The sequence below is a fragment of the Nicotiana tomentosiformis genome, chromosome 2 (genome assembly GCF_000390325.3).
Source record: "Nicotiana tomentosiformis chromosome 2, ASM39032v3, whole genome shotgun sequence".
NCBI lineage: Eukaryota > Viridiplantae > Streptophyta > Magnoliopsida > Solanales > Solanaceae > Nicotiana > Nicotiana tomentosiformis.
In genome coordinates this window covers 96453204-96525292 of record NC_090813.1, presented here as the reverse complement: position 1 = coordinate 96525292, position 72089 = coordinate 96453204, and the positions used below count along the sequence as shown (strand labels likewise).

Sequence of the window (72089 nt, the reverse complement as noted above, 5' to 3'; positions counted from 1 at the left end):
CTGGAAATTGAACATTCCAGGTGTTAGAGAATTGTGGACTCGTCGATGCGAATCAAAATGAACCTTATGGTGATATAACTTTGAAAGTTACTTTCAAACTGAAGGAACAATTTTCAAGCTGAGGTTATTGTGTAGATGTATATATAGAGGTAAAATTTTAGTTCTATTTTTTACTGCAGTATTTCTACTGTTTAAAGAAATCAAAGATACAGTCTTCTTAATAGCTTAGTCTTTGACCTGTCAATGAAGAGAGCCCGTCGACTATGGGTTCGGCTGAACCCAGTCACTTTAATCCAGATCGTGTATTTGTCTTACGAAATTCATTGAATATGTAAGAATTGTTAATTTAGAAGCCAGTAACTTAAAAGGATTAGAACCTCGAACTCATAAATTCCAAATTCTTGCTTCGCCTCTGAGGATAATAGGTCTTATTGTGCCTCTAAAGCGCGCACACTCACACTCACATATGTATGCATGTATATATTGCTTTTCTGACATCTGAATGTGATTTTCCTTCTGTAAAATGTAGTTAAAATTACTGTGCACTTTTCTTTGATTATTTTTCTAACAAATCTAAATGCAGTCTTGTTCTTTGAAATGCAGCTAAATCATTGTCCAGACATACATTTAGCATTCAGTAACTATATGAAGATGGATAACCGTGGCAACCATTTTGTCTAAATTATTTGGAGTATCAAGGAATTTAGCATTGTGCTGCTCCTCTATCAAGTCTGCTGATTCTAAATTATTATTTTCACAGTTCCTATTCTTTTAGGTATAATTGGTCCAGTAACATTAAAGAAAACCACTATAATAAAGTCCACTGTATATTATCTGCTAGTAATAAGTTAGACTTAGCCCATATAAATATGTCTTTTTGAAACTACATGGAACATTTTAACACACAAAAGTACATAGTTAATAGTAATAAGTTTCAGTTTTCATCAATTTTGTTCCCTAGTGAAAGCTGTATCGTAACTGAGCAGGAAAAAGGAGAGAACTATATATAATCTGACCGATCTCAATTTGATTAGTCCAACCAAATTAAAGTACTTTCTCCACACAAAAAAAATCCATATAATGTCCCTTTCCTCGAGGACGCCAAGGATAATTTCACAGTTCAGATGTACATTATATATAGACTTTTACAAATAAGAACGAAAAGCTAATGGTAAAAATTTATCCTCATTGATTGTTTATGTTGGATGTTGGTACGTGTTTGCAAATAAACTTATTTTGTTTAAACCATGATTAATTAATATGTAGTTTTACGTCACTAATTCACTTAATTATGCTACATTGATATGGTTTGGTGTAGAGACCCGGCTATGGAGATTTAAGTCAAATTTCAATCGGCATTAGTGCATATATAAAAGCACACAAATTTCGGTCATAGCTAGTATAGGCATATATATAACAGTAATTTTTTTGTCATTTTTCCCTTGATCAAGACCAGTTTCCTTAGTTTAAATCCACCATAAATGGCTTTTGAACTTTTTGACTTTTACTCTTTTTCGTGTCTCTACCGAAATTTTGTTGTGCTCGGCATTGTTCGATTCGGGTCAGACTCACACGACTTTCTCCAAAAGATCTCACGCCATTTTTAAGATACCTCTACCCATTTAAAATACCCTACGTCTTATATGTAGGCTCCCAATCTTTTCAGCTATCAATGTGAAACTTTGTTCGCACACCCAACAATCTCCCCCTCGAACTAAGTTCCACGTGACCCATTACCACAATTCACGGGTCTCCTCATCGAACTAAGTTCGATGGGGCCCATTATCACGATACACGGGTCAATTTTCGAGATTCACTGTGTGCCGCTCACATTGTTAGAGTATTATGACAACTGAAACCCGCAACTAGCTTCTTCTTTTGTGCGCGCCGCTTCGCATAATTACTCTGCCATTTCTATACTCGTCCCGCCGAACCTAGGCTCTAATACCAGTTATTGGTCTAAAACGGCCAAATTATACTATTAACATAATGTGATATTGTCCGCTTTGGGCTAAGCTCGCACGATTTTCTTCCAAAAGGTCTCACACCACTAAGAGACCTTTACACCTTATATGTAGGCTTCTAAATTTTCACGCTACCAATGTGAAACTTTGTTCTCACACCAAATAGATTTAACATGTATTAATTAAGCCTGAATACTTCCATCTCTTTGTTTATAGAGTTCAACTGTTAATTTATACACTGACACTTTAGAATATTTCTCACATTAGAAGTAATTGTAAGTCATTTTCCATAATAAGTGAAAATAGTAACATAAATAGTAAGGTGAGTAATCTTTTAAAAAACATTAAATGATAATGATGATGTGAATTTTGTACTATTATACAATTGGCTGCACCTGCTGCTTCAGAAGGTAACGATGTTGAAAAGATTGACACTTATCCAAAAGGTCATTTTTAAAGAATCCAATGAAACATTAATCATCGTCACAAGTACTGAATTCAACTATGTTTTTAATTAATGGAGCTTCGTTTTAGGTCAATCCAAACATTAATTAAACAAGGATATCTGAATAAAGGTGACGTTCCAACTTTTGCTACTGTTGCAAATTGCTATTGCTCTTTTTTGCTAAACTGTGCTGATCCCAAGAAAGCTTTCTTTTAATATTTATTTCAACTTGGTGGGCTATTTTGAATTTAATTAATATACTACAAGTTTATCCTAAAAAACATTTTAAATAATAGTATATTTTGGAGGTACAACATCATTTGGATCTGGATGTTAAGGATTAAAGTAGAAAGTTAGTAGGTAGTTGAGTTTGGGACACATTATTTGTCTCATCATATCATTCACGTATTATTTGATTCTTCGATTTCTATTGCTAATGCATGTTGTTACCCTTGCTTCGGCTGTCTTATTACTTTGCTATTATTTTGCTGTTAATATTGTTCTTGTTTTCTGTTTACTCGAAAAACGGATAGAGTTGAATTTATACATAGTTCTAAGGATATGTGGTATAGCTTAATACAAATCGTGAGGATAAATAAAAATATCAAATATGGATTGCAAAGAATGTAAAATAAATAAGGTTGGAAAGAAGATGATTTCTAAAAAGAAGATGATTTCTTAAAATAAGCAAGATGAATCAATTAATGAAGTTTTAAATAATAACTCTCGAATATAGGAGAATATGGTGCTTGAATTACAATGTAAGCCAAAAAACTGCCTTCTACAGAAATATATCCATCCTCTTTATACTGGAGGATCCTACTTTTTATAATTAAAAATACATAGTGGAGAACCCATGATAAATTAACTTTTTCCTAATTTTCGCCTAGATTTTCTCCCTTAGTGTATTCGCAACGGCTCTTGTCTGTGAACCCGATCTCGATCAGCCTTGGTGCTGGTCGGTGTTGCTTCTGGAACTCGATATGGACTTGGGATCAGGTGATGATTCAGACTCGATCTCGGTTGGCCTCTACCCCTTAAGCTCGAAATCATCTCATCATAGTTCGATTCGGACTCCAGCTCGATAATGAGTTCGAACTCGGTGTTCGATCTATACCTGAAATCTGGAGCTTTGTTTGTACCACCTTCGGAACCCATCTCGATATTACGAAATTTTTCTCTGATCCATTATGTTTCGACCCCGATCAATCGTACAAAGGCCGAAATCTATTTCGACCGTATACAGATAGTCCCCTCGTTTCTCGGAAAGGATGTGGTGAGAAACGATATGATTTCTTAATGCATCGATTGGATTATAAGTTGACGTTCACATTGACGCACGTGATAGCTGACCCGTCGATTTAGTTTTTCAAGGCATTTAATGCATGTCAGACGGTGGTCGGCCACCGCTGATATTGAACCGTCATTATTTCAATCTATAAATAGCCTTTCTGTCCACCGTTCATCACTTTTACTTCTTCAATCTTAAAAAAAAATCAAGTTCTTTTTCGTCTCTTCTGAGTTTATTCACTAATCTTTGACTCTTTTCTGCAAAATTCTTCTTCTAAACCACCAAATCTTTGTCACCTTCTTTAAATCCAAAATGGTGAAGACATAAAAAATCGTCCCCCAAAAAGAAAAAGCTTCTTCTTCCCAATCTGCCCCCGACAAAATACCGGTGGATCTACGGCCTGAGGAGTGCGTTTCGGCAGCGTGTGTTCTTACCTCCGATTTCAAACTTGATAAAGGTTTGTCGGTTCCAAGCCGATGTGAACCCGTATCGAGATATATTTGTTCGATAACCCGGGGGAATATCGAGCGGATAAAAAAAGATTATAACTGGGAGAACAAAGAAGTGGTAGTGACGTCTCCCGAAGAGGATATTACTACTCACGTGAGAGGGTTTTTAAGCGTGTATACTTACCCTTTCACGCTAGGTCCCCTCGACCCTGTTATCATAGATTTTTGTCGTAAATACCTAATAACCCTAGGCCAGATACATCCTTCCTTTTGGCGGATCGTTATTTTGATATGATATTTTGTGAATAAAATTGAGGGGATGCCTTTCACCCTCGATCATCTTGTCTGATTATACCGTCCTCGCCTTTTTCGAGGAGGATTAATAGAACTCCAACGTCGAGCTACCAAGGCTCTGTTCTCGAGTATAGACGAGGATAAGGATCAAGGTTGGATGGGCAGATTCGTTCGAGTAAGGACTTCGGACCTGATTCCGACCGAAAAGATATCTTTTCCCGAGGAGTGGAATATAAAACGTAAGTGTAATTCTGCTGTTACTTTCTCCTATTTTGTCATTTTATTTCTTTTCTTACCGATATTCCTCTTTTTGTAATGCAGCGATTCCCTGGATGCCCGGAACAGTTCCCAATCTCAAGAACTGGGTACGAGCTCTAGCTTCGACCTCCACATACGCCGAGCGCTCATGGCGTGATTTGTCAAAGGGCCGATGGGAGGCCAAAAATCATGGTAAGCCCTTTTCTGGTACCTTTTGGTAGTTCGAACGAGATGTTTTCCATATACTTTAATGAAATTTTCCATACGTAGGTGTGGGCAAAGATGCAGTTTTGAGGCCCTTGTCCATCGAGGAAGAGGATTCGGCCTCTGTCCTAAAGCCGGTGAAAGATAATAAGAGGAAAAGAGCCTCCGCTCCCGAAGATCCAAAACTGAAGAAGAGGACGACTCGTAAGCCGAACAAGAATACCATTCCTTTGACCGTAGAACCAGTTCTGCATCTAAGGGATGAAGACGAAGAAGAAGAAGAAGAAGAAGAAGAAGAAGAAGAAGAAGAAGAAGAAGAAGAAGAAGAAGAAAATGATGGGTCCGCGCTGGTGGCCCAAACGAAGAAGACCACCGACGTTCCACAAGCAGCTGGATCAATGGTGGTTCATAAGGCTCCGCCTCGAACTGAGGATATATCGGAGAAAGATTCGGGCGGAGTCCCCAAGTTGTTGGAGATCGAAGATGCTTCCCATCGAAGCCAATGGATGGGGGATATGTCTGAAGGGGCTCTCCTCGAATCTCTTTGAACCGAAGAAAATGCTCCAAGTGATTCACTTGGGGCAGTACCAATCGAAGACTCGTCCACCTTCCTTGCTTTTTCCGCAGGGGCGATTCGGGAAGCCCAAGCTTTGGGAGCCCTCGAACTAGACAAGCCTTATGATGGAGAGGATCCTTTTCGTGACTTGTTTACTGGTATAGAGGACGTTGCCGGTACTAGTGATGCATCAGATCTTTTTCACAGGGTGCAACATGCTTTGAATCAGGTAAGCCTTAAATTATTTTGTTGGTATTATCTTTACGTTTGCTTTTCTTTTCTAACTTTGTTTCTTCTTTCTTTGCAGGCCGCGACAGTTCATCGAGAAGCAAGTTCTCGGTCCCGAACCGAGCTGCGTCGATACGAGGCCGAGCTTCAACGTGTTACGGAGGAGAGGAACTCCCTAAAACTCCTCTCAGGCCAAAGGGGAGAGGAAATAAAAGACATCCGAGCTGAGTTAGCCAAGGCTCACCAAGATCAGATCGATCTGTTCGAGCAGGTAATAATACTTTTAAAAGCCTATGGACTCGATACCGGAATGATGGCTAATTGTTCGGTCTCACAGCTGCAGCAGAAAATTGAGATGATCGGAAAACTCCGTGAAGAAGTCGATGTGATAAAAGCGGAGTCTTTGAAGTGGAAAGAAGGAATGGACCGCTTTGCTGCAGAGAAAGAAACTGCTCGAGCCTAATTGTCATCGGCCGAAAACCAACTTCAAAAAATAAAGGAGAAAGGCTCGGTCCAATCAAGAAGAATAGAGGAGCTCGAGGCTCGGTTGGCCTCTGAACTTGCCAAGGTCGAATCTGACGCCGAAAAGGCAAAGGCTGATGCGGATGCACTCGTGGCCGTCTATCGGGCCGATGCTGAAGCTGCCCAGGTCCAAGCAAGAGAGGCAGCCGAGACCGCCGATACTCGAGCACATTGGGTCATCGAACTTGCTAAGTGCTGATCTCGGAGGGAGACCCTCGAGGAGATCCATGCTCGAGGTTTCGACCTCGTTGAAGAGATTAAAAGGGCCAAAGAACTCAAAGCCGATGTTGAAGCCTTGGTTTCCGATGACAACGATGATGATAATGATAATGATGATGGGAGTAAGAGCGGGTCCGAGAATAGGGGGGATCTCGGTGGAGAAGAGATCGCTCCAGGAGATAGCCAAGAAACTTAGCCCTTAGTTTCTATGTTGCAATCAATTATGTAAACAGTCTTGTATATATAAATATCTTTTTTTTTACCGACTTGCTTCTGTTTTGTTTCCTGCCTTGTAAAGATTTTATTCATGCTTTATGAATCTTTTCATAAGAATTTAGGCAATTTGATCGAATTTGGACTTCATAGCCTTTATAATCGAGTGGGCGCTTACTCAAGCTTGAAATAAGGTAGACCATAGGCTTATTAGTCGAGTGAGTGATTCGAACTCGAAGTAACATAGCCCTTAGGCATAATAGTCGAGTGAGTGCTTGCTCGAACTCGAAAAAAATAGTTCGTGGCTTAGTAGTTGAGTGAATGATTCAAACTCAAAGTAATTAGCCCGTAGGCATAATGGTCGAGTGAGTTCTTGCTCAAACTCGAGATAAAAGTAGCCCATAGGCTTATTAGTCGAGTGAATGTTTTGAACTCGAAGTAATGTAGCCCGTAGGTGTAATGGTCGAGTGAGTGCTTGCTCGAACTCAAAATAAGGGTAGTCCGTAGGCTTATTAGTCGAGTGAATGTTTCGAACTCGAAGTAATGTAGCCCGTAGGCATAATGGTCAAGTGACTGCTTGCTCGAACTCGAAATAAGAGTAGCCCGTAGGCTTATTTGTCGAGTGAATGTTTCGAACTTGAAGTAATATAGCTCGTAGGCGTAATGGTTGAGTGAGTGCTTGCTCGAACTCGAAATAAGAGTAGCCCATAGGCTTATTAGTCGAGTGAATATTTCGAACTCGAAGTAATGTAGCCCGTAGGTGTAATGGTCGAGTGAGTGCTTGCTCGAACTCGAATTAAAAGTAGCCCGTAGGCTTATTAGTCGAGTGAATGTTTCAAACTCGAAGTAATATAGCCCGTAGGCGTAATGGTCGAGTGAGTGCTTGCTTGAACTCGAAATAAAAGTAGCTCGTAGGCTTGATAGTTGAGTGAGTGTTGCTCGAACTCGTTGATTTACCTTAAGCCTGTTTGCATAATAAAACTCGAAATAGGGGAATCTTTCTTGGATATAAGATATCGGTAGAGAAGAAATTTTTCTTTGCAAGTCATTATACATGTGTTCATGTTTTGTGTCAGGGCTCGGGCCAACTACATGAGCATGGTTCGTTTTGACCATTTGGCTCTTACAATTTTCCCTATTGGAACCCTGTTGTTAGGAAATAACTTTCTTGCATCAGAACTTGATATATTTGAGGGTTAATGCCCCCCAGTATTCGAGGTCGATTGTAAAGAGGCCTCGGATACTGTCGAATTGTTTCTAAGTTTAGCACGATCACTGGTTGCCTCATTAAAAACCTTGCCGAAAAACCCATTTAGAATAAAACTGGTCTAAGGGAAAAAGAGTGCAACGCGTGCTTTTAGACCTAGGGCTTCGTATTGAAGGATCCATCCTAGCTCCCGATCGGACTCCTGCAGGGGTTAGTTTCAAAATGTAAACGAATATGGAAGGGTTGTACCTTAGCAGTAGTATCGTTTTAGGTGCGACACATTCCAATTGCTTGAAAGTTGTTTGCCATTTATAATACCGAGCTTATATGATCCTTTTTTGACGTTTTCGAGAACCTGATACGGTCCTTCCCAGTTCGGTCCTAGTTTTCCTTCGTTTGGATTTCAGGTACTGAGGGTGACTTTCCTTAGCACTAAGTCCCCGAGTTTAAAATGGCAAACCTTGGTTCTTCGATTATAGTATCTTTTGATTCGCTGCTTTTAGCGGCTAATTGGACGAGAGCAGCTTCTCGTTTTTCATCCGATAATTAGAGGCTAGTGTTCATAGCCTCGTTATTTGACTCTTCTCTTGTATACCAAAACCTGGCACTGGGTTCCCCAATTTTGACTGGAATTAAGCCTTCAGAGCCATATACTAAGGAGAATGGGGTCGCCCCCGTACTAGATTTTGATGTTGTTCGATATGCCCAAAGAACTTCGGGTAGGATTTCTCTCCATTTTCCCTTAGCATCGTTCAACCTCTTCTTTAGGTTTTGAATGATAGTTTTATTTGTTGATTCGGCCTGTCCGTTCCCACTTAGGTGATACGGTGTTGATAATATCCTCTTTATTTTGTGGTCTTCGAGGAATTTCGTCACTTTGCTGCCGAAAAACTGTTTCTCATTGTCACACACTATTTCAGCGGGTATCCCGAATCGACATACGATATGATCCCAGATAAAGTCTTTAACCTCATTCACTTTTACTTTAACGAAAGCCTGTGCTTCAACCCATTTAGAAAAATAGTCAGTCATAAATAAAAATAAATTTAGCTTTACCTGGGGCCGATGGAAGAGGGCCGATGATATCTATTCCCCATTTCATGAATGGCCATGGGGATAAGACTGAGTGAAGTTTCTCTCTGGGCTGATGGATCATTGGTGCAAACCTTTGACATTTGTCACATTTTCGAACAAACTCCTTTGCATCTTTGCCCGTATCGATCCAATAATACCCTGCCCTGATTATTTTTCGGACTAATGAATCGGCACCAGAGTGATTCCCATAAGTGCCCTCGTGCACCTCACGTAGGATGTTAGCGGTGTCTCCTGGACCTAAGAATACTGCCAATGGTCCATCGAATATCCTTCGATATAGTGTTCCATCTGCATTTAATGTGAATCGAGCAGCTTTGGTTCGTAGGGCCCTCGAATTTTTAGGGTCCGATGGGAGCTTTCCATTCTTTAAGTATTCAATATATTTATTCCTCCAATCCCAGGTTAAGCTCATAGAATTTATCTCGGCATGACCTTCTTCGATCACGGATCTCGAGAGTTGAACGACAGTCCCCGAGCTTATCTCGCCTTCCTCGACCGATGATCCCAAATTTGCAAGTGCATCAACCTCATTGTTTTGCTCTCGTGGAACATGATGTAAAGTCCATTCTTTGAAATGGTGCAAAGTGACCTGCAGTTTGTCCAAATACCTTTGCATTCTATCTTCTCGAACTTTGATGGTTTTGTTTATTTGATTTACCACCAGCAAAGAGTCACACTTGGCTTCGATGACTTCTTCTCCCAAGCTTTTAGCTAGCTCGAGACCCGCAATCATGGCCTCATACTCGGCCTCGTTGTTAGTCAACCTAGTAGTTTTGATAGATTGCCTAATAGTGTTAGCCGTGGGTGGCTTTAAAACGATGCCTAGCCCGGACCCTTCACGTTCGAAGCCTCGTTCGTAAAAAAGGTCCATACCCCCGATGACATACCAGATTTCAATAAGAGTTCTTTTTCGACTTCGGGTACGAGGGTCGGCGTGAAATCGGCCACGAAGTCCGCTAATATTTAAGACTTGATGGTCGTACGAGGTTGATATTCGATATCATACCCACTGAGTTCGACGACTCATTTGGCCAATCGGCCTGATAGTTCGGGCTTGTGCAAAATATTACGAAGCGGGTAAGTGGTTAATATGCATATGGGGTGACATTGAAAGTACGGTCTTAACTTTCTAGAGGCGCTTATCAGTGCAAGTGCCAATTTTTCTAGGTGCGCATATCTAGTTTCTGCTTCCCCTAAGGTTCGACTTATATAATAAACGGAAAATTGCGTACCTTGCTCTTCTCGAACTAGGATACCGTATACTGCGATTTTCGATTATCATGACCCAATTTCACCTATAGGTCGTGATGACGCCCAACACTACAGTTGGGCAAGCCAACTTAATAAATTAAGCATATACTGACAAAATTTAAAACCAAGAAAATAATAAAATACCAAATTCTACCAATGTGTGTGCCAAGACCTGGTGTCACAAGTGTATGAGCATCTAGTAGATTATACAAAGCCTCCAATACTTTCTGAAATAAAAATAAACAGAATGAAAAATACAAGGAGAGACACTAGTAGCTGCAGAACGGCTCAAAAAAAGGCAGCTCACCACTATGCCCCTGGATAACGTGGGTGTAAAATGATAGGTCCCCCACTAGTACTTGCCTCAGGTCCTGCACAAAAAGTGCAGCAAGTGTAGTATGAGTACATAAACAACGTGTACCCAGTAAGTATCAAGCCTAATCTCGAAGTAGTAGAGACGAGATGGTCGACTTTGACACTCACTATGGGTCAATAATAATAATTGAAATACAACTAAAATATCTAAATCAGCATGATTCACAGAATTTATGATAGTTTATTTAATCAGCAGAAATAATCAAATTACTTCAAATGCAACAATTCTCAATATATTAATTAGATTCCTTCAATTCAAATAATTTCCAATTTATCGATTAAATCTCATTTACAGGAATAACAATTAATTCCTTAATAAGCAGGAATAATAATTCATTAAATTCCAAGGATTTTCTAATTTATCAATTAGATTTGCAAGCTGAAATACACTATTAAAGTATCGTGTAATTATTATTATTAAGCACGATTTCTGCTGAGGACGTACGACCCGATCCAGAGTGACGTGTACACTGTCGAGGGACGTGCAACACGATCCATAGATGCATCTATCCTGCCGAGGCGTTCGGCCCGCTCCACAAGAAAGGAAGACATTTTCTTATGTACCTCCGGAAGGAGAGTATATTTATTTTAAGATAAATTCGGGAGGAAGAACAATTTATTTTTACAATTAATTAATTTAAACAGAAAATCAAGCATATGAGATTTTCATCCTTTAATATCTTTATCTAACAATTCACAATATATTCATATATATATAACAATTCACAATATATATATACAATATATTCATATATATATATATATATATATATATCAATTAATATTAGTTAAACAAAGAATATAATTTACACAAGTAATTCATGCTTTGAATCCTAAACTACCCGGACTTTAGCATTAATAGTAGCTACGCACGGATTCTCGTTACCTCGTGCGTACGTAGCCCCCCGCAATTAGCAACAATTATTCAATTTAATCCCTATGGGGTAATTTCCCCTTCATAAGATTAGACAAGAGACTTACCTCGTCTCAAAGTCCACTTTTCGATTATCGCGTCGCGTAAAATTCTCGATTCGATGCCGAAAAATCCAAAACTATCCAAAAGTTATATAAAATAATTAATATATGTTCAATAATTCGAAATTCATCTATTAAATAAATTACCCTATCCAAAATGGTAAAATTTTTAAAATTCACCCTGCCCACGTGCTCGGATTCCGGAAATTTTTGGATGGAAACGTTACGCATAATCTCAAGAACTCAAATATATAATTTCTATCCAATTCCATAACTATTTTCGTGGTTAAAATCCCATTTTTATAAAAATCTAGGTTTTTCATCTAAACCATTGATTTCTAAGATTTACTTGTTATAATCTACCCATAATCTATGTATTTAACTCAAAGGGTGTAGAATTAACTTATCTCCAAGTTATTAGTTGAAATCTCCTCTCAAAAAGCTCCAAAATTGCCCAAGAATGGAAGAAAATAGGATCAAAATGATTGAGCCCTGATTTTTAACACATTCTGCCCAACAGTCATTTTTGCACCTGCGGAAGGTGTACCGCACCTACGGCTTTCGCACCTGCGAAAAAACCTCGCAGGTGCGAGTCTCACTAGCCTTGGCCAAACTCGTATCTACGCACACTGCTTCGCACATGCGCGATCGCAGGTGCGCCAAAATTCCGCATCTGCGGCGATGGCCTCCCCTTCCCTTTTCCGCTTATGTGAAGAAATCTCGCATCTGTGTGTGTCGCGCCTGCGAGCTTCTGTCGCATCTGCGAATGTCGCACCTGCGACTGGCCAAGCGCAGGTGCGATTCTGATAGTAGCTGGGAGCTTCAGTTTTGGCTCCCAACTTCCAACTTGGTCCGAGCCTCGTCGGATTGACACTCGGGACCTCCGGGACCCCGCTCGAACATACCAACAGGTTTGAAATCATAAAACGGACTTTCTCGAACTCTTGGAACGCGTAAAACAACATGAAATCTAAGAATCATACCCTAAACCAAATCGATTCAAACTTAAGAATTTCAAGTTCTTCAATTTACTTCCAATGCGCCGAAATATACTTAAACTACTCGGAATGACACAAAATTTTGTGTGCAAGTCTTAAATCACTATACGGAACTATTCCCAAACTCAGAATTCCAAACGGACTTCAATTACTCAAAAACCTACCCCAAACCAAATTTAAAGAATTTTAAACCTTCAAATAGTTGATCTTTTTTACTATTAAGCGTCAAAACGCTCTCGGGTTATCAAAAACCAGATTCGGACATACGCCCAAGTCTAAAATTATCATACAAACCTACTGAAACCGTCAAATCCCGATTCCAGGGTCGTTTTCTCAAAATATTGTCCGAAGTGAAACTTGTCCATTTAAAGCTAACTTAAGGAACCAAGTGTTCCGATTTCAACCCACACACTTCCAAATCCCGAACCAACCATCCCCGCGAGTCATAAATTAATAAAAGCATGTTCGAGGAGTTTTATTTTAGGGAACAGGTTTCTAAAAGTTAAAATGACAGGTTGGGTCATTACATTCTCCACCTCTTAAACAAACGTTCGTCCTCGAACGGGTTTAGAATAATACATGGAGTGCTAAATAAGTATGGATATTTGCTCTGCATGTCCTCCTCGGCCTCCCAAGTCGCTTCCTCGACTAGTTGGCCCTTCCACTAGACCTTTACTGCAGAAATTCTCTTGGACCTCAACTGGTAAATTTGTTTATCAACAATGGCAAATGGCTCTTCTTCATAACCCAAACTCTTATCTAGCTAAACTGTGCTGAAGTCCAACATATGTGATAGGTCAGCATGATACTTCCGGAGCATAGATATATAGAAAACCTGATGAACTCCCGATAGACTGGGAGGCAATGCAAGCTCATAAGAAACCTCCCCAACTCGTCTCAACACCTCAAATGGGCCTATAAACCTTGGGCTAAACTTGCCCTTCTTCCCGAATCTCATAATTCCCTTCATCGGCGAAACCTTCAAGAGAACTCTTTCACCTACCATAAGTGATAAATCACGTGCTTTCTGATCCGTGTAACTCTTCTGTTTGGACTGTGCTGTACGAAGTCGCTCCTGAATCAACTTTACCTTTTCCAAAGCATCCCTTACCAAATCAGTACCATATAACTTAGCCTCACCGGGCTCAAACCATCCGATAGGTGAACGGCATCGACGGCCATATAAAGCCTCAAATGGATCCATCTCGATGCTGGATTGGTAACTGTTATTATAAGCAAACTCGTCCAAAGGCAAGAAACGATCCCACCGACCTCCAAAGTCAATCACACATGCCCTGAGTATATCCTCCAAAATCTGAACTGTCCGCTCTGACTTCCCGTCGGTCTGCGGATGAAAGGTTGTGCTGAGCTCTACATGGGTCCCTAATTCACTCTGTACTGCTCTCCAGAAATGTGAAGTAAATTGAGGGCCTCTATCTGATATGATGGAAATTGGCACACCAAGCAACCGAACTATCTCCTGAATATAAATCTGGGCCAACCTCTCTGAAGTATACGTAGTCACAACAGGAATAAAATGTGCCGACTTGGTCAACCTGTCAACAATCACCCAAACTGCATCAAACTTCCTCAAGGTCCGCGACAACCCAACTACAAAGTCCATAGTAATTCGTTCCCATTTCCACTCTGGTATGGTCATCTGCTGAAGTAGGCCACCTGGCCTCTGGTGCTCATATTTAACTTGCTGGCAATTTAGACACCTAGCTACATACTCAACTATGTCCTTTTTCATTCGTCGCCACCAATAATGCTGCCTCAAGTCACGATACATCTTCGTAGCACCTAGATGAATAGAATACCGAGAACTGTGTATCTCCTCCAGGATCTTTTTCCTTAGTTCATCCACATTAGGAACACACAGACGATCTTGGAGTCGCAGAACACCATCCGCACCAATAGTAACTTCCTTGGCACCACCTCGTAGTACCGTTTCTCGAAGAACCATTAAGTGTGGGTCATCATACTGGCGAGCCTTAATCTGCTCAAATAGTGAAAACTGAGCTACAACGCATGTAAGAACTCGGATGGGCTCTAAAATATCTAGCCGCACAAGTTTGTTGGTCAAGGACTGGATATCCAAAGCTAATGGCCTCTCTTTTGCTGAAATGAAAGCCAAACTACCCATACTCTCCGCCTTTCTACTCAAGGCATCTGCAACTACATTTTCTTTACCTGGATGATATAGGATAGTAATATCATAATCTTTTAGTAATTTCAGCCATCTGTGCTGCCTCAAATTTAGGTCCCTCTACTTGAACAAATGCTACAAACTGTGATGATCAGTATAAACTTCACCAGGACACCCCATAAAGATAATGCCTCCAAATCTTAAGGGCGTGAACAATCGCAGCTAACTCCAAATCATGTACCGGATAATTCTGCTCGTGGGGCTTCAACTGACGTGAAGCATATGCAATAACTCACCCTTCCTGCATTAATACACAACCCAAACCAACGTGTGAAGCATCGCAATACACTGTATACATCCCCGAACCGGAAGGTAACAATAACACTGGTGTTATAGCCAATGCTATCTTGAGCTTCTGAAAGCTTGACTCACAATCATCGGACCATCGGAACAGAACACTCTTCTGGGTTAATTTGGTCAAAGGTGCTGCAATAGATGAAAAACCTTCCACAAACCGACGATAATAACCTGCCAAACCCAGAAACTCCTGATCTCAGTTGCCGAAGTGGGTCGATGCCAATTTTGAACTGCCTCAATCTTTTTGGGATCAACTTTAATACCTTCGCCCGATACAATATGTCCCAAAAATGCTACAGACTCTAGCCAAATCTCACATTTAGAGAACTTAGCATATAGCTTTTGTTTCCGCAATGTCTGAAACACTACTCTCATATGTTGCTCATGTTCCTCCTTACTGCGCGAGTAGATCAAAATGTCATCAATGAAGACAATGACAGACAAATCAATATATGGCCTGAATACCCTGTTCATCAGATCCATAAACGCTGTCGGGGCATTAGTTAAACCTAAAGACATTACCAAAAACTCATAATGACCATATCTAGTACGAAAAGCTATTTTCGGAACATCTGAATCTTGAATCTTCAACTGATGATACCCCGACCTCAAGTCGATCTTAGAGAACACCCTAGCAGGTCATCAATACGCGGCAACGGGTACTTGTTCTTAATAGTAACTTTGTTCAATTGGCGATAGTCAATACACATCCGCATTGTTCCATCCTTCTTCTTCACAAATAATACCGGTGCACCCCAAGGTGATACACTCGGTCTGACGAACCCTTTGGCTAGTAACTCCTCAAGCTGCTCTTTCAATTCTTTCAATTCATTCGGAGCCATGCGATACATTGGGATAGATATAGGCTGAGTATTTTTAGCCAAGTCAATACAGAAATCAATATCCCGATCAGGTGGCATACCTGGAAGATCTTAAAGAAATACATCGGAGAACTCCCAAACTACTAGCACTAAATCAATAGCCGGAGTCTCTGCAGTAGTATCCCGAACATAGGCTAGATAAGCCAAACAACCCTTCTCAACCATGTATTGAGCCTTTATAAAAGAAATGACCCGATTAAATGAACTAACCGACGAACCCTTCCACTCCAGCCTAGGCAAAGATAGAATAGCCAAGGTAACAGTTTTGGCATGACAATCTAGAATAGCATGATATGGAAATAACCAGTCCATACCCAGAATAATTTCAAAATCGGTCATCTTAAGCAATAAGAGATCTGCTCTATTTTCATAAGCACAGAATGTAATAATACAAGACCAGTAGATCCGATTCACAATAACAGAATCACCTACAAGAGTGGACACATAAACAGTAGTACACAAGGACTCACGAGAAACACCCAGGAATGGAGCAAATAGAGATGGCACATATAAATACGTGGATCCTGGATCAAATAATACTGAGGCATCTTTGCCGCAAATAGAATAATACATGTAATCACAGCATCTGAGGCCTCTGTATTTGGTCTAGCCGAAAAAGCATAGAACCGAGTTGGAGCGCCAACTGGCTGACCTCCACCTCTAGGACGACCCCTAGCCACCTGTCCTCCACCTCTTGGTGGTTGGACTGCTGGTGGAGCAACTGGTCCGGTAAGCATAGACCGTTGACCCTGCTGTACTGGTCTACCCCAAAGCTTGGGGCAAAACCTGCGCATGTGACTGGGATCCCCGTACTCATAACAACTCTTCGGTGCGATGGGCTGTTGACTAAGAGTCTGGCCGTGGAGACCTGGATACCCATTGGGAGGAACCTGAATAGCTGGTGGTCGGTAAGAACTCTCTGGTATAACATTGAGATAAGGTCGCACTGGAGTACCCCAAGGAGGTGGTGGTGCTGGAAATGGGGGTCTGCTGGACTGCCCCCTCACGAACTGACCTCTACACCCAGACGGAGCACCTCTAAACTCTCCAGAGTACCTGAACCACTTATCTCTCATAATCTGCTCTCGGCTCCGCTGACGCACACCCTTAATCCTCTGGGCTATCTCCACAACCAGCTCATAAGAAGTAGACATCTCAACCTCTCGAGCCATAGTGGCCTGAATGCCAGTGTATAAACCGGCTACAAACCTCTGCACTCTCTCCGCCTCATTAGGGAGTATCATAAGTGCATGGCGAGATAATTCAAAAAACCTCGCCTCATAATCGGTCACTGACATCTGACCCTGCTAGAGCTGATCAAACTGAAACCGCAACTCTTCCCTCTGGGAGGGTGGAATATATATGTCCAGGAAGATACGGGTGAACCTGTCCCAAGTCATGGGAGGAGAATCTGCCGGTCTGCCAAGAACATAAGACTGCCACCATCTACGGGCCCTGCCCTCTAGTTGAAAAGTAGTGAAGTCAACCCCATGAGATTCCAATATCCTCATGTTGTGCAGTTTTTCCCTGCAACGATCAATGAAGTCCTGTGGATACTCATGTCGCTCACCCCCAAAGACAGGAGGATGTAGTCTAGTCCATCGGTCCAATAGTTTCTGAGGATCGGCGACTACAGCTGGCCTTGGCTCAGGTGTAGCTGCTGCCACTGGCTAAGCTCCACCCACGGGTAGTGCACCCTGGGTCTGATATACAGCAATTGCCTGTCCATGAGCCTGTGCGGTAGGGGTCTGTGCTCCCCCGTCTGCCTGAGATGTGGCTGGGTCTATCGAAAATAAACCGGCCTGAGTCATATTGTCCATGAACCGCAACATACGACCCATGACATCCTGAAATCCCAGTGCAGATGTGAAATCCACCAGAGCTGGCTCTACCACAGGCACCTCATCGTGTTCTTTAACAATGGGGTTCTCTGCTGGACCCACTGGCGGCATAACTGGAACAGTCCTGGGACGTCCTCGCCCTCTACCACGGGCTGGAGCCCTACCTCGGCCTCTGCCTCTACCTTGGCCTCTAGCAACTAGGGGAGTAGCTCTTCCCTGGCCTGGAACCTCATTTGAGCGTGTTCTCACCATCTAAGAGAGAATAAGAGAAGGATATTTGGAACTACATCAATTGCACGATGGAATATGAAGAAAGGTAATTTCCTAACACCCTATAGCCTCTCGAATATAAGTACAGACGTCTCTGTACCGATCCGCAAGACTCTATTAGGCCTGCTCATAACTTGTGAAACCTACGTGAACCTAGTGCTCTGATACCATGTTGTCACGACCTATAGGTGAAATTGGGTCGTGACACCGATACTGTCAAGTACAAGTAAAGTTTTTCGTCTATTTTTGGAGTATGAGGCAGTGGTGGGCTCGATAGATATCGTTTTAATTCCTCTAATGCCTGTTTGCATTCCGATGTCCAAGCGAAATCATTCCTCTTTTTGAGTAGTGAGAAAAATTTGTGACTTCGATCTGACGACCTCAAAATGAATCGGCCTAAGGCTGCAATCTGTCCCGTTAGCCTTTGCACAGCTTTCACGTTGTCCACGATGGTGATGTCTTCAATGGCCTTGATTTTATCGGGGTTAATCTCGATCCCCCGATTTGACACCATAAAGCCGAGGAACTTGCCCGAACCGACCTCGAAAGCACATTTCTCGGGGTTGAGCTTCATGTTGTAATTCCTTAAAATCTTGAACGTTTCTTGCAAATGGGTCAAATGATCCTCTATGTGTAGGGACTTAACTAGCATGTCATCAATATAAACTTCCATTGATTTACCTATTTGTTCCTCGAACATTTTATTTACTAGGCGTTGGTAAGTAGCTCCTGCATTTTTTAACATGAAGGGCATCACATTATAATAATATATTCCATACTTGGTGACAAATGAAGTCTTTTTCTGCTCTTCCGGGTTTATTTGGATTTGATTATACCCGGAATAGGCATCGGAAAAAGTAAGGATCTCGTGGTCGGTCGTGGCATCGATCATGCGATCGATGTTGGGCAGCGAAAAAGAATCTTTGGGGCATGTTTTGTTCAAATCCTTATAATCTACACACATTCTAAGTTTGTTCCCTTTTTAGGCACTACAACTATATTAGCTAACCATTCAGGATATCTTACCTCCCGAATGGACCCTATTTTGAGAAGTTTGGTTACCTCGTCCTTTATGAATGTGTGCTTTATCTCGGACTGGGGTCTTCTTTTTTGCTTCACCGGTCTGAACCTAGGGTCCAAACTTAGCCGATGCGTCGTTATATCCGGTAGGATCCCCGTTATATCTAAATGGGACCAAGCAAAACAATCTACGTTATTGATAAGAAATTGAATAATTTTTTTCCTGAGTTCTAGGGTCAACCCCGTTCCCAGGTATACCTTCCATTCGGGCCAGTGCTCGATTAGTGTGACTTTCTCCAATTCCTCAATTGTTGATTTGGTAGCGTCGGAATCATCGAGAACTACGAAGGATCGAGGGATCCTTTGATCATCATCTTCATCGATCTTCTGATTTTCTGGTCGGGTTAAAGCTGATGTCTGTGATTGCTATTTGGCATCTCGTTTCCCTTTTGAGCCCGATCCTTTTATTGGAGAAGGTGAGGATATTGGATTTGCTTCTTCGACGGTAAACATTTCTCTTGCGGCTGGTTGTTCTCCGTACATTGTTTTGACTCCCCACGATGTTGGAAATTTAAGAACCTGGTGTAGGGTCGAGGGTACATCTCTCATGTCGTGGATCCATGGCCTTCCAAAAAGGGCGTTGTACCTCATGTCGCCTTTGATTACGTGGAACTTCGTTTCCTGGATAGTCCTGGCCACGTTTATCGGCAGAAATTATCTCGCCTTTGGTAGTTTCACATGCCATATTGAATCTGTTTAGGACCAGGGTCGCGGGTACAATCTGGTCCTGTAGACCGAGTTGTTGTACGACCTTCAATCTAATGATGTTGGCCGAGCTCCCTGGATCAATTAACACACGCTTAACTTTAGTTTTATTAATAAGCACAGATATTACTAGTGCATCGTTATGAGGTTGTATGACTCCTTCTGCATCTTCATCATTGAAAGACAAAGTTCCTATGGGTGCGTAATCCTGAGTTCGAGATCGCTTTTCTCTCACAATCGATGTCTTAGTGCGTTTAAGCACCAGCCCTTGAGGGGTATCGACACCGCCGATGATCATGTGAATGACGTGTTGTGGTTCTTCTTGTTCGTTCTGCTTGCCGAAATCCCTGTTTTTGAAATGGTTCTTTGCCCTGTCGCTTAAAAATTCTCGAAGGTGCCCTTTATTGAATAACCGAGCTACCTCATCTCTTAGTTGCTTGTAATATTCCGTTCTGTGGCCATGGGTGCCATGATATTCGCACATTTGATTGGGATTTCTCTGGGCAGGATCGGTCTGCATGGGTCGAGGCCATTTAGTGTCTTTGATGCGTCCGATAGCCGACACGATGGCGGATGCATCAATGCTGAAGTTATACTCCGATAACCGAGGCACTTCCTTAGATCCGGTAGGCCTATCGAACCCACTTCTGTTCATCGGTCCCCGAGACCCTTGACCTCGATCACTTCTATTGTTTATTTGTTTGGGGTTACGTCTCGATTCATTGATTCTGTGATTTCCGTTATACGGCCGATATCGATCCTTGATCAGACCTTGTTCTTGATTGATATCCCTTCGAGCAGCGAGTTTAGCCCCCAACTGATCATCTTTGACTCTAATTTTGATTGGTATCGATTGTGCACGTCGGCCCAAGTGATAGTTGGGTACTCGATCAGGTTATGCTTCAGTTGCCGTGATGCCGTTGAACTTCGTTCGTTTAAACCCTGAGTGAAATCTTGAACAGCCTAATCGTCTGTGACTGGTGGCAGATCCATTCGTTCCATTTGAAAACGAGATACGAACTCCCTTAGCATCTCATTATCCTTTTGTCTTACCTTGAAAAGGTTTGATTTCCTCGTTGCAGCCTTTATGGCCCCGGCGTGTGCCTTTACGAAAGAATCTGCTAACATGGCAAATGAATTGATCGAATTCGGTGGTAGGTTATGATACCAAATCATTGCTCCCTTCGAGAGGGTCTCTCCAAACGTTTTCAACAACACAGATTCGATTTCATCGTCCTCCAAATCATTATCCTTGATGGCACATATGTAAGAGGTGACGTGTTTGTTGGGATCGGTCGTTCCGTTATATTTGGGAATTTCGGGCATACGGAATTATTTGGGGATTGGTTTTGGGGACGCGCTCGAGGGGAAAGGCTTTTGCATGAATTTTTTGGAATCCGACCCTTTTATCATTGGTGGAGCCCCCGAGATCTGGTCGACCCTGGACTTATATGTTTCTACTTTTTTATCGTTGGCTTCGACTCGCTTTGTGAGCTCCTCGAGTATTTTAGCGATTTCGGGAGTAGTCCCCGATTCTTGCTCATTTGACCTCACTATGGCTGGCTCCGTTCCGTGGGAAATTTCTCGGGGTGGACTGTGCTCCGGTCTTCTTGGTAGCTGGGTTTGGCTCTGCAACTGAGCTATCGCTACCTGTTGGGCTTGTAACATTTCAAAAATCATACGCAAGCTGACGTCGTTTTTCTCAATGTTATGGGTGTTTCAAGCTGCAGACCGAGTGCCACCATGAATGCTATTTTCAGGTTCAGAATGTATGTTCGCCTCAATGGCCACATGCGAATTGATATCTATCGGCACGCCGATCCGAGCTCCAACGGCGTTGACAAGTGGTCTTTCGGTACTAGGTGTCAAGTTGTTGTTCTCATCTTGAAGACCAGCTTCGTTGTCGATAGGTAAGGCCATTTGATTGGTAGTTAGTCATTGCTAATCCGAAAACCCGAGATACTTTCGGAAACAAGCGCAAAACGATGTGTTTTTGCAGATTCGTATCAAATAACCACTGTTATCCTTAGCCCCACGCTGGGTGCCAAACTCTTTACCCGAAAAACGGATAGAGTTGAATTTATACATAGTTCTAAGGATATGTGGTATAGCTTAATACAAATCGTGAGGATAAATAGAAATATCAAATATGTATTGCAAATAATACAAAATAAATAAGGTTGAAAAGAAGATGATTTCTAAAAATAAGCAAGATGAATTATTTAATGAAGTTTTAAAGAATAACTCTCGAATATAGGAGAATATGGTGCTTGAATTACAATGTAAGCAAAAAAACTGCCTTCTACAGAAATATATCCATCCTCTTTATAGTGGAGGATCCTACTTTTTATAATTAAAAATACATAGTGGAGAACCCATGATAAATTAACTTTTTCCTAATTTTTGCCGAGATTCTCTCCCTTAGTATGTTCGCAACGGCTCTTGTCTGTGAGCTCGATCGGCCTTGGTGCTGGTCGGTATTGCTTCTGAAACTCGATATGGACTCGAGATTAGGTGATGATTCAGACTCGATCTCGGTTGGCCTCTGCCCCTTAAGCTCGAAATCATCTCATCATAGTTCGATTCGGATCCGAGCTTGATAATGAGTTCGAACTCGGTGTTCGATCTATACCCGAAATCTGGAGCTTTGTTTGTACCACTTTCGGAACCCATCTCAATATTACGAAGTCTTTCTCTGATCCATTATGTTTCGACCCCGATCAATCGCACGAATGCCGAAATCTATGTCAACCGTATACATTTTCTTTAGTCTTAACATGACTATTTCACTACATCTTTTCTTTCTAAAAAATGTTGAGAAAGAGAGTCTTCCGTAAATAACCTTTCTACTTTTTTACAAGATATGGATAAAATCTACATATACATTAACCTCCCTAGATCTGACAGCATGGGAATACCTAGGTTTGTTGTTGTAGAGGTGTAACACTACCAAATAATCAAACCGAAGGCAAGCTTTCTTTGCAGGGGCGGAGCTAGCCTTTCGGTTGCAGGTTCGGTTGAATTCAATAACTTTTGTTCAAATTTTGTATGTCTTAAAAAAAATTATTGAATTATACACAAATTATTAACGTAGAATTCAGTAGCTTAAAAATATTAGAATTTTGAGCTCTAGTATAGTAAGTGTGCCTCTGTTTGTTTGTCAATCGAGTGGTATGAAAAGCAATGAATTCAAATAGGTACCAAATATTATAATTTAAACCCCGCATAGGATTCTCACATCACAGTACTATTTTGCCATTACGAGGAAGAATTGCGTTTGCAAAATACAGGTTTCAGGTGCAGTGGGAACACGTGAATAGTGTCATACAAATTGCTAAATATAAGAAATTTAAAATTGCTAAAAAATAGTGTCATACAAATTAGAACTAGAAGAGTACTATTATTTTCTCTTTTATTTCACTTCTTTTAATATAATATAATGTAAGGGTTTGTGCCGATCCTTCCACTATCATAATTCATAAGGCAGATTAAATGAAAAAGAAAAGGAAAAGCTACAATTAATTTGCAGAATAGTAGCAGTGAACCAGTGTAGCGAATTCTCTCAGCCAATGAGAAAGATTTATCTTTTACTACCAAATTAAATGTACTGTTTTCCGTTGCTTAAACATTAAGAGAGAAAAGACTCAAATTTGTTTAAAAAAATCATTTTTGCTATCCGCTATACTAGTCAAAAAAGCAAAATAATTGAGAAATGCAAAACACCAAGTTACACTAAGCTAAATTGCTAATACCAAGAGTACTAACAGCTGAAGAAAAAATTAAGAACCAAAATCCAAATACTCAAAATTTCTTAGTTTTATGGATAGAAAGAAGTAAGAACTGCATACTATTATTTATATGTATATTACATCATCATCCTTATTTCAATCTCAAAAACCTAAGCTACTAAAAAAATACTACTCCTAACAAACTTACAGAACAAGAAAAAATAGACCCAAAACAAAGAGCAAAAGTGACTCTTTCTGTTTTAATTTGCTCTCTCCACATGTCGCAAAATAAACACAGACTCAAGATCTGGTGGATTAAAATACTCCCTAGCACCATTATAATTACATGCTGACACCGGCCGGCGTTTCACCGGTGCCGGTGGACATGGAAGTTTTTCCGGTATCCTTGAATCTCTTGCCGTTGGAGTTGTTGAACATTCTTCTTCATCTTCACACTCTTCTCTGCTAGGCTTTTTTGTGGATATTGATTTCAGTTTTGGCCGAAAGGCTATTCCTGCAATTACCCACATTTTTTCCTCTTCTTTGCTTCCATCTACTTGATGTTTCTTTGAAGATCCCATTTTTAATAACCAAAACCACAAAAAAAAAAAAAAAAAAAAAACTCTTTGATTTGAAAAAGTTACAAACTTTGGCGAACAAGGAAGAGGAAGAAGAATAAGAATGAACTAAAAGGGTCTCTTTTGCAAAGACTTTGAATGAAAGAAAAAGAAAAGAAGCGGGAAAAGGGTATGGAGAAAACAGATAGCAAAAATCTAATTTGCTTAATATTATGTAAATGTATAATGATAAGGTTTTATAGGGAATAAGAATAAGAATATTGTTGTGAAATTATTTTGGGATACCCGTAAAATTTCGGGCAATGGGCAGCTAAAACCAGAGGGAAACTTAGATTTTGGCGCCAGAATTTGGTGCCTGCCGGGCAACGGCTCTCTTTCCCGCCTACATTTTTTGTTTTTCCAGTTTTACCCCTCTTTCCCAATCATTTTTTCTGTTGAATGCCACTTAGGCCCAAACCTGCTCCTGCAAAAGCTCTTTAATCTTAGGCCCAAGATGAGGGCCTCATATAATTTTGAATTTTGGACTAAGATCACTTGTAACCCGCGACTGAATCTATTCACATTTGATTATTTATATGTATATAAATACAAAAAATAGATATTTTTTTGGTTTTTATTTTAAAAAAAACTATACAATATCACTTTTCCTATAATTTAATTTGTACACACAGATACATCCAGATTTTAAACTCAATATAGTATATGGCGGTGTTTTGAATGAACATGGAGCTTTATAAGAAAAGGTTTTTAGTACATACCAAAACAACTATTAAAACTTTAGATTTAAAAATGGTATGACATTTCCATCATTATAAAAGCATTTTATTGAGAACAAACTAAAAATTTTAAAGTCGAAAAATTTATGATATATAAATTATAAATATGTGTATTTCTTTTAACAGACTAAAAAAGGTGACCTATAAAATTGAACAAGACTCCAGTAGCCATTTGTTTTCAACCTAAATACGTGTTACACGCCAACAGTACTGCAATAGCAATTTGTTAGTTGAAACGTAAAAAAATATTATAATACTTCGAAACCTTGTGAGTTTTGTTTCACTATTACCAAAAGAGACGTCTTTAATATTAAAATCTCATCTATTTAGTTTACAACACATAATAAACCAAAGCTATTATTTTATAAACATAAAGTTCGTCACAACTTCTTGTTAGTCTTTGGGGGGTATTCTATATATACCTTCTTGATATTAAATTCAGACAAGGGTCAAAAAACAAAATAAAAATTGATACACTTTCATTAACCGAAGAGCTTAAAACTATGAACGAATTAAGGTATAGTTGGTTTTTCATCAATTGAGATATAAACGATAAATATTATGAGTAGGGAAGACGTAGACATCCCAACATAAGTTTGAAAACGGAGATCAACTCATTTAAATCAGCTATAAATATCTAAGTATTAGCAGATTTTGGATTTCTCACCTCGTGTCCGGTACTTGCATTGGAGCCCGATTATATTAGAATTCGCGTTGTATAGGGCCTCATTCGGAAGAAAACGCTCCCTACCAAAGTTTTTTTCATACCCAGAACTCGAACCCGAGACCGCTGATTAACGGAGTCCCATCCACTGCACCAAATCTTCGGTGGTCTCGCAAATAAAATTTTCTACCATATACACAAGGCCATTGGGAGATAATATTGGAGCAGAGTAAAGGGGGCCTGGGTCCAAATGGGCGGTGAGTCAGCCTTCTTTGGACCACCCAAAATGAAACGACCACATGACACTGCGCCAGCTCAATGTTGTTGACCTTAAGATTCTTTTTGGGCCCCTATTTATTCTCATCAACAATTGCTGACAGGATAACTTTAAATGGATGAATCAGCTGTCATCTCCATTTATTATTAAAGACAGTCAAAATCAAATTAAAATTTCATTGACTATCTTCAATTGCATATACTTTTCTAAATTATTCGATTGAACGAGAAAACAAAAAAATAAAAAAGACACTACAATGTGATAGGGTGAGAAAATAACTAAATTGGGAGCTTTCCCTTGCTTGTTCTAATGTACCTAAATATTCTTAATTGATTAGTAATCAAAGATAATATATATATATATATTTTTTGTTTCACCTGTGCTTGGTATATGTTTTGAGGCACTGAGTAGTCCAGATTCGCGTAAGACACATTGAAATAGAAAGCACTCCCTAATAGGAGGATTTTTTTATTTCTAGGATACTTGTGACCTCCGGCTAAGATGGAAGAATTCTATCCATCTCACTACAACTTGGATGGTAAAGATGATTTATATTGTTTTTATATAAAATATATACTCATTCCGATTTATACTAAAAGTACTATTAATGTCCCCAAAATAATTGACAATTTTTTCTATTCATAGGATCAAGGAATTTACTTGTAGATGGTAAAAAATAAAAAAGCTCAAAACTCAAAAGAAGAAAGGAACAAAAACAAGTCGTATCAACTATCAAGTTGCAGCCGTCCATCTAAAATTGCGTGGCCTACTGAACCTGACACTTAGGCACTAACGTCTTTTTCTGAAGTAGACATACTTCATTTTTTTACTTGGATATGGCTGCCTTTTTTTGTAGTAGAATGTGGTTTGAGTCAAGGTAGGGGCTGCGGAGCTTGTGGCCTCCTTCTACGATAAGTCTTTCTCCTTTTGGTATGATTGATTAGAGAAGCACTATTTTCTTTCCCCTACCGTATTACTACGTATAGTAGGATTAGTCCCGTAAGTAAGCCAATATATGAATTTCGAAAATAGGTGGAAAACGTAGACAAAGATAGAAGCACATGCTACACAAGTACAGTTATTGAACTGTATTTGTAAAATAATTCTGGAGAAGATAAAATAACATATAAACAGAAATATAAAAAAAAAATTAAAAAAAATAGAATTTAATTCGAACCCACTGAATTCACAGTGTTTCCTTAAGAAATTTAATCCCCTCCTAGTACCCAGAAGAAAAGAGGAGAAGTCAGAAATTCGTATGGAAAATCTAAGAGAATGGACTAGTATTTATAGCCAATGTTGAGGTCAAACTTAAGAGGTGCAACTCTTCAAATCTGAAGAGGTGCAAACTGTTCTTCAAATCCGAAGAGATGCAAACTGTTTCGGCCATATTATAAATGTCTTTTACAAAAAGCGAAGGGCATATACTATTACGTTTGGATTTAATATTAATATTTCGTTTACAAAAAATCGGATATTTAATAACAATTCTGTTAATATTTACTATTAACAAATAAATTTGGTCCAAAAAATTAATCAATCAATCGATCATTTGACCAAATCCGAATCCGAAGCCGAAGCCGAAGCCGTAGCCGAAGCCGAGCGAGCAACGACGACGGTGGCGCGAGGCTTGCCTTCTTCTTAACTCTGTAAGAGCTAGAAGAAGTGCAATTGTATATATACCTATCAAAATCTTTTCCTCTTCCAATATGGGACAATGTCCCTTTGTCAAGGAGGAAAACTCAAATATTTTCAATTTTCCTCCATTTCCCATTCACCCTCTTTTAAGCTACATTTAAGCTTAAAATCCCAATAATTTTAAGCTACATTTAAGCTTAAAACCTCAACAATCCCCTACATGAATGGGGAATGGCTATATCACGGAAATATGCATGAAAAACTCTGTGATTTGCAAGCAAGGATTAATTGCATCTGGCTAAGTAGGTTTCCCTTTGAACTTTCCGTAGTGAACTTACGTCGGATATACTCGATCAATCGGTAGATTTGATATCTTTGAACCGTCGAACTTTGGTGTATACCTAGACAACTATAAGTCACACAACCAACCCTTAACCGTCTTTGGCTCTCATTGTTGTGTTCGTTTCAGCCATGAACACCGCCTGGTTTAATAAGTGCGTAGAGAATTGGCCTTACAAAATTCTCCTTGAAGCGGCTAACACTTCACACTTACATAGGTGATTCCTAAACGTGTCATCCCGTAGATACACTATTTGATATACCCCGTATCAAATTTAGAAATCATTAAAAATCCTTAATGCTTTGTCCTTGGTGCTGAACATTGTCTCATCACGAGAATGGACCAAACTTTTAGTTGATAATGTTGAACCGTCATTAATGACTTTGTTTGATCTCCTTGAACCTAGATCTTGGTTCAAATGAAGAAGACGTTCTTTGACGTTTACTACGTCTTGGATCCTCCTGATTAAATGTGTTTTCTTTTGTTTCTTCCCGAGGTCGTTTAGATCCTTCACCAATCGACTCACATTCCTTTTTATACGGATATATATTTTCAAAGAATTCAGCATTATCTGATTCTATAACCGTATTATTATGAATGTCAGGATTTTCTGATTTATGAACCAGAAATCGATATACTTTACTATTGGTCGCATATCCTATGAAAACACAATCAACGATTTTCGGTCCTATTTTTACTCTTTTGGGTTTAGAAACTTGCACTTTTGCCAACACACCCCCACACTTTAAAATAATTCAAGTTGGGCTTCCTTCCTTTCCATTTTTCATATGGAATGGATTGTGTTTTGCCATGGGGTACTCGATTTAGTATCCGGTTAGCCGTAAGAACGGCTTCCCCCCACAAGTTCTGTGGCAAACCAGAACTTATCAACAATGCGTTCATCATCTCCTTTAATGAACGATTCTTTCTTTCCGCAATCCCATTGGATTGGGGCGTGTAAGGGGCCGTTGTTTGATGAATTATTCCATATTCTAAACATATTTCTTCAAAAGAAGATTCATATTCGCCACCCCTATCACCTCTTATCATTTTAATTTTCTTGTTAAGTTGCGTTTCAACTTCATTTTGTATTGCCTGAATGCATCTATTGCTTCATCTTTACTATTAAGTAAGTAAACATAGCAATATCGAGTACTGTCGTCAATAAAAGTTATGAAATACTTCTTTCCACCGCGAGATGGTATTAACTTCATGTCGTAAATATCTGTGTGAATTAAGTCTGAAGGATTTGAATTCCTTTCAACTGACTTATAAGGATGTTTAACATACTTAGATTCCACACATATTTGACATTTTGATTTGTCACATTCAAACATAGGCAATACTTCCAAATTAATCATTTTCCGTAAAATTTTGTAATTGACATGACCCAAACATATATGCCATAATTCATTTGAATCAAGTAAGTAAGAAAAAGCTGAAATTTTATTATTATTCTCAATAACCATTACATTCAGCTTGAAAAGGCCCTCAGTGAGGTAACATTTTCCTACAAACATTTCATTCTTACTTATTACAACCTTATCGAATACAAAAATACACTTAAACCCATTCTTAACAAGAAGTCCAGCAGAGACTAAGCTCTTTCTAATCTCGAAAACATAAAGGACGTTTTTCAAGGTCACCACCTTACCAGAAGTCATTTTCATAAAGATCTTTCCATATCCTTCAATTTTGGCCGTTGCAGAATTTCCCATAGAAAGCGTCTCTTCGGGTCCAACAAGAGAATATGTAGCAAACGCTTCTCTAACAACACAAACATGACGAGTGGCTCCAGAATCAATCCACCACTCCTTAGGATTTCCCACCAGGTTACATTCAGAAAGCATAGCACACAAGTCATCGATATCTTCGTGCTTTTCAACCATGTTTGCTTGACCCTTCTTTTTGTCTTTCTTTGGAGCACGACAATCTGCAGATCTGTGTCCAGCTTTTCCACAGTTGTAGCAATTTCCGTTGAACCGCTTCTTACTTGGGTTGCTTTTCGGTCCATAAGCATTCTTCCTCTTTCTATCTTCAACAATGTTCGCTCCCATTATTGTTAAGTTTTCACGGCCTTTCTTTTCAGCAACTTTGTTGTCCTCTTCGATTTTCAACCGAACAATGAGATCTTCAAGGGACATCTCATTTCGTTTGTGTTTCAAGTAATTTTTGAAGTCCTTCCACAATGGAGGCAACTTCTCAATCATTGCTGCAACTTGGAATACTTCATTGATGACAAGATCTTCAATGAAAATTCTGTTAGTAGAAACAATATAATTAATACTTTCAACGTTAGTATTAATTTGACTTATACCTTCAGCAAGGAGATCGTGAATAATCACTTGCAATTCTTGGACTTGGGTAATAACAGACTTGCTATCTACCATTTTATAGTCCAAAAATTTAGCCGCAACGAATTTCTTTAACCTGGCATCTTCCGTTTTATATTTCCTTTCAAGCGTTATCCACAATTGTTTTGATGTCTCCATATTACTATAGACATTATACAGATCGTCCTCTAGTCCGCTAAGAATGTAATTCTTGCATAGAAAATCAGAATGCTTCCATGACTCAGTCACGAGAAAGCGTTTATTTTCTGGAGTTTCGTTGGGCAAAACATGAACATCTTCTGTAATGAACTTCTGCAGACTTAAAGTCGTCAAGTAAAAGAACATCTTCTGCTGCCAGTGCTTGAAATCAATCTCGAAAAAAATTTCGGATTTTTCTGCCGTTGCCAATGCCGGTGTTGTTCGGCTTGTCGATGCATTGGCAGTCACCATAGAAACAGTCTGATTCCCGTTGTCATTCGTCATTTCTGTAAAAGAATGACAAACAAATGTTAAAATCATGTAGATTTTAATCTCCACTAGAATAGAAAACCACACAGGTTTTAGTCTCCAGAAGCAGTGAGTATAACACAAATACAGAAAATATTAAATTCCTTAAGCTTGTTATTGAACTGTATTTGTAAAATAATTCTGGAGAAGATAAAATAACATATAAACAGAAATGTAAAAAAAACAGAATTTAATCCGAGCCCACTGAATTCACAGTGTTTTCTTAAGAAATTTAATCCCCTCCTAGTACCCAAGGTTGTGAATTATTTTCTCCCAGGATAGGACGAATTACACACTGGTGTAGCGATACTTCAAACACCAGTGTTTCAACGAACACAAAGATCGGTAGCAAATCACACTTACTGTTGCTTTATTTGTAGTTAAAACAATGCAGAAGAAAAGAGGAGAAGTCAGAAATTCGTATGAAAAATCTGAGAGAATGGACTGGTATTTATAGCCAATGTTGAGCTCAAACTTAAGAAGTGCAACTCTTCAAACTGAAAAGGTGCAAACTGTTCTTCAAATCCGAAGAGGTGCAAACTGTTTCGGCCATATTGTAAATGTCTTTTACAAAAAGCGAAGGGCATATACTATTACGTTTGGATTTAATATTAATTCTCCGTTTACAAAAAACCGGATATTCCGAACGAGCGAGCGAGCGACGACGGCGCGAAGCTTGCCTTCTTCTTAACTTTTTAAGAGCTAGAAGAAGTGCAATTGTATATATACCCATCAAAATCTTTTCCTCTTCCAATATGGGACAATGTCCCTTTGTCAAGGAGGGAAACTCAAATATTTTCAATTTCCCTCCATTTCCCATTCACCCTCTTTTAAGCTACATTTAAGCTTTAAAATCCAATAATTTTAAGCTACATTTAAGCTTAAAACCCCAACAAGTACCACATTATTAGTTAAGAAACAACGTAAGAATACATGTTTTTCTTTTATTCATCTATTTCTTTGCCGGTAAAACTTACCGGCACCAGGTTTTTGCACCAAATCAAACTAGTTTATCATAGTTAAATGATAAATTAAAATTACAATTTATAACCTTGTTTGTAAAAACACGTGTCATGTATTTATTGGATTGATGTTAACACCCCACACATGTAAGTTTGGAATAAGGGGTTGTCATGAATAATGGAGAAGAGAGAGTGCAAAATGAAGTATTATAGTGCGATATGCAATTAAGAAATGCAGAATAGCAAACTGTAATTCGAATTCCAGTAATAATAAACATTAGATAGTTGGAAAGAAGGTAAAATTAGGAGGCATCAGCATTTTTTATTCGTAAATAATTGATGAATGACTGTAAATTCACTTAAACTATTACTAGTAGTGAATGTAATATCAATCGAATCTCACCTTCGGTGTGCGAGTGCTATCCAAGCCCTCGTCAGAAATTACGTAAAGTCAGAAGATAATATCAATAAGACATCACTACTTAAACAGTTAATTGTAGCACTCAACAAGTTAAGGAGCCGTGCAATACCAAAATGTAATGCACTAATTACTTCAAATATGTATAAATTTAATTGCTGGTAACTAAGACGAGCTATAGGTTTGGCGCCAAGTTCAAAAATCATAAACTTCAAGTTCTGGTCCCACCTTCATTGATACAACAACAACAACCCAGTATAATCCCACTAGTAGGGTATGTAGAGGGTAGTGTGTACGCAGACCTTACCCCTACCCTGGGGTAGAGAGGCTGTTTCCGATAGACCCTCGGTCCCCTCCCTCCAAGAACTCCCCACCTTTCTCTTGGGGTGACTCGAACTCACAACCTCTTGGTTGGAAGTGGAGGGTGCTCCCATCTTCCTTGATAGAGTAAATAAATTTAGACAATTAGTAAAGTTTAACCTATTAATGCAGGTTAGTAACTATTTTTATTAAGTTATCAGTTAATACATATAATTAAGATTTTCCTGAAATTATCTTATAAGTAATCCAATAGTGTAAATATTTTTTACACCAGAAGTATATAAAATTTAAACTCAATACAATATGATGGGTACTTATTCGAGTTTTGAATCATCAAAGTGGTGAAATGTCTCTCTCACTTTTTTTTGTTCTTCTAATACATTATTGCATATTTAAGGAAGAAGGGAAAAAGAAAAAAAGAATAAAACACAAACAGCTGAAATATTGCTATTTGCTTACCTTTATCCACCTAAAGGGGCGGCGAAAAAAGACAAACCATCTATTTTGTTTTTGATCGGTTTGATTGAGACTGTTCGTTGTTTAAAACCAATTACTTTTGCATTTTTGCACCAGATCTACACATGCATGATGCATCCCGTTCAAATTCATTGATCCTAGTCATATTTTTGAAGTTTATCAATAATTATTCTCGGTTTTATGTAATAGTAATATGTACGATAAAATAATTTTTCCACGTCGATGAGTGACATGGAACATGGGACTTTCCACTTAGTACACCTCATCAATCTGTCCTTTTGATTATATTATGTTTAATAAAAAATGAAAAAAGGCTTTAGTTCTAAGAAGAATTTGGAGGTGTGACCCCAGCAGGCATAATGCGAGAATTAGACACACGTTACGGATTTGAATCCTACCACAGACAAAACATGATATTTACCCATTATTCATCGAGTTTCGCATTCCAAAGGATTTCCCTTACCTTGAGACGAGGAGTAAAATCAGCAAAGTTTTGCCTTTTTACCTTAGTTGACATCTTTTACGCGCAAAGATGATTATGCCCTTTTATTACCTAGTTCCTTTTTGTCTTTTTTTTTTTTCTTCTTTTCCTTTTACTCCTCTTTCCCTGTATCACTTGGCTTTTCCATTCGGCATCTGTTTTGGGAAATTTGTCATGATGTTAGAGGACAGAGGACTCACTTGATACATCACAGTTCTCGCCTTCTCGGCTCAAACACAACAACTCAATTCCAAGCAAATTGGGATTGACTATATAAATCCTCACGGTTCATGTCGCTCAATTTAAGCTAAATCCTAGTTCAATGTAATCTCGGCTCAAATAATGGTTAAAAGGGTTTTAGGATCTTTTTAAACTACCAGTCTTATGATACGCGTTTTGCACGTGTACACTATCTCAATAAGAAAGAATTTTAAAATACTATATAAATAATATATTAAAATATTATGTTTGAGTGATAAAATAAAAATAAATTTTTTTCTAAAATGATAATCTTCATACAAGTTCTCAATCATCAATTAATATATTTAACTAAAAATTTATTTTAATTTTTAATTCAATCGATTTAAATCATAAGTTATCATGCTTCTTTTCAATTTCAGCAGTCACATATAATCCTTCAAAACTTAAGAATTAATTTCTTTTTGAAAAGTTATTCCCTTGTTCATTTAATTTTAGAAGACTCAAACAAGATTAACAAATTGATAGAAAATAATAATTTTTTTTCAAGAATAAAATGCAATTTATTTATTTTTAATTAATAATAAATATTATATGAATTATTTCCAACAGGTTAGAGAAAGAATAAATTATTGTAGCTCATTGTATAATCAAATTACATAAATTATACGAAGAAAAGGAGTTCTGAAAAAGAAAAAGAAAAAGAAAATAAACAATACTAAACCTAAAACTTTTTAACAAAAAAAAAAGCTCGTCAAGGACTCAAACAAAAAATTTACAACAAAAAGATAATTATATGATTTTCCATATCAAAGTCCTAAATATTAAAAAAATAATTAATGACTTCCTATATATTAGGAAAATAACTAAAATTACTACTGTGTCCAATATAAAATATACTCTTAAATGGTTAAAAAAGGCGAATAACATTTCGTTAAGGGCCTTCATGCTTTTAATATAGTATAGATATAGATAGTTGCAACTTTAGTTTTCCCAAGATCAAGTAATTTGTAGGGGAATTTTAAGCTACTGTCAAATACATTAAAATTCAAGCTAAAGTTTTCCAAGATCAAGTAATTCAACTGAACCAATTTTAGGAAAATAGATTCAAGCCATTGTGAAATGTGGCAATAAGACGGCTGCGCACCTATCTAAGGAATGTTATGAAGGCATTACTCTCCTTTAAATAACATGTTGTACCATAAAGAAATTTATAACCAGACTTGTGACAAAGTAAAAAGTAATGTGCTCCTGGCAGTTTCTCCTTGTCAACTGCATAATCCTTAACAGTTATTGCGAAACAATTATCCGACTATTTGATGACTAATGCTATACTAGAGGGGCATGTGACTACTCATCATTCAAAAGGACCACCCATCTATGTCCAACTCACAATATTAGTAGGATTAACAAGTGGGATTTTGTCATTTTCTCTCTACTTTAACAACATGGTCATCAATTGATGATTATATAACTATTACAATCCTACATTAACATATTGAGAGAAAGAATGTCTACTTATAGCAATGAGAATTTCCAATCCAGTTGAATTAAACAAAACACTCTCTTGTAGTCTTTAAGGAGGGGAAAAGAAAGCTTAAAACTACAATTCCGTGATCAGCTGCAAAAGGAATGGAAAACGAAGCTGAAATTCTACAGAACAAAAGTGTAAGTTAACTCACTTGTCAACCAGCTTTACTTTATGTGAGCATGCCACTTCATCGTCTTGTGTGTTTATCATTCTCATGTAGCCACAACTGTTTCTAATTCTCCTATAACATATTGCAGTAGTCAAGCTTGCTTTCACAAACTTAAAGTATGTGTAAAAAATTTGAAAGAGGAACCTTTACGTTTGTTCCATAAGGATTTCCAGGATTACTAAGTCCCTAAGAAGTATAAATAGAGGGTAGTAGGTATCCTATTGATCAACTATAGATCTTGTATGAAGTATTCTATTCACTAGAGCACTAACCATTTGTTTCAAAGTTCAAAGTTTGTCACTAAAGAACCGGAATTAAGGATATCCATCTTCATGTATGATCATTGTCATGCACCCCTGAATACAAAAGAAAATATGTTTTATGTTGATTATGTCTACAAATTAGTAGATATTCAACTGGCTCGAATTGCTTATGTTGCAATAGAACTCACAACTTAACGTGGGACTTAGGAGTTAGAACCCTGCTAATTGAAGAGCATCCTGACCAAGCTGTATGTTCATATAAAGGTTCCGGAACAACTTTAGCCCTACATGACATTCATTCTTGATACACTTCTACACTTTAGTTGTGATTCGCCTTTTAGACAACAAAGGGTTGGTTCTAGATATGTGTATGAAGGTAATATGATCCTAAAAGAATTAGCACAGAAACAAAGCAATGCAATTTTTTATGCTCGACAAGATTTTGTTAAATAAATTAGTACTGAAAAACTTGACTCTCCCCAAAAGACCATAGTTATTCATAAAAGAATATCATAGAAAAACATCAAATTAGCACGGAAATGAATCAACGCAATCTGATACATCTTCTTAAATAAATAGTAGTATTGAAAAACTTGACTCTCTCCAAAGGACAATAGTTATTCATCCAAAAGTACATTACATAAAAACCTATGCATGAAGACTTGGTTCAGTTCTATACTTCTATCTCTGACACACCATTTGGAACCATATTAGTTCATCCAAATCTCAAAACCTGTGGGTTTCCATCAAATTAGAGAGAAAAATAGGCCCCGAGTTTGGTTGTGACAAAGGATGAAGAAAGGGGTTCTTCAATACAGCTAACCGGCCTTAGTATACTTACAACCAAAAAAGGGTAAAATACGAATTACCTCCAGTTTTGGGTATGAGAAACCTCTTGACCTTCGAAATATACATAAATGATTTAAGTTATGTACATTGACATGTAAACAGGGCGGAATTGATACCTATTTTCTTTTTCCATTTGCTGTATATTTTAAAAAGAAGGTTCTTATGGTCAAAGGTGTGGTCCTTTAGGAGGGAAAAGGGCCTTTTTTTTTTTGGGGGGGGGGGGGGGGGGGGGGGGGGGTTTAGAACCAAAATTTGTTCCTCAGTTTAATTGTGTGAGACAAACTTCTTATCCTGGAAAGAAAGCCGTTCACTTCAGTACATACCAGGAGGAGATTATGAAAACATTTTCAAATCAGTCTTCTCCTATTCTAGAAACATTATAAAAAATAAAAAAATGGAGATAAATGGTCTAGCTTGAGTGCTTGTCATTGACCTCTAAATTCTCTATACATGACAATGCACAATGAAAATTTTGAGAAGGTAGCTAAATTCTTTGTCAGATCAAGCTAATATAGAAATATGAGATCCTACCAGTAATGTGTGCGTACATTTTCAGAAGTTAAGGAGCTTGTTCCAAGGCCACATCTGTAAGTAAGCCAACTGAAAAACCACAATGTATCTTTTTTAGGAGACACTAACAAATCACTTGCAAGCAATAAACAGTGCTGCACGTGCCTTCCAAAGCTTATTAGGAGTAAGACAACTTCAAATATCGTATGTAGAAGTCTTAATGCATTTCCTATTGTTTTATTGTTTCCTATGGAAGTCACCTCATCAAAGAAAAATATCTGATACATTATTCAAAGAGAAAATAGGTCATGTTGGATATTGATTGGTTAATAAAGGGAGTAGCAGTAGCAACTACTTCTGTGGTAATTCTTAAACATGGCAAAGAAAGTTCAGCGAGCAGGTCATACTTTGGGACTTAAGGCTAGAGCATTAGGGCTTTGACCACTAGGCCAGGGTTAGTAACTCCATTTCAATCATAAACAGGAATCTACTAATATATGCTGTTCCAATATGCAGTTTAAATATGCAAGGGTTAGTCTGACAAAGTTCATGTTTGAGTGCTGCTCTGTCAACATTAGATACACACATTTCTTGTTTAATTTAGCTACAATAAAGCAAAACCATTTTTACTTCATGCAGAGAAAAAAAGAGAATTTGCTAGGTGAAGCATATGCAGTATCAGACAAACCGATCATGGAGGCAGACAACAAAGTCCATCCAGTACCTGAGGTTGAAAGAACTTCAGAGGTTGAAAATGTTAAGGATCCCATTCAAGGTAACAACGGAAAAACTGAGGGTGAAAATATTTTTGAATCACCCTCAGTTGCCAAGGCTGTTGAAGAAATTAGCAGTTCAATGGAAGTCCATGTGTCAGTCGATACACCAAACAAGTCAGGCGAAGAGATGTCAGGGATTTCATTCCACCTTGGGGAGAAAACAGAAGACCAAAAAGTAGAAATCAGCTCAAATGAAAATATTTGTTCAAACGGATACACACAAAATGTAAAAGAATCAGCAACTAGCTCGGACAAGGATGAGGGATGCATGACACAAGAAAAACCCAACGGAGATTTGACAAAGACAATCTCTAGTCAGATTGTACACATGCTAAACTATGAAGAGAGTTCCATAGGACATTTACGAGAGGATACAACAGAAAAAGAAAAAGTTTGTCATGAAGATGACAGCACAGAGCATGTACCTGATACCGACAAGGGAAGAGACTCATGTGAAACAATCTTTGAAGGAAAAGAAGAAAAAGAGACTATGTCATCCATTTTAGAAAGAACAGAAGGGACAAACGCTGAAGCAATCAAATCACCTGGTGACACGAAGGATGAGAAAGCACTCAAAGATGAGAATGACTACAATGATGATAGAAGTATTTTCATCTCCCCCCAAACAGAGTGCCAAACAGGAGAGGATGAGAAAAAAGAGACAGGAGATGGAGAGGGTGCTAGGAATCTGCTTGTTAACCCATTTGTTAATGTTGTAGAAGAAACCAGGTTAGATGATGCTGAATCAGATACGAACAGGAAACATGGGGACAACTCAATTGAGAATGGAAACCAAGAAGCACATCAGTTTAATGAAATAATAATAAATACAACATCCAAGGACATTGATGATATTCAGAGCTCAGACATATTGATATCTTCGTTTACAGAAGAAAGAGAGGACATAGCCCCCAAAGAAGATACCAATTCTGCTCCATTAAGAGACGTCATCGGAACTGTCTCAGAGAATGATGCCAACACGAGCCAGCATGAAGAAGAAAACCAAACCAAGATGTTTGAGAATGCTGCTATAATTGATCGCAGAGCAAGTAAAGCAAATGAGTCTGAAAAAAAACATGTCCAAATTGTTGATTCACAGGTAGCCTGCGAGGAAAATATGCAAAGGAAAACTGACCAGCTGGACATGCCAGAAGGCTCAAAAAGAGAAAGTAGAGATGACGAAGCATCAGAAATTGCAGCAGAAGGGCAGGAAATTGCTGAAATTCCAAAAGATAACAAGTCAAATGACATCTTTTTGGAAAATGAAGTGGAAAAGAATCTCACTGAACTCTTGCTTGTCACTGGTGACGAGATTGGAAACTCATCTTTCGGGGAACTTATAGAGACAACATCCGACCATAAGCTTGATACAGCCACCAGTTCAGAAGATATCCATGGTGGTTTGAAGGGAAAATGCAACATGGATGACAATAAGGAAGAGGTAACTCTCCTGGAAAAGGTGAGGATCAAGCATTGTTACATAATTTATCCGTCCTATTAGTTCTATATGTGCAAGGAATTTACATCTGCTTATCTTTTGAAAAACTAAGTGAAACTTTAAATTCTTCTTGCAGAATATGCCAGTTGTAGACTCGAACGACAAGACAAACAATGAAATTTCATGCAATACCAATCATGAGGCTGTTGACTATCCAGAAGTTGAGGGAAAACCTGAAGAACCAGCAGTTGAAGAAAAACATGAAGAACCAACTGTTGAAGAGAAACCTAGAGAACTAGCGGTTACGGAGAAACATGAAGAACCAGCGATTGAGGAAAAACCTGAAAAACCAGCTGTGGAAGAAAAACTTGAAGAACCAGAGGTCGAGGAGAAACATGAAAAACCAGCAGCTGAAGAGAAACCTAAAGAACTAGTAGTTGAAGAAAAAGCTGAAGAACCAACACGGGAAGAAACACCGGAAGAACTAGAATTTGAAGAGAAACCTGAAGAACCAACTGCTGAAGAAACACCTGAACAATTAGCAGTTGAAGAGAAATCTGAAAAACCAGTGGTTAAAGAGGAGAAATCTGAAAAGGTAACTCTCTTGGAAAAGGTGAGGATCAAGCACTATCACAAAGTTTATCCATCCTATTAGTTTTGTACGTGCAAAGATTCATATCTACTTATCTATTGAAAGATTAAGTGAAACTTTAAATTCTTCTTGCAGAATATGTCAGTTGTAGATTTCAATGACAAGACTAACAGTGAAATTCCATGCAATACCAACAATGATGTTGCCGACTATGTATCAGTTGAGGCAAACCTTGAAGAACCAGTAGTTGAAGAAAAACCTGAAGAACCAACGGTTGAGAAGAAACCTGAAGAACCAGCTGTTGAAGAGAAATCTGAAAAACCATCAATTGAGGAGAAACGTGAAGCACCAGCATTTGAGAAGAAACCTGAAGAACCAACAATTGAGGAGAAACATGAAGAACAAACAATTGAAGAGGAGAAACCTGAAAGGGTAACTCTCCTGGAAAAGGTGAGGATCAAGTATTGTCACAAAGTTTATCCATCTTATTAGTTGTGTATACGATACGATTTACATATGCTTACCTACTGAAAGACTAAGTAAGACTTTAAAGTTCTTTTCTTGCAGAGTATGCCAGTTGTAGTCTCGAACGACAAAACTGACAGTAAAATTCCAAGCATTACCAACAATAATGATGCTCGCTTTTCAGAAGTTGAGGAAAACCCTGAAGAACCTGAAGTTAAAGAAAAACCTGAAGAACCAACAGTTGAGGAGAAACCAGAAGAACCAACAGCTGAAGAGAAACCTGAAGAACCAGCAACTAAAGAAAAACAAGTGCAGATAGGGGAGGAAACAGCTGAAGAACTACCGCTTGAAGAGAAACCTGAAGAACTAACGATTGAACAGACAGATGAAAAACTAGTTGTTGAAAATAAAACTGAAAAACCAGCAAATAAAGAGGAGAAACCTGAAACGGTAACTCTCCTTAAGCAGTGTCACAGAGTTTATCCATCCTATTAGTTCTATATGTGTAACGAATTCATATCTGTTTATCTATTGAAATACTAAGTGAAAATTTAAATTTTCTTGCAGAATTTGCCTATTGCAGACTCAAAGGACAAGACTGACATTGCAATTCCATGCGATACCAGCAATGATATTGCTGACTATGCAACAGTTGAGGAAAAACCTGAAGAACCAGTAGTTGAAGAAAAACATGAAGAACCTGCAATTGAAAAGAAATTTGAAGAACCAGCAGTTATGGAGAAACCTGAAGAACCAGCGGCAAAGGTAAAACCTGAAGAACCAGCAGGGAAAGAAAAACCTGAAGAGCCAACGGCTGGGGAAAAACCTGAAGAACCAGCAGCAAATGAGGAACCTGAAAAATCAGCGATGAAAGAGAAACCTGAAGAACCAATTGTTGAGGAGAAACTTGAAGAACCAACTGTTGAAGAGAAACCTGAAAAACCACTGATTGAAGAAACACCTGAAGAACCAACATGGGAAGAAACACCTAAAGAACTAGCATTTGAAGAGAAACCAGAAGAACCAGCAGTTGAAGAGGAGAAACCTGAAAAGGTAACTCTTATGGAAGAGGTGAGTATCAAGCATTATCACATAGTTTATCCATCTATGTGCAACGATTCACATATGCTTATCTATTGAAAGACTAAATGAAACTTTAAATTCTTCTTGCAGAATATGCCAGCTGTAGATTTCAACGACAAGACTGACCGTGAAATTCAATGCAATAACAATGATGTTGCTGAATATGTAGCAGTTGAGGAAAACCTTGAACCAGCAGTTGAAGAAAAACATGAAGAACCAACAGTTGAGGAGAAACCTGAAGAACTAGCAGTTGAAGAGAAACCCGAAAAACCAACAATTGAGGAGAAACCTGAAGAACTAGCAGTTGAAGAGAAACCCGAAAAACCAACAATTGAGGAGAAACATGAAGAACCAATAGTTGAGAAGAAACCTGAAGAATCAATAATTGAAAAGGAGAAATCTGAAAGGGTAACTTTCCTAGAAAAGGTGAGGATCAAGCATTGTCAAAAGGTTTATCCATCTTATTACTATTAGTTGTGTATGTGCAACAATTCACATCTGCTTACCTATTGAAAGACCAAGTGAAACTTCAAAATTCTTCTTGCAGAGTATGCTAGTTGTAGACTCGAACGACAAGACTGACAGTGAACTTCCATGCAATACCAACAACGATGCTGCCCACTTTCCAGAAGTTGAGGGAAACCCCGAAGAACCAGCAATTGAAGGAAAATCTAAAGAACTTGTTGATGAAGAGACACCTGATGTACCAGTGGTTGAGAAACCTGAAAAACAAATGGTTGAGGAGAAACTTGAAGAACCAATGATTGAGGAGAAATCTGACGAACTAGTCGAGGAGAAATCTCAACAACCAGCGGCTGAAAAGAAACCTGAAGAACCAGCAGCTAAAGAATCACCTAAAGAGGTAGCAGGGGAGGAAACATCTGAAGAACTAGCACTTGAAGAGAAACTTAAAGAACCAACAGTTGAAGAGATACCTAAAGAACTAGTTCTTGAAGATAAACCTGGAAACCCAGAAAATGAAGAGGATAAACTTGAAACAGTAACTCTCCAGGAAAAGGTAAGAAACAAGCAGTGTCACAGAGTTTATCCATCCTATTAGCTCTATATATGCAACGAATTCACATCTGTTTATCCACTGAAAGACCAAGTGAAACTTTAAATTTTCTTGCAGAATTTACCAATTGCAGACTCAAAGGACAAGACTGACAATGCAACTCCCTACAACAACAACAATGATATTGCTGACTATGTAGCAGTTAAGGAAAAAACTGAAGAACCAGTAGTTGAGGAAAAACATGAAGAACCGGCAATTGAAGAGAAATCTGAAGAATCAGCATTAATGAAAAAAACTGAAGAACCAGCGGTTGAGGTAAAACCTGAAGAACCGTCAGTGGAAAAGAAGCCTGAAGAACCAGCGGTTAGGAAAAAACCTGAAGAACCAGCAGTTAATGAGGAACCTGAAAAATCAGCAACGGAAGAGAAACCTGAAGAACCAATTGTTGAGGAGAAACTTGAAGAACCAACTCTTGAAGAGAAACCTGGAAAATCAGTAATTGAAGAAACACCTGAAGAACCAACACTGGAAGTAACACCTAAAGAACAAGCGTTTAAAGAGAAACCAGAAGAACCAGCAGTTGAAGAGGAAAAATCTGACAAGGTAACTCTTTTGGAAAAGGTGAGCATCAAACATTGTCACAAATTTTAGCCATCCTACTAGTTCTGTATGTGCAATAATTCGTATCTACTTATCTATTGAAAGACTAAGTGAAACTTTAATTCTTCTTGCAGAATATACCAGTTGTAGATTTCAATGATAAGACTGACAGTGTAATTCCATGCAATACCAACGACGATGTTGCTGAATACGTAGCAGTTGAGGAAAACCTTGAAGAACCAACAGTTGAGGAGAAACCTGAAGAATTAGCGGTTGAAGAGAAACCTGAAAAACCAGCAATTGAGGAGAAAAGTGAAGAACCAATAATTGAGAAGAAACCTAAAGAACCAGCAGTTGAGGAGAAACCTGAAGAACAAACCGTTGAAGAGAAACTTGAAGAACCAACAATTGAAGATGAGAAACTTGAAAGGGTAACTCTCCTAGAAAAGGTGAGGATCTAGCATTGTCACAAAGTTTGTCCATCCTAATAGTTTTATATGTGCAAGCTTTTCAGATCTGCTTATCTATTGAAAGACTAAGTGAAACTTTAAATTCTTCTTACAGAATATGCCAGTTGTAGACTCGAACGACAAGACTGACTGTGAAATTCCATGCAACACCAACAATGATGTTGCTTACTATCCAGCAGTTGAGGAAAATCTTGAAAAAACAACAATTGAGGAAACAACTGATGAACCAGTGGTTGAAGAGAAACCTGATGCACAAGCGATTAAGGAGAAACCTGAAGTACCAACGATTGAGCAGAAACTTGAAGAGTTAGCAGGAGAGGAAACCCATGAAGAACTAGCAGTTGAAGAGAAGCTAGAAGAACCAATTACTGAAGAGACACCTGCAGAACTAGTTATTGAAGAGAAACATGAAAACCCAACAATTGAAGAGGAGAAACCTGAAACAGAAGCTCTCCTAAAGAAGGTTAGGATTAAACATTGTTTCAAAATTTATCCATCCTATTAGCTTTATATGTGCAAGGAACTCACATATGTTAATCTACTGAAAGACTAAGTCAAACTTTCAATTTTTCTTGCAGAATATGCCAATTGTAGACTCAAAGGACAAGATTGACGTTGAAAGTCCAGGCAATAACAACAATGATGGTGCTGACTATCCAGCAGTTGAAGATAAACCTGAAGAACTAACAGTTGAAGAAAAACATGAAGAACAAGCAATTGAAGAGAAACCTGAAGAACCAGTGGCCACAGAGAAACCTGAAGAACCAGCGATTAAGGAAAAAGCTGATGAACCAGCAGTGCAAGAGAAACCTGAAGAACCAGCTGTGGAAAAGAAACCTGAAGAACCAGCAGTCGAGGAGAAACTTGACGAACCACCAGTTGAAGAGAAATCAGAAGAACCAGTAGTTGAACAAACACCTGCAGGACCAGCATGGGAAGAAACATCTAAAGAACTAGCATTTGAAGAGAAACCTGAAGAACCAGCAGTTGAAAAAACACCTGAAGAACTAGCAGTTGGAAAGAACCCTGAAAAAACAGCAGTCGGAGAGAAACATGAAAAAGTAACTCTCTTGGAAAAGGTGAGGATCAAGCACAATCACAAATTTTATCCATCCTATTAGTTATGTATGCGCAACAATTCACATTTGCCTGTTGGAAGATTAAGTTAAACTTTAAATTCTTCTTGCAGAATATACCAATTATAGAGTTAAACGAGAAGAATAACAGTGCAACTCCATGCAATACCAACAATGATGTTGCTGACTATCCAGCAGTTGAGGAAAAACCTGAAGAACCAGCGATTGAGAAAAAACCTGAAGAACCAATGGCTAAGGAGAAACTTGAAGAACCAATTGTTGAGGATAAACCTGAAAAATCAGTGATAGAGGAGAAATCTGAAAAACTAGCAACTGAAGAAACACTTGGAGAGCAAGCAGGGGAGGAAACACCTGAAGCACTAGCAGTTGAAGAGAAACCTGACAAATCAACAGTTGAAGAGACAGTTGAAGAACTAGCTATTGAACAGAAACCTAAAAAAACAGCAGTTGAAAAAGAGAAACCTGAAGCCGTAACTCTCCTGGAAAAGGTGATCAAGCACTGTCACAGAGATTCCTTGCTCTATACGTGCAAGGAATTTACATCTACTTATCTACTGAAAGATTTAGTGAAACTTTAAATTCTTCTTGCAGAATATGCCAGTTGTAGATTCAAAGGACAAGATTAACAGTGAAATTCCATGCAATGCCAACAATGATGTTTTTGACTATCCAGCAGTTGAGGCAAAACCTGAAGAACTAGCAATTGAAAAAAAATATGAAGAACCAGTAGTTATATTGGAGAAACCTGCAGAACTAGCAGTTGAGGAGACACCTGAAAAATCAGTAGTTGAAGAGAAGCCTGAAAAACCAGCAGCACGGGAAGAAGCACTTGAAGAACCAGCATGGGAAGAAACACCTGAAGAACCAACAGTTGAAGAGAAACTTGATAAACCAGCAACTGAAAAAGAGAAACCTGAAAAGGTAACTTTCCGCGAAAAGGTGAGGATCAAGCACTATCACAAAGTTCGCCCATCCTAATAGTCTTGTATGTGCAAGGAATTCACATATGCTTATTTATTGAAAGACTAAGTGAAACCTTCAATTCTTCTTGCAGAATATGCCTGTTGTAGACTCAAATGGTAAGACTGGCAGTAAAATTACATGCACTACCAAAAAAGATGTTGCTGATAATCCAGCAGTTGAGGATGAAGAACCAGCAGTTGAGGATAAACCTGATGAACCAACAGTTGAAGAAAAACCTGAAGAACCAGCAATTGAAGGAAAACTTGAGAAACTGGCAGTTGAAGATAAACTTGAGGAACCAGCTTTTGAACAGAACCCTGAGGAAACAGCAGTTGAACAGAACCCCGAGGAACCGCCAGTTGAAGAAAAACCTGAGGTACCAGTAGTTGACGAAAAAGCTGAAGAACTAGTGGTTGAAGAGAAACTTGAAGAACCATCAGTTAAAGAAAAGCCGGAAGAACAAAGCAGGGAAGAAACCGAAGCTCCCATAAAAGAGGCAAAGCATAACCAGAATGCAAATGAAGCAAGCAGCAGTCTGCCAACAGCTATGCTAAGCCATCCGCCTGCTCAAGGGACAACAATGACCAACCCAATATTGGGAGAACCAATTAGTATTGACGAACCTAAAAATGTGCAACAGCTAGATTCTCGAGAAATATCAGAAATCGATGATGCAATGCAGAGAGATGAAGATAACATAAAGCAGAAGGATGAGGCTTCTTTCACTGAAGAACAGAAGTTTACACCACAGAGTGAGTAATACTAGTTCACAGACATGCTTTCCCTATCCAATTGATTTTATTTGCAATGGAAAATGGTGACACACTTTAGATAACAGATCAAATCGATTTAACCATAGTCTTACTCGCAAAAAGTAGAGAAAAATACAAATGGAACCAATCTCTAAAAGGAAGCTGAAATGGAGAGAAGCACCAGAGACAAGATGCCTTTCTGTTTTGGAGAAACCTCGAAAAAGTAGAATGCACATCCACAGTATTTAGCAATAATGATCATCTATCATTACATATATGAACATAATTTATTTATTACTACATTGATATAATAAAGAAATCCTATGATATGCTTTTGCTAAGATATTAGGGCTAGCAGCATTCATTAAGCCATAAATTCCAATATGGATGTAACAAGCACTTTTTTGGGGGTTCAAAGAGATGCACTTTCTAGTCACTTCAATAATGACTAGATGTGGTATTAACTACTACCGACATATTGCAGGTTATGACAATCAAAATACTTCGACAGGGGATAGTTTCTTAAATAAGAACATGTTCGCTGAAGGTGAAGCTGTGCACATTAATAGTCAAGAGGATCTAATCAGGCAAGAAACTTCAGGAAGCACAAAATCTGAGATAAATCCAAATTCAAGTAAAGGAACAGAAAATGAGGCAAGTGATATTGCTAATAGAGAAGGATCAAGCAGACTTGGTTAAGTAAATAATTTAGTTGCTCTTCGTCCTTATTGTTCTAAACTTGATGAGCTACTTGGTTATGCAGGTAAATGACCATCCAGAAGGACCAGAAGTACCAAAACAAACTGATGAAACGGAAAAATGTATAGTACAGAAGCAAGAAGATTCCGTTCGCAACCAGGACGAACTGGCTGTTGAAGAAAAAATGAGATCTTGTGAAGAGGTTGAAACAAAGGTATTAGATGATCTGGCTTCTATTAATACTCTGATCTTTCCTGTCCATAGACTAATGATAGCCAAAACTATAACTTCAAAACATATAAACAAACTTAAAGATATAAATGCTGGTGATGGAATGGAACAAATAAAAACATTATGGAAAAAGAAGAAAAGACTTTGGACAAAATTCTGACGTCCACCAAAGAAGAAATTGGTACCAAGAACTCTGAAAAAGGCCAAGTGGTTTCAGAGATTCCCAGTCAAGAGTTTAAGTGACCATAGAAGCCTGTTCTTAATTCATATATGTAACTCTCAGATATAAAGATGCCTTCTCTCTTTCTACTAAAATCACAAAATTCCCTCTTTTTCAAATCTGCAGAACTTTCAACAAGCTAATTTAATCAGAGATGAAGCTTTATTGAAAGATGAGCATGGAGTCGAGAACTTCGTGGTAGTTTCTTCAGAAGAAATTAGTTGTGAAGGCTCTATTGAAAAGTTAAACGAAATGAGAACCTGAGAATGAATCAGCCAATTAGCATCAAGGCACTCATATGACAACCATTCACTGAGGGTCTTAAGTTTATTGCATGCATATGAATTATCTTGCCACCTTGTCTTTCTGGGAGAAATATTAAAATTCAAGTCTGAAAGTATTTGAAGTATATAGTTCGTAGTAACTACTAACTACTATAAATTTAAAGTTCTCCATATAAAACAAAATAAGTCTTCACTTCCTTTCCCAGAGTTTTTGTTTATTCTGTAGTTATTGCACAAAATGGGAAACAATAGATGATAAGATGATATATACAAGAAATAGAAAATTAATTCACCGCTGATAGAGTATATTCTATTGCACAAATATCAACCATCTTTGCTCTTTTATTTGTTTATTTATTTATTTTGTTCGAGGCTATTACAAGTGAGACATCCTAGTATCATTGGGATTCATATGCGCTTCTTTTGAAAACTAAGTCGAAACAAAAATTAGCCAAATGCTGACAAATGGGTATGACTTATTTTTCTGAAAAAGAACGGACCATTGACATTGCAAATCGAGTATTCCTTTGAGTCTTTGAAACAATAAGTTGCAAGGGAAGGTTTAAGCAAATTTCAAATATTGCAGGTAGATGCCTTCATGCATTTATTCTGATCATTTTATTGGTTTTCTTCGGCAGACTCTTTTAACATTGACAAAAAGAAAGATTCTTCTTGGAGAATTATCAGTTAATAAAGGAAGAGGCAGTGGAAACTCTTTCTCGGGGAATTCCAAAATATGACCTTAAGAGAATTCACATGACGTTAAGCTAGAAACCAAGGACTTAAACCACTAGGCCACGGCAACTGTATTTCAGTTATAAACAGGAATCTTGCTAAAATAAGAAGTCCCAAAAATCATCATGTAGACATCTGTTAACTTGATATAATGCTCGGCAGTTGACAATTACTAAAACCATCTGGAGATTAAGATATGAACACCTTCTTCTCTCGTTAGAATGATTCTTATATGCATAACTCCTTGTCCTTTTCTCACCAGTGTATGTAACATACTAAACAATGGTAGCACTCAAAATATTCTGAGCAATCACGATCATTGTTGCAGAACAGTTGAGCATGTGTAATAACCCTATGCGAGATGCAACCAAAAGAATTCCACCATCCTATTAGTTCCGTATGTGTAAGGAATTCACATCTACTTATCTATTGAAAGACTAAGTGAAACTTTAAATTCTTCTTGTAGAATATGCCGGTTGTAGACTCGAACGACAAGACTGACAGTGAAATTTCATGCAATACCGACAATGATGTTGCTGACCATCCGGCAGTTGCAGAAAAACCCGATGATTCAGCAGTTGAAGAGAAACCCGAGGAATGGATAGTTGAAGAGAAACTGGAAGAAACAGCCGTTAAGGAGAAAACCGAAGAACCAAAAGTTGAGGAGAAACTCGAAGAACCAGCAATTGAGGAGAAACCTGACAAACCAGCGGTTGAAGGGACACCTGAAGAACCTGCAGTGAAAGAAACACCTGAACAACCAACGTTTGAAGAGAAACCTCAAGAACCAGCAATTCAGGAGAAACCTGAAGAACCAACAGTTGAAAAGAAACCTGAAGAACCAACAATTGATGAAGAACTTGAAGAACCAACAGTTGCGGAGAAACCCGAAGAACCAGCAGTTAAAGAAAAACATGTAGAACCAGCAATTGAAGAAAAACGTGAGGAACCACAAGTTGAAGAAAAACATGAGGAACCAGCAGTTGAAGAAAAAACTGAAGAACCAGCAGTTGAAGAAAAACCTAAAGAACCAAAAGTTGAGGAGAAACCTAAAGAACCAGCGGCTGAGGAGAAACCCGAAGAACCAGCAGTGAAAGAAACACCTGAAGAACCAGCGGTTAAAGAGACACCTGAGGAACTAGCAGTTGAAGAGAAACCTGAAGAACCAGCAATTGAAGAGAAACCTGAAGAACCAGTAGCTGACAAAAAACTTGAGCAACCAACAATTGAGGAGAAACCTGAAGAATCAATAGTTGAAAAGACTGAAGAACCAGCAGTTGATGAAAAAGGTGAAGAACCGTCAGTTGAAGAAATACCTGAGGAGTCGGCAGTTGAAAATTTTGAAGAAGCAGCAGTAGAAGAGAAACCTGAAGAACCAGCAGTTAAGGAAAAAACTGAAGAACCACCCATTGAAGAAAAACCCGAGGACCAAGCAGTTGAAGAGAAACCTAAAGAACTAACAGTTGAAGAGAAACTTGAAGAACCAATAATTGAAGAGAAACCTAAAGAACCACCAGTTGGAGAAGAACCCAAAGAACAAAACAGGGAAGATACTGAAGCTGCCACAGAAAGAATTGATGAATCTGGAACACATATAGTAGAGAAAGAAGAAGCTTTGATAGGAAAACAGACAGAATTGTTTGTCGAAGAAACAACGAAACTTTGCAAAGAAGTTGAAACTGAGGTATTAAGTGGCCTTCTATCAATGCTTTGATATTCTTTCATGTGCCTAACTAGTCATAACAAAACCTATCACTACAAACAGATAAAAGAACTTAAAGATGTCAATGCTGGTGATGGGACAAATAAGAATGTCCTAGGAAAAGAAGAAACAACTCTAGATGAGCTTCTAACATCAGCCAAAGAAGAGATGGCAGCAAATAACTTTGAAGAAGGCAAAGTGGTTTCAGAAACCCCCAATCAAGAGGTTAAGTGACCACATAAGCCTGTTTCCAATTCATATATCTAACCCCAAGATAAAACAGAAATGCTTGCTTTCTCTTTCTTCTAAATCACTGGATTGCTCTTTTTAATTTCTGCAGAACACTCGGCAAGCCAATCTGACAACAGAAGTGGTTAAAGACACGCGTGGAGCAGAGAACTTCATTGCACTTTCTTCAGAAGAAAAGAGGGTGGAGGACTCTACTGAAAAGGTAAATGAACAAAACCTTACAATAGATTAGCTGATTAGCATCTAGTGAGAATCTATGACCACATAAGCCTGTTTCAAATTCATATATCTAACCCAACGAAGGTAAAATAGAAATGCTTGCTTTCTCTCTTTTTTCTAAAATCACTGGATTGCTCTTTTTTAATTGTGAAGAACTTTCAGCAAGACAATCTAACCACAGAAGAGGTTAAAGACACAAGTGGAGCAGAGAACTTAATTGCACTTTCTTCAGAAGAAAAGAGGGTGGAGGACTCTACAGAAAAGGTAAACATGCAAGATCTTACAAGGAATTAGCCGATAAGCATCTACTGAGAATCTACGAGTTTGTTGCATGCTTATGAGCCTAGAAGTTCAATTTTCCTGCTGCATGATATTTTCAGAACAACAACAACGACAACAACTAAGCCACAACTCCAAGTTAGTTAAGGTCACAAATCCCTAGAGGAATATATATTATTCTCAGTTTCTGTTCCCTTCTGCAAAAAGAGGATTGAGGAGATGTTGCTGTGAGAGCACTATATACGGAAAACTGCATGAAACATTTCGTGTAAGCAGGCAGAGTATGACATGAATGTCGATTTGCTACCTGCTACAAGAAATCGCAATTCTAAATTTAAAAAGTTGGAACTAAATTATAACAGTAAAATAAGTTATAGAAAAACTAGCAAAACAGAACTTGATGTTTCCCCTTCCGATACAACCACTAAAGAAGCATGAATAGAACTTACGAATTATCTCGAGTTGAATCAAAGCTAGAAGCAGCATATGCACTGCAATCATGTTTTGTCGCGTCATGCAATCCTGCTAGCAGTCTCCAGAAATCTCTCTATTTCCTCACCCTTTCAGTTATTTCTGGATACCAACCAAATTAGAAATTACTCATTCTACAGGTTGAAAGCTTTGATATCGGATTCCAAAATCATAATAAGGACAACACAGCTGCAGCAGATAAGCTTGAGCTACAAAGCAGAGAAACAGATATTGGCCATATGCTCGATACTCCGGTAGAAAAAGGAAGAAACGATGAAAAGATATCTGAATCCACAGAAGAACTTATCCATCAGACAGCTGAGATTTGTGAAGATAACGAAGCAGCAGTAGTTACGGACACCAATACGTTACAAAGCTGTGCAGATCCACAGGAACAACTGAAGCATCAGTTAGCTGAGGTATGTGAAGAGAAACAGGCAGTAGGAAAAGCAGACACCAATTCTTTACAAAGGTCTGCAGACCATGAGAAGCCTTACAGTGCACCTGCTCAGGAGGTAAATTGTAATTAAGTTTTTGTACCATGCATCGTTTGATTAAATGTTAACTTTTTCCTTTTTCTCCTGTATTTCTTAAAAGATTGCTTATGTTGACTGGTCAAATTCCAGATCATTGACAAATCAGAAACAGAGGATGTTTCCTGTGCGGATTGCATTGAAGAAGAAAATAGCATCAGCACCAAACAGGAGAAGTTAAAACAGGAAGAAAATCCAGAAGTGAAGACAGATGAAAATTTTGACAAGAGAGAGGAAAACCAAAGCATAATGGTTAGAAACTGGATGCATTTATCATACATCTTACTTAAAAATGTGTGGACGTTACCTATATCAGAAAAATTGTTTTTTTTCTGTAGATGTCAGAAGGAGCTGAAATGGATGATTACAAGCAGCATATAAAGTACAACACATGTGCAGTCATGAATACAGAAGAGCATAATGAAGATTCACCTGCTGGAAAACAAACATCCGAAAAGCTAGAAGAACTGGGAAAAATTAATATCGATGACAACAACAACGTTAATCATGGAAGTACTGAGATAGACCTCCCAGAAGAGGCTAAGGAATCAAAGGGCGAATGTGTTATTATGGAAATCAAGACTCCAATTAAAGAGGTCAGATTAAATTGCGGATCTATCTTCCATTTCAATATTTTACCTGCATGATTTGATCTGTTTTACTCCCTCCTGTTTAGGAAGGAGGTTGCTGGCAGAAAATGATTGAACTCAAACTGCATGAAATATTCAGCACATAGGTTAACGAGAGAAAACAAAGTATTGATGTAAATAAAAAACTTGAATCATATCTAGTAAATTGTTCGCTGGATACAGACTAACTTAAAATATACAGACATTATAAGGACAGTCAATAAAACTACTCTAGGAAAGATCACTAAGATGAAATCCCCATCTGCCACAGCTGGCTAAAGAAAAGTCTACTGAAGCCAACCGATGTTCCAGGGTGTCAAAGATGGAAAAGGCAAAACTAAAAAAATAAAAAAGCTAAAAGATACAAGCAAATATACATTCTTCCAATCTTTGCTTACTCCCCCCTGCCTCCTTCCCTCTTTACTTTACAATGTACACATTCAATCAAGATTCCTGACGGTAAAATATGAACTCATAGGAGGAACAAGAAGATTTAAGAGAGAGCACTGGCAAAGATTCCTCGAGCAACAACACAACACATGTGCAACAAGAGAAGGGAACAACAATAAGTGAACCTGAAAGAGGAACTTTGAAACCTTTTGGATCAGAACAAAAAACAGCTGCAGGTCTTGAAGAGATGATAACAAGCAATAGAACAAAAGAAACAGAGAAAGAAGAAGTAAAGACTGAAAATGTTCCAAGTGCCCAAGTAGGATGTGAACAAGAGGGAAAAACAAGGGATGAATGGGAAGAAATAACAGAACATTTCACATCATTGGAATCCGTTAAGGTTTCCGAAAAGGAGATAGCAACGGATAACATGGCGAGCAATGAAATCAATGTAACTAAGCAGATACAAGAGCAAGCAGCATATCCTTTACTTGCATTGGAGATGGTGGAAACTGATTCAACAGGCAGCACGGATGTCTATGGCATGCCCAAAGACAGCATTACCCCACTAGTGCAACTGGGTGCAATGGCCAAAAGTATCCAGCACATGCAGGAAAAATGCAAAACTTCAGAGACAGAAGAGGATCAGGAAAATTACAAAAACGAGAAACGAGTGGAATGTGATTTAAAAGAAGCCCCAGAGGAATCCAGATCAAGAGAGACACAAGCTAAGGCCGCACTTCCTGACCTTCTGCATGAATCAGTAAAAGCGACATCAAAAATGGAAGAAAGTTTTGCTGAAGAAAAAGCAGTAATGATCAATAAAGAAGACCTGCAGGCACACAAAACTGAAGAATCTGAAGATGAAGAAGAAATAACTGATAAGGAAAAAGACAATGACAAAGATGAGGAAGGAAGTCAACAAACAAGAGAAGAGTCATGTTCTGAAGGTCCAGTCATTGTAGAAGTCTCGAGAGATGCTGATATCAGAGTTCCTCACAAGAAACATCAGAATATATTGTCAGGAGTTGGATCAAAAGTCAAGCACTCAATTGCAAAGGTGAAGAAAGCCATCACTGGTAAGTCCTCTCAGAGCAAGCCACCATCACCCAAATAAGACGGAAAAAGATGATCATGACTTTACATAATACAAAGTCATAAGTTCTCGAGAATAGTAAGTGAAAAGATTTTCAGCAATTCAAGTTCTCAATAATGTACAAAAGTTTGTCCATGTGAAATCTTATTGTATTATGAATTCTTTAATTATCAAATACATAGTGGCAACTTCTCAATGTCAACTCCAGTAATATAAAGATCAGAGCACTCAACCAACCCAACTGCACCACACAGTAAGAACTCCTATTGTAGTATGAGTTTGCCCCCCAGCAAAAGAAAATTTATAACTTACTTTCCATGACCCACAGTTAACATTAAGAAGGAAGACTTGGAATAGTTTTCCTAGCAAGACAACTATCAATACAGACATTCTAAACTTCCTCAAATATACTGTAGTAATCTTTTTCTATAACCTCCTCAAATCGACTAACTTAAAAGGCAATAGTGTGTTTCCACTATACGATGACCTCTGCCTCAGTCCTAAATTAGTTAGCGCCGGCTAGATTTATTCGTTGTAATCACTCCGCTCTATCCAGGTGCATTTTCTTCGGATTTATTCGTTGTAATCACTACGTGCATTTTCTTCTAGAAACAATAAAAAAAAATTCCCATTTGGAAAAATATACAGGTGGGCTCTAAACCAACAAACGCCATTTGAAAACACAACGGATTAAAGGTATTTCAAAAAGAGCAAGGTTTTTACATTACGCAGGTATTAGTTTGTTATATGAGTATCACAACTTCAACAGACAACTCCACCTAAAAGGACAGAATACAGCACATGATCCCTAACATAACAATGACTCTCTTTTTTACACCAACAATGACTTTTTAATGCAGATTAAATAAAACATGCCAATTAGGAAAATATAAGAGTAAAATTCAATAGAATTTCCAAATTGGAACATATTTAGTGATTAACAGCGTAAAACTGTATCCTATCAAGTTGAATCATAAACAAAAGCAACAATCACTCAACGCAAGCTTATTTTTTATGGAAGACACTTTAAGAAACGTCTAAATATTCCATATGAACTCTCTCGAAATTGCACTACAAACAAATACCAAAATCTTCGTCCACATGCTACGGAAAAAAGACCTAGAGACTATGTAATTCAAAACCTAAAACAAATGGGAGGAAACAATACAAATTTTTTCGTACCTCTGAAACCAATTCTTTGAAATCCTAGCCATGGGAGGATTGAATAGCTGGCAGATTCTCACCGCGCGGAGGGCACGACGCGGGGAAAAGGGTACGTTAGAATTAAGAAGTTGGGATGTTAGCTTTTAGTTCCTTAGGTTTGTTCTTATGTCCAACTCCATGCTGAAGCTTTACGGTCTCTAAATTTACGGTCATAATGGAGTGTTCATAATTACAATTATAGTAATTATTACAATTCAAAGATTAATAGCTTTTTGATTCAGGTAAATAAGATCTTATTCCTCCTCAGTCCTCACTATATGTAATAAAAAATAAAAAATAAATCTGTTTCAAACCAAAGAAATATAGCATTAAGTATAACCAGAACAACCAATAAAAAATAATGAAGCACATTATAATTCTACTCTAGTAGCTATAATAAAAAGTAATCAACTCAAAATCCCCAAAATTTTTAGGTATGAGATTTTTATTGGAATAATGGGGCAAGATATACTCAAATCACATAGAAAATATTTATTATTATGTAAACAAGTAATTTGAGTTACAACGATATATAAGAAGATAATCACTTTGATTTTAAGGATTATCGATCGAACTTGAGATGCGTATAAGTTTAGTATGAAAAGTTTGATCCTTGTTACTTGTACTTTCTCTTTAAATACACTTTTAATGAAAGATCGAATACGTACATTACGTTGACTAGTTTATTGAAAAGGAAAAAAAAAACATATCAAACAATGATAACAAACTAAGTTTGAATATATTGCATCTTTAATTTATTTAGTTTACTAGGTAGTAGTCGTGCCCAATATTATAAAAATTGAAGCTATTATTTTCAGTCAACTTTGCTTTGATACTAAATTGCAACTAATACAAATTGATCCATATAAGTTGGAATGAGTTCAGATGGACAACATCGCATGCTCGATTATTACATACATTTTGGAGCAAAGTATCCCTCATGAGTTGAATAAAAATGTAATTATACATTATAATGAATACCCAAGATAAAATTGAGCACATTTATTGTATATACAAGCTTTAGACATTTATTTTTTAATGATAATAATCCTACGTTATCTCTCATTCTAATTTATTACTTGTGCACATTTCTAAAGTTGAGTCATTATTCAATTACGATTCATAAGTATTGGCAAGTCTTTACTGCTGCTCAATATGAATATACAAGTAGAATACATAATGTATTTGGCATTTAACCGATTAGTGAAGTAATTGGATGCTCACTTGACCATTTAACTTCTTTATTATATGTTTATATTTATAATTCATTAAAGCTCTTTGCTAGATTTGTAGACTATTTCACATCCTTGTTATCTTCTTTTATAGATATTGACTCATGTTATGGAGCATATCGGCAATCTATTTTACAAGGAACAATTTTTGTTGAATTTTAATTAAAAAGGTCAAAGTATGCTATTCAATGTCTCAAAGGAGCATCCTCGTGGTTATTGGTCACAGTGAGAAAAGCTACTTAGGTGGAAGTGACATATACTAAAATATTTTAACCTAGATTTAATTGGATAAGATGAGTGTAAATTGATATCTTTTTTTTTTTAGATCTTCAACAGATATCCACAAAAGATCTTTAGAAAATTATTCATTAAAATTTTTTATTACGAGATATTGACGGTTTCATAAACTAAGAATACACTATTTGGACTTTCTTGCATAATGCTAGAAAGTTGAAATATGTAGAATTTGAGAACGTCTAGCTACATACATGATCCTGATCTTATTTCTGAACAGTTTTTATTTTAGTTTTATTAGTATAAGTTAAAATATTTTTTGGCTTTTCGATCCTCTTAAATTTTTAATCTATATTGTTCATTCATAGCCTGACGCAAAGTATATATTGAATTCATTAAAAAAAAAGTATTGGGAGATCGCCATGAAAAAATAAAGGAATGCCTCTGAGTGGCACTAGGTGTTTTTGGTCCCATGGATTAACTGACTTACCTCCCAATGGTGTTATTGATTAGGTATATCAGTAATTAATACGACATCTCTTTCTATGCTCAATGATGTTCTCCTAGATACCATTTGATAAAAAGACAATGGGCGACTTGTATGAATTAATTTATCAAAATAATAAATTAAACATAACAATCTTTTTCTTCTTCTGAGACATGCTTTGGTCCTCAATCCTTTTTTCCAGAATTTTGAATGCTATTGGATAAAACAAACGTAGCTTAAGTTGCCATTGGTGGACATGCAAAAAATTTATTTGGTGGACATGCAAAAAATACATGTGCAACACGCGTGTCCAATGCTAGAAATATATTATATTATATTATTATTATTTATTTATTATTATCATCATCATACTATATTATAAGTGGGAAGTCCCTAAGTCAAAAGTTAAATTACGAAAAAGTCAATCAAAAATTAATTGACCATTTTGCCCTACACCATAAAGAGTAAAAATATTTTGTTTAAATAATACTTGATAAAATTAAGCACATTCATAATATGTTATTTGTGTATGATATACTTATTTACTTGCTTTTAATGATTAAAACCTCAATGTAGTCTATACATTGTATGGAGTAACTTATTACTCCATACATTGTATGGAGTAATAACATATAATGTATATGATTATATTTATTTACAATCTATATGTTATATATTTATCTTTTTTCTAATGTTCTTGTATTTTTTTCTCTATTTTTTGTACAATAGAATATAAGTTAGTACTAGCTAACCTTCCATATTCTTAATTGTAAAAGCGTGCATGCATGAACTGATCATTCCATTCGTATTCCTCATTAATGGTCCATATTACTAAAGACCAATTATAATGTACGTTTAACTACTATTATTAGATGACCTCTAATTTTTAATTAGTGCAACCATGAGTCCATGACTACCACACCCATCTATCATTGCGCTTCAGTTCACCATAATCTTCCAATTTATCTTTACTTCTTCAATTCTTCAAGTTGCTGCCAGAAAATATGGAGTCACCTCACGACAACCAAATATAAAAGGGAAAGGGTAAGCTAAACTTCCTTGTTGTTTTTTAAGTTTGTATTATTTGATTTAATCTTCATCTTTTTTCTCCCACTTGTCGAGATAAATTTCTTCATTCAATTTTTGAGATTTGTCCATTCTTTATCTTTTTTAGTATTGTGATTCCTATAATTTTTATGCTGGTATATTTTTTTCTTGTGCATTATTTTTACTTATTCTGCACTATTTCGTTTTTCATAAATTAGCACCTTGTATATGGTCAAAACCGATTTTGCCCTTCACGTATTTAGTTGAGATTGGAACGTGATGGACTAAGGGTCGTCATCATAATATCGAGATGAGATCTGAAACCAGGTTATCAAGCTCAAGATTCAGGGACCGATAAATACCGAGCTCGAAGTCAATATCGAGCTCGAATCAATACCGAGCTCGAGGTAATATTGAGCTCGAGGCAATATCGAGTTCGAGATCCAGAGATCGACCAATACCAAAACCAGCCAAGATCGAGCTAAGAGACAAAGAGTCAATGTAGCCGCACTAGGGGAGAGAATCTCGACGGAAATTAAGGAAAAGCTAATTAACTAATATATCATGGGATCCCCACTATATATTTTTTATTATATCCAAAGTAGGATTCCTCCACTATATGAAGAGTGGCTATCATTTATGTAAAGGATGGACATTGAACATCAATACATTCTCACATCTCACAGATTATTGATTTTACACAGAAATATAACAGAGATTATCCTTTTTTGGACTTTGGACATTGATTCATCTTGCTTGTTTATAAATTATTCTCTACACAATTTGGTTTGTATTTCATTCCTTTTCTACAGTCAATATTTGATATATTTCTACTTATTTTTTCGATTTGTGCCAAATTATACCACGTATCTTTAGAACTACGTATAAATTTAACTTTATCCGTTTTTCGGATAAAAAGTTTGGCGCCCACCGTGGGTCTAAGGATAATAGTGGTTATTTGGTATGAATCTCTGCAAAACACATCATTTTACACTTGCTCTTGGAAGTGACTTTGATTTCAGGTTAAAAGCAACGAACTCTCAATCAATGGCCCTACCTATTGACAATGAAGTTGGCCTTCAAGATGAGAACAACAACCTGACAATCGGGGATGAAAGGCCACTCGTCGATCCGGTTGGAACTCGGGCCGCAGATCCAATCGACGTCAATTCACATGTGGCCATCAAGGTGAACCAACGTTCCGACCCCAAAAATAGCATCCATGGTGGAACTCGACATGCAGTTAGAAATACCCAAAATGTTGGATAAGACGCGATCAGCCTGCGTATGATCTTCAAAATGTTACAAGCTCAACAAGTAGCAATAGCCCAGTTGTAGAGCCAAACCCAGGCACCGAGCAGGGCCGAGCCCGGTCCATCTCGAGAAATCACCCATGAAACGGGGCCAATTGTAGTAAGATCAAATGAACAAGAATCGGGGACTAATCCCAAAATTATTAAGATGTTAGAGGAACAGACAAAACGAATTGAGTCAGGAGAAAAGAGGATTGAAGCAAACGACAAAAAAATAGAAACTTATAACTCCAGGGTTGATCAGATCCCGGGGACACCACCGGTATTGAAGGGCTTGGATTCCAAAAAATTTATACAAAAGCCTTTCCCCCGAGCGCGGCTCCTAAAACGATCCCCAAGAAGTTTCGCATGCCCGAAATTCCTAAATATAGTGGAACGACCGACTCCAACGAACATGTCACCTATTACACGTGTGCCATTAAAGGGAACGATCTAGAAGATGACGAGATCGAATCCGTACTATTGAAGAAGTTCAGGGAAACCCTGTCAAAGGGGGCAATGATATGGTATCATAATTTACCGCCTAACTCTATCGATTCTTTTGCTATGCTTGCAGATTCTTTCATAAAAGCACACGTCGGAGCCATAAAGGTCGAGACCAGGAAGTCGGACCTTTTCAAGGTAATGCAAAAAGATAACGAGATGCTAAAGGAGTTCTTATCTCGTTTTCAAATGGAACGAATGGATCTTCCACTGGTCACGGACGATTGGGCTATACAAGTTTTCACTCAAGGACTGAACTAATGAAGCTCGATGGCTTCACGACAATTGAAGCACAATTTGGTCGAGTACCCGGCTATTACCTGGGCCGATGTGCACAATCGATATCAATCGAAGATCAGAGTTGAAGATGACCAGTTGGGTTCTGGGTCCTCTATTAAAAGGGACATCGACCGAGAACCAAGGTCAAACAGGGACCGGTATCGGCCGTATAATGGAGATCGTAGGGATAGCGAACCTACACGCAACTCCGTATGAGGCGAAAGGAAAAGTGATCGAGGCCAAGGGTCTCAGGGGCTGATGAACAATAATGGGTTCGACATGCATATCAGACCTAAGGAAGCACCAAGGTTATCAGAATATAACTTCAACATCGATGCATCCGCCATCGTGTCGGCTATCGGACGAATCAAAGATACTAAGTGGCCTCGACCTCTGCAGTCAGATCCAGCCCAGAGGAATCCTAATCAAATATGCAAATATCATGGCCACAGAACCGAAGACTGCAGGCAATTGAGAGATATGGTAGCCCATTTATTCAATGAAGGGCACCTTCGAGAATTTTTAAGTGACCGGGCCAAAAACCATTTCAAAAACAGAGATTTCAATAGAAAAAATGAACAAGAAGAGCCACAACACATCATCCACATGATCATCGGAGTGCTTAAACGCACTAAGATGTCTATTGTAAGAGAAAAGCGATCTCGGACTCAGGATTACACGCCTAAAGGAACCTTGTCCTTTAGTGACGAAGACGCGGAAGGAATCATGAAACCCCATAACGATGCATTGGTAATATTTGTACTTATGAATAAAACTCAAGTTAAGCGTGTGTTAATTGATCCAGGTAGTTCAGCCAATATCATTCGATCAAGAGTCGTAGAGCAACTCGGTCTACAGGACCAGGTCGTACCTGCTACCCTGGTACTGAACGGATTTAATATGGCATGTGAAACTACTAAGGGCGAGATAGTCTTGCCAATAAACATGGTCGGGACCATCCAGGAAATGAAGTTCCACGTAATCGAGGGAGATATGAGAGATAACGCTATGTTCGGGAGGCCATGGATCCACAACATAAGAGCAGTACCCTCGACCCTTCACCAGGTTCTGAAATTCCCAACATCGGAGGGAATCAAAATGGTCTATAGGGAACAACCAGCTGCAAAAGAAATGTTTGCCGTCGATGAAGTGATTCCGATATCTCCACTATCATCGACAAAGGGATCAGATTCGAAGGAGGAACATGATACCAAATAGTAATCACAAACGCCATCCTCGACCCAACTAGAGAATCAGAAGACTGACGAAGATGATAACTATGAGGTCCCTCGATCCTTTGTGGTCCCCGATGATACCGATGCTACCCAGTCAATGGTCGAAGAACTGGAGCAAATCACGCTAATCGAACATCTGCCCGAGCGAAAGGTATACCTGGGCACGGGGTTAGATCTCAATCTCAGGAAAAAGCTTATTCAATTTCTTGTAGCTAACATGAACTGTTTCACTTGGTCCCATCTTGACATAACAGGGATCCCACCGGAAATAGCCACTCATAGACTGAGCTTGGATCCAAAATTCCATCCGATAAAGCAAAAAAGAAAGCCCCAGTCCGAGGTCAAACATGCCTTCATCAAGGATGAGGTAACCAAACTTCTTAAAATAGGATCCATTCGAGAAGTTAAATACTCCGAATGACTAGCAAATGTGGTGATAGTCCCTAAGAAAGGAAACAAACTAAGAATGTGTATAGATTATAAAGACTTGAACAATGCATGCCCTAAGGATTCCTTTCTTTTGCCTAGCATCGATCGTATGATCGATGCCACGGCCGGCCACGAGACTGTCAGTTTTCCCGATGCCTACTCTTGGTACAACCAGATACAAATGAACCTGGAGGATCAAGAAAAGACCTCGTTTGTCACTAAGTATGGTACCTATTGTTATAACGTAATGTCATTCGGTCTAAAAAATACTGGTACAACTTATCAACGCCTAGTAAATCGAATGTTCGAAAAATAAATAGGAAAATCAATGGAAGTTTATATTGATGACATGTTAGTTAAGTCCCTGCGAGCAGAGGACCATTTAAAGTATTTGCAGGAAACTTTCAACGTACTAAAGAAGTACAATATGAAGCTCAACCCCGAAAAATGTGCATTCGGGGTTGGCTCAGGCAAGTTTCTTAGTTTCATGGTGTCCAACCGAGGAATCGAGATCAACCCCGATAAAATCAAAGCTATCGAGGACATCACATTAGTACATAATGTGAAGGTCGTGCAAAGGTTAACGGGGAGGATAGCCGCCCTGGGATGATTCATTTAGAGATCCTCAGATAGGAGCCATCGATTTTTCTCACTGCTTAAGAAGAAAAGCAACTTTGTATGGACTCCGAAATTCCAACAGGCTTTGGAAGAACTAAAGCGGTATATATCGAGCCCGTCTCTACTTCATACCCCGAAAGTGGACGAACAGTTTTACTTGTACTTAGCTGTCTCAGAGATAGCGGTAAGTGGAGTCCTGGTTCGAGAAGAACGAGATACGTAATTCCTTATTTATTATGTCAGTCAGACCTTAGGCGAGGCCAAAACTAGATATCCACACTTAAAAAAATTAGCGCTTGCTTTAATAAGTGCCTCTAGGAAATTAAAACTATATTTCCAATCTCATCTAATACATATTGTAACAACTTATGCTCTTCGAAACATTTTGTTCAAACCCGAGCTTTTGGGTCGATTGGCCAAATGGGCATGGAAATCGGTGGATACGATATCGAGTATCGACCCCGAACCGCCATCAAATCTCAAATCTTGGCGGACTTCGTGGCTGAGTTTTCACCGGCCCTCGTACCTGAGATCGAAAAAGAGCTACTGATAAAATCGGGTACCTCTTCGAGAGTCTTACCCTTTTCACGGATGGTGCCTCGAACGCGAAGGGGTACGGATTAAGCATTGTGCTAAAACTACCCACATGTAATGTAATTAGACAGTCTATTAGAACTACAAAATTGACTAACAATGAGGCCGAGTATGAGGCCATGATTGCAGGTCGCGAACTAGTTAGAAGCTTGGGAGCAGAGATCGTAGAGGCTAAGTGTGATTCCCTCCTCGTGGTAAACTAAGTTAAGGGGACTTTTGAAGTCCGAGAAAATCGAATGCAAAGGTACTTGGATAAATTACAGGTGACTCTACATCAATATAAAGAATGGACTTTGCAATATGTACCCCGAGAACAGAACAGCGAGGTCGATGCTCTTGCGAACTTAGGTTCATCGGTCGAAGATGACGAACTCAACTCGGGGACTATCGTACAACTCATAAGATCGGTGGTCGAAGAAGTTCACGTCGAGATAAACTCCACAAGTCTAACCTGGAATTGGAGAAACAAATATATAGAGTACTTCAAGAACGGGAAGCTTCCATCAGATCCAAAGGAATCGAGAGCTTTGTGTATAAAGGCAGCACGGTCCACCCTGTCCGAGGATGGAACGCTGTATAGAAGGATGTTAGATGGACCATTGGCAATAAGTTTGGGACCAGGAGATACCGATTACATCCTATGGGAAATTCACAAAGGCACTTGTGGAAACCATTCCGGAGCCGATTCATTAGTCCACAAAGCAATCAGAGCAGGGAATTATTGAACCGATATGGGTAAAGATGCGAGGGAGTTCGTTCGAAAATTCTACAAATGCCAAAGATCTTGAACTTCTTCTGAAGGTTTTCCCTTGTTTTGATTAATAGATCATTATTGCTTCATGTGATGATCAAGTCATCAACATATATTAGGATCACAACTATGTCACTCCCTAGCTTCTGTGTGAATGGTGAGCAGTCAAAGTGGCTTTGAACAAACCCCAACTGTTGCAGAGCTTAAGTCAACTTGAGATTCCACTGTCTTGGTGCTTACTTCAGACCATACAGTGATTTGTGTAGTTTGCACACTTGTTTGGTCTCCCCCTGTCTAGCAAACCCATCTGGAATGGTCATGTAAACCTCTTCTAGCAAATCTCCTTGCAAGAAGGCATTGTGAACATCCATTTGATAGATGAACCAATGTCTAGAAGTTGCCACAGCCATTGCTGACCTAACAATGACCATTTTAGCTACTAGAAAAAATATTTCTTTGTAGTCCAACCCTACTTGTTGACTATAACCCTTTGCTACCAATCGTGCCTTGTACCTCTCCACTTCTCTCGATGACTTATATTTAACCTTGAACACCCATTTGCATCCAATGAGAGCTTTTCCCTTAGGCAAGTCCACAATGCTCCAAATTTTATTTTCTTCCTGCAATCTCCAATTTCATAGCATCAATCCACTTTGGATCTGCAACTGCTTCCTTATAACTGGAAGGCTCTACAATAGAGGAGTAGGAGTTTAAGGCAGCCTTATAGGAGGGAGTCAAATATTCATAACAGGCATATGATGATAGAGGATAGGCATAATTAGATTTTTTGGTAGTGACAAAATCCTTGCTCCACTCTGTCCTATCTCCATGGCCTTTCATAAAATGGGGAATGGACATCGCCGGCCCCCTCCTATCGGCCCCAGCTAAAGCTTAGTTTATTTTGTTTATGACTGATTATTTCTCTAAATGGGTTGAAGCACAGGCTTTCGAGAAAGTCAGAGAAAAAGAAGTGATAGACTTCATTTGGGACCACATCATATGTCGATTCGGGGGGCCAACCGAGATTGTATGTGATAATGGAAACCAATTCATCGGCAGCAAAGTAACTAGATTTCTCGAGGATCCCAAGGTCAAAAGGATCATATCAATACCGTACCATCCCAGCGAAAATGGACAAGCCGAATCGACCAACAAAACCATCATCCAAAATCTTAAGAAGAGATTGACCGACGCCCAAAAGAAAATGGAGAGAAATACTACCTGAGGTCCTATGGGCATATCGCCAAACATCGAAATCCAGTACTAGAGCAACACCATTCTCGTTGGTTTATGGCGCCAAAGCTTTGATACCAGTTGATGTCGGAGAACCTAGCATCAGGTTTCAATATGCAACAAAGGATTCGAATAACGAGACCATGAACACGAGCCTAGAATTATTGGATGAAAGACGAGAGGCCGCTCTCGTCCGATTGGCCGCCCAAAAATAGCGGATCGAAAGATACTACAATCGAAGAACCAATCTTCGACATTTCAAAATCGGGGACTTGGTACTAAGAAAAGTTACCCTCAACACCCGAAATCCGAATGAAGGGAAACTGGGCCCAAACTGGGAAAGACCATATCAGGTTCTCGAAATCGTCGGAAAAGGATCCTACAAACTCGAAGTGATAAACGACAAATAACTACCGAGCAATTGGAATGTGTCGCACCTAAAATGATACTACTGCTAAGGTACGACCCTCCCATGTTCATTTGTATTTCGAAATTAACCTTTGCAGGTATTCAACCAGAAATAGGGACAGATTATTCAACTCGAAGCCTTTAGGTCTGAAAGCACGTATTGCACTCTTTTTCCCTTAGACCGATTTTATGCCAAATGGGATTTTCGGCAAGATTTTTAATAAGGCAACCATTGATCGTGCTAACTTAGAACAATTCAACAGTATCTGAGACCTCTTTACAATCAACCTCGAATACTGGGAGCATTACCCTCGAATATATAAAATTTGATTATCAAGTTCGATGCAAGAAAGTTACTTCATGGGAACAGGGTTTCGATAGGAAAAATTGTAAGGGACAAATGGTCAAAACGAACCATGCCTGTGTAAGTTGCTCTAGCCCTGGCGCAAAACATGAACACATGTATAATGGTTTATAAAGAGAAATTTCTTATTTAGCGATATCTCATATCTCAGAAAGATTCTTCTATTTCATGATCCATTATGCAAACAGGCTTAAGGGCCGACCATGACCGGAGTTTGAAAAATTACCCCATAAATCGGGGACTGCCAACCAAAAAATCAATAAGATCAAGCTCCGTATAAGCCTAAGGGCTACATTACTTCGAGTTCGAGCAAACAATCACTCGACCATTAAGCTTAAGGGCTACATTACTTCGAGTTCAAGAAAATAATCACTCGACTATTAAGCCTAAGGGCTACATTAGTACGAGTTCGAGAAAACACTCACTCGACCATTAAGCCTAAGGGCTGATCTTACTCGAGTTCGAGCAAACACTCACTCGATCATTAAGCCTAAGGGATACATTAACTCGAGTTCGAGCAAGCACTCACTCAACCATTAAGCCTAAGGGCTGCTCTTACTTCGAGTTCGAGCAAACACTCACTCGATCATTAAGCCTAAGGGCTACATTAACTCGAGTTCGAGTAAACACTCACTCGACCATTAAGCCTAAGGGCTACATTACTTTGAGTTCGAACAAGCACTCACTCGATCATTAAGCCTAAGGGCTACATTAACTCGAGTTCGAGCAAACACTCACTCGACCATAAAGCCTAAGGGCTACTCTAAATTCGAGTTCGAGCAAACTCTCACTCGACCATAAAGCCTAAGGGCTACATTAGTTCGAGTTCGAGCAAACACTCACTCGACCATAAAGCCTAGGGGCTGTTTTTCATTTCGAGTCCGAGAAATCATTCTCACTTAATCACAAAGCCCAAGGGCCGCATTAATTTAAGTTCGAACTATTACTCCGAACTGGGGACTACGTATCAAGCTTAAAAGGGCTACTCTAAATTCGAGTTCGAGCAAACTCTCACTCGACCATAAAGCCTAAGGGCTACATTAGTTCGAGTTTGAGAAAGCACTCACTCAGCCATAAAGCCTAGGGGCTATTTTTTATTTCGAGTTCGAGAAATCATTCTCACTCAATCACAAAGCCCAAGGGCCGCATTAATTCAAGTTCGAACTATTACCCCGAACCGGGGACTACATATCAAGCTTAAAAAGGCTACATTAAATCAAGTTCGAGCAAACACTCGCTCGACCATAAAGCCTAAGGGCTACCTTAATTCGAGTTCGAGAAAACACTTTCACTCAACCGTAAAGCCAAAATGGCTACCTTAGTTCAAGTTCGAGAAATCACTCCCACTCGACCGAAAAGCCTAAAGGCTACCCTAGCTCTAATTCGAGCAAATCATTTCGCTTGAACTCTATTCGTCAAAGTCTAGAAGTTGTCTCAGTTCGAGTTCGAATATTCACTCGGGGACTACCTATAAGAAAAGGTCGAGTTCGAACATTCACTCGGACCTTCAAGTAATTATCCCGTGCTAAGGCACTTTTTGGCCTTTGTACAAATAACAAGAAAGGCAAAAAATTCAGGAGCCATAAAAGGAAGAAAGTTTTATGTATACCAGAAATCATTTACAAGGACACCATGGCCCGATCAAGTTTTTCTACAAAAGACCAAAACAATCTTAAAAGAAAGAAGACAAATACTAAAAGGACTTAGTCCTCTCCGGGAGCAGCATCTTCACCTTTGAGGCCTCCTTCGCTCTCAGAACCGCTCATACTCCCGGTATCATCATCATCGAGAAAGGCTAACACTCTGGCTTCGGCTTCGAGTTCTTTTGCATTCTCGATCTCGGCAGAAATATCGAATCCACGAGCGTGGATCTCCTCTAAAGTCTCCCTCCGAGATTGGCATTTAGCATGCTCGACAACCCAATTTGATCGAGCTTGAGTAGACTCGACAACCTCTTTTGCTCGAACCTGAGCGGCTTCAGCATCGGACCGGTAAACAGCCACCATTGCATTAGCATTAGCCATGGCTATTTTGACCTCCAATTTGGCTGCTGCCAGTTCCAAGACTAGTCTCTCTCGATCAGAAGTCACTAAGCCCAACCGAGACTGGAACTCCTCAATATTCTTGGCTTGCACCAAGGCTCTCTCTTTCGAGCTTCGGAGTTGGGCCTCGACCGAGGCCAGTTGATCCCGGGCAACCTCCTTTTCAGAAGCAAGGCGATCTATGTTCTTTTCCACTCCTCGACCCCCACTTTCACTGTATCCACCTCGGTGCTAAGCTGCCCTATCATATCGAGCTTTTGCTGAACCTGCAAGACCGAACTGTTAACCTTCACGCCCAAATCAGTGTCATTAACTTCAAAGACTTTTTTTACCTGCTCGAATAAATTGGTTTGTTCTTTTCGAGTTGCTTCTAGCTCGGCTCGAAGTCCTCTTGCTTCTCCTTCCCTCTGCTTATTGAGAAGCTTGGAGGTATCTCTCTCCTCAATAAGCCCTCGAACTTCAGCTTCGAACCGGCTTAGCTCCCCTCGGGATCGGAAAAACGCCTCTTGATAGAGCGCAGAAGCCTACAAAAATTAAAAAGGAGTTATACAAAAGAAGAAAAATACAAATATGAAAGTTGACAAAGAGAAAGCGAACTTACCCGATTCAGGGCCTGCTGAGCTTCGTTGAATATACGAGAAATCCCCGCCTTGCCTGAGCTCTTCTTCGAATCCTCCAAATCGCTCGGACCGGTAGCATCTTCTACTCCAACAAAATAACCACGGAAAGGATCTTCCTCTCCATGGCTCACTCCCCATGATAAACCTCTACAGCTTGGGCGTCATGTATCATAGACTGTGAAACTGAAGGAAAAGAAGGGGAATCGTCGATCTCTATTACCCAGATTATGTCTTTCGAGGCGCCACCTCCATCTAGGGGAACCTCAAACTCGGTTCCTACACCATCATCAACCGCCTCTTCGACGGATTCGTTGCCCCAAGGTAAAACATCCTCGGCCTCCCTTTGCTCGGGAACTCGGTTCGAAGTCTTATCCTCGACCTCGTCGGACCTGGGTAAAGCAAAATCAGTCCCCACCGGTCCCAAAGCTTTACAAATATCGGTGCCAGCCCGAGCACGGGCCACCAATTCAGAGTTATCTTCTCCTTCTTCTTCTTCTTCTTCTTCTTCTTCTTCTTCTTCTTCTTCTTCTTCTTCTTCTTCTTCTTCTTCTTCTTCTTCCCTTAGATGTAGGACCGATTCCATAGTCAATGGGATTGTGGTTCCCTTGGGCTTTCGAACTGTCCTCTTCTTAGGTTTTTGACTCTCGGAATCCGAAGTCCTTTTTCTCTTACTTTCCTTCAACAACTTCGAGACAGGCGTTAAAACTTCCTCATCACCAGAAGGGGGCCTCATGACCGCATCTTTTCCGAGACATGCGAAGGGAGAAGATAATAAACTCATGCTTCGAATAAACATATCACCTCGAACGACAAACGAATTGGTAGACCAAGATGAAAGCTTACCATGAGTACGAGCTTCCCATCGACCCTTTGACAAATCATGCTAAGCGCGCTCGGCATAACCAGGCTCCTGACCCAGTTCTTGAGATGGGGAACAGCTCCCGGCATCCAAGCAACAGCTGTGTCAAGAAAATCACCGATAAGTAAAGATGAAGAAGTAAAAACGACAAAAGCTAAAAACGGAATCATACTTACGATTCATATTCCATTTCTCGGGAAATGGCATACTCTCAACCGGGATTAAGTCCGAGGTCTTTACTCGGACAAACTGGCCCATCCAACCCCGATCTTTGTCTTCATCAATGCTCGAGGTGAACGCCTTGGCGGCCCGGCGTTGGAGCTTTATTAGCCCACCTCGGTAAATACGAGGGCTATATAATCTTATTAGGTGGTCGAGGGTGAAGGGAAGCCCGCCGATTTTTCTCACAAAGAAGCGAAGCAGTATTACAATCCTCTAGAAAGAAGGATGTATTTGGCCGAGGGTTAGTTGGTACTTTTTGCATAAGTCGATGATGATCGGATCGAGGGGACCCAGCGTGAAAGGATAAATGTAAACACTCAAGTACCCTTCCACGTGGGTAGTGATCGCTTCTTCCGGTGCCGGTATCACAACCTCTTTATTTTCCCAACCACAATCTTTCTTCACCAAATCAATAAGGCTTTGAGGTATCAAGCATATATATCTCGATACCGGCTCACATCGACCAGTAATCGACGAAGGTTTCTCGACCTTAAAGTCAGAATCGATAACACATCCCCCGGGAATGAGTTTTTCGAGGCGTGGCTCCACCACCGATTTCTCACTGGCCGGCCGAGATGAGGAAGCAGCCTCTTTCTGAGGAACCATTTTAGATATCTTGGCCATCTAAATTCTCAAGAACAAAGAAGACGAGAAATTGAAATATTTTGGTATTTGACGAAGAACAAGCAAAGAAATTCTTAAAATTGGAAATAGAGAACTTTGGAGAAGGCGAAGAGCTGTGAAGGTTGGAATGAGAAGAATTGAAGGCAAAGGTTTAAAATAATGAAGAAGGGGGGCTATTTGTAGATTTGGCAATGACGGTTCAAAATCAGCAGTGACCGACCATCGTCTGACACACATTTAATGTCTTGATAACTGAACCGTCGGGACATTTGTCACATACGTCATAACCGGGCTCGACGCAGGCGTCAGTGTGTATCTAGTCAGAGGTTGAAAAAATCATATCGTTTCTCGCCACATTCTTTCCGAGAAACGAGGGGACTACATGTATAAGGTCAAAATCGATTTTGCCCTTCACGTATTTTGTCGAGATTGGAACGTGATAGACCGAAAGTCGTCATCATAATATCGAGATGAGATCTGAAGCCAGGTTATCAAGTTCAAGATTCAGGGACCGATCAATACCGAGCTCGAAGTCAATATCAAGCTCGAATCAATACCGAGCTCGAGGCAATATCGAGCTCGAGTCAATATCGAGCTCGAGATCCAGAGATTGACCAATAGCAAAACCGGCCAAGATCGAGCTAAGAGACAAAGAGTCGTTGTAGCCGCACCACGGGAGAGAATCTCGGCGGAAATTAAGGAAAAACTAATTAACTAATCTATCATGGGATCCTCACTATGTATTTTTAATTATATTCAAAGTAGGATTCCTCCACTATATGAAGAATGGTTATCATTTCTGTAAAGGGTGGACATTGAACATCGACACATCAATACATTCTCACATCTCACAGATTATTGATTTTGCACAGAAATATAGTAGAGATTATCCTTTTTTTGGAACTTGGACATTGATTCATCTTCCTTGTTTATAAATTATTCTCTACAGAATTTGGTTTGTATTTCATTCCTTTTTTACAGTCAATATTTGATACATTTCTACTTATTTTATCGATTTGTGCCAAGTTATACCACGTATCCTTAGAACTATGTATAAATTCAACTCTATCCATTTTTCGGGTAAAACACACCTCAAGATTGGTTGAATACCCCATGATATGGTACAAAATTCACTTTGTTTAGAGAATTGCCTAACCTAGGATTGTTGGACAAGTACAACAAGATGTGAGCTTCAAGGCTGCGAAATTAACAAATGATTTCCACAAAATTTAATAGTCGGTATTACAGGAGAAAAAAGAGTTAGGTGAAGCTGTATACATACTTTCTTTTCTTGTTTTCTAGCTATCTGGGTATTTTCGCATAAGGAGAATGCTCTGGCTCTTTCTATGACTCGGTGAAGCAAATAATCAGATATAGCTCTTGATGTCAATATTAAGCTGCACTTTTATAAAGGGTTTCAATGTCAACACCAAGAGTTATTGACATCACAGAATAATCGGAACGACACACTGGAACATACACCAATAATATCATCTATAAAGAATTATAGGTATGATATTAATATATTACATGTTTACCCCTAATAACATCAAAATTTAACTCATTATAAATTTTACCTACCTTACTAAATTTAGTTGTTCAATTGCAGGTTCATATGCTATGCAATCTAATCATTTGTCATTTGACAATCAAGCCATTCGAATAGATTAACCGTTCATCAATTTCAGCTTGTATTTTTTCATTCAAATTTACTTTTACTCATTATTCTATTGTTTTAATATAATTTATATTATCTATACTACTTGACATGTGATACACGTGTAACGTACGTGTCCATAGACTAGTAATATGAAAAACGAGTACATTAAAAAAAATGACACTACCTAACAAAAAAACGCTGCAGCTCACTGGTCAAGTGCTTCTTTTCCTGGCATAGGCCGAGAGTTCGATTCTGCATTTGACATGTATTTGTTGCCTAATATTTTGGTCTTTAGTTGTTATAAAAATAATGCTCAA

General features: G+C 38.7%; 2 protein-coding genes and 1 long non-coding RNA gene across 25 annotated transcripts in view; 2 read left to right on the top strand and 1 right to left on the bottom strand.

Annotated features, from left to right (window-relative positions):
- The window catches only part of LOC104093218 (sister chromatid cohesion 1 protein 3-like), a 4798-nt gene extending 3893 nt beyond the window's left edge, over positions 1 to 905 (top strand). For all 4 annotated transcript variants that reach the window (XM_070195854.1, XM_070195853.1, XM_070195852.1 and 1 more), the window contains 2 exons: positions 21 to 149; positions 604 to 905. In XM_070195854.1, the coding sequence (XP_070051955.1) occupies positions 21 to 27 (7 nt within the window). In that variant the 3' untranslated portion in view covers positions 28 to 149; positions 604 to 905. The remainder of the gene's footprint in view (positions 1 to 20; positions 150 to 603) is intronic.
- Positions 906 to 24049: 23144 nt separating this feature from the next.
- On the bottom strand, positions 24050 to 25972 carry LOC138905106 (uncharacterized). Its single transcript, XR_011413511.1, has 2 exons — positions 25577 to 25972; positions 24050 to 24596 (listed from the first exon to the last, which is right to left on the bottom strand). It is a non-coding gene; the product is annotated as an uncharacterized lncRNA (long non-coding RNA).
- An 8997-nt stretch (positions 25973 to 34969) lies between these two features.
- Positions 34970 to 54031, top strand: LOC104090096 (uncharacterized). Of its 20 annotated transcripts, none has more exons than XM_070195840.1 (27): positions 34978 to 35193; positions 37487 to 39082; positions 39198 to 39674; positions 39789 to 40103; positions 40221 to 40568; positions 40686 to 41189; positions 41292 to 41627; positions 41749 to 42219; positions 42334 to 42837; positions 42951 to 43265; positions 43381 to 43749; positions 43865 to 44365; positions 44476 to 44871; positions 44975 to 45322; positions 45438 to 46098; positions 46583 to 46752; positions 46862 to 47011; positions 47375 to 47446; positions 48734 to 49505; positions 49635 to 49951; positions 50033 to 50194; positions 50310 to 50420; positions 50591 to 50701; positions 51328 to 51702; positions 51814 to 51972; positions 52059 to 52316; positions 52828 to 54031. In XM_070195840.1, exons 1-27 carry the CDS (start codon positions 35158 to 35160, stop codon positions 53854 to 53856), a joined length of 10863 nt encoding a protein of 3620 aa, XP_070051941.1. In that variant the 5' UTR covers positions 34978 to 35157; the 3' UTR covers positions 53857 to 54031. The 20 variants fall into 20 exon arrangements, with proteins under 20 accessions (XP_070051950.1, XP_070051941.1, XP_070051939.1 ...); XM_070195838.1 differs by having other exon boundaries at positions 48734 to 49715; positions 49770 to 49951; XM_070195839.1 differs by having other exon boundaries at positions 34979 to 35193; positions 39789 to 39939; positions 40021 to 40103; positions 48734 to 49951.
- Positions 54032 to 72089: the final 18058 nt, after the last annotated feature.

Coding starts and splice junctions, on each gene's coding strand:
- LOC104090096 (XM_009595129.4), top strand. CDS start 35,158: ATGGAAAACGAAGCTGAAATTCTACAGAACAAAAGT. Junction 43,266..43,380: donor GGGTAACTCTCCTAGAAAAG/GTGAGGATCTAG, acceptor TTCTTCTTACAG/AATATGCCAGTTGTAGACTC. Junction 44,366..44,475: donor AAGTAACTCTCTTGGAAAAG/GTGAGGATCAAG, acceptor TTCTTCTTGCAG/AATATACCAATTATAGAGTT.